This window comes from Solanum verrucosum, unplaced genomic scaffold (genome assembly GCF_900185275.1).
Source record: "Solanum verrucosum unplaced genomic scaffold, falcon-dt-bn FXZP01000252.1, whole genome shotgun sequence".
In the NCBI taxonomy this organism is placed as follows: domain Eukaryota; kingdom Viridiplantae; phylum Streptophyta; class Magnoliopsida; order Solanales; family Solanaceae; genus Solanum; species Solanum verrucosum.
Window position 1 is genome coordinate 6914266 of NW_026019988.1, and position 72089 is coordinate 6986354.

Below are 72089 nucleotides of genomic sequence, written 5' to 3' on the forward strand. Positions count from 1 at the left end.
CTTAATTAAAGCTTGGCGTAATTCTTCATCTTGATTGAGTCATTCCTATACTTAGATCTATTCTCGACTTGAATGTTGGCGGATGAAGAGTCAGTCCTTACAATGAGAAATTAATGAGTGAAAATGAGCAAATAAAAGTTGTTTGATTTAGTATAGTATTGTTAATGTGTAGTACCTTTGACGAGAATCATCTGATTTTGAGAATGTTCAACCATTAAAATGTCCGAGAAGCAACAAAATCAAAAAATATAAAACCTCATCAGCGATTTCAACCAAAAAAAATAATTCTTTGTTCTTTAAAATTGCTGTTGTGGCAGTGATTTTGTCAATTTTGTTTTTTTTTTTTAAATTGAAATAGCTGCTATAGCAGCAATTTTCTTTAAAAAGTTTTTTTAAAAAAAATTAAATAATCACTTACCAGACAGCGATTTCACTAAATTCCAAAATCAATAGAATAATATTAAAGAAATTAAGCTGAAACCAAGCATGTGTAATCATTATTAATCATTTAAGCAAATGGCAGTACAAAACACTTCAAGGCAGCAATATATTTAAAATGCAAAATTTGAATGAAATCGCTGCTATAGCAGCAATTTCAATTTTAAATTTTATTTTATAGAAAACGCTACAGGGGTAGCGATGTTAAAAAACAATTGATAAAATTGCTGTCGGGATAGCGATTTTTATGTTTTTAACGAAGGCGTCAATTTTGTCAGAAGAAAATCGCTCCATCAGGAGCGATTTTGTCCTTTTAATTAAAAAAAAAAATTGATATGCCCTTTTAAAATTTTTGACAATTTTTTTTTACCCTTTTAGCTCGACACTCTTAATTTATATTTGAACTTTCTTTTCAAAGCTACTCCTATTGAAATTAAATTAGTTGTAACACTATGAGTTATAAGATATATATTTCATCGATTTCAGTAGTAAGTTACAAGATATTAGACATTTTTTTATATGATTTAAATTTCTTTTATTAGATACTTAATTAATTTTAGTAGACTCAATTCTTGAGTCCCATCTTGATTAATAGATTTTCACAGATGTATAATATAAGATTAATTGTCTCTGTTTAACTCTATTTTATAATACTGTAAAATAGTAGAATGAGTCTCTACTCTTGTTGTCTTTCTTATTCCCTTGACTCGTCACTTTTTAAACTATTAAAGCCTCTAGAGAGTTTTTATCAAAATCCTACTAAAGTATATATGCTTAATATCGTATTCTATCTTCTAGTTCTTACTCTTACATAATAATAACAACAATAACAATGAACAATATATCAGTGTATTCCCACAAAGTAGGGTTTGCATGGATAAAATGTACAAAGAATTTTGTCTCTATTTTAGAGTTGAGGTAGAGATCATGTTATTTCTGATAGACCAAAAAAATTCTAGAAAAAAACGTAAAAAAAGTATAAGAGACAATAGATAATAACAAAATAATAAATAGTATAGCAGAACAGTACTACAATAAAATAATATAATTGAACTACACAAAATCATAGATAGCAATAGAAATCGAGAAACAAGAAACTATAAAAATAGTCCCACGACTACTTGTAAGGACAACAAAACAATGTACTTCTACCTACTAGTATGAACGTACTCCTACCTATTAATCTGCTATCCTAATTTGTGTCATTAACACCTTGCTACCATAATTTTTTAACAAAAAGATATTAAATGAACCGTATCAATATCAAAGGGAATGCAAGATGATAAGACAATTTCGAAAAATCTAATTTTGATTAGGTAAAATAAAACAATTAAAAATTAATATGATATAAATTTTATAAAATAATGGATCGAACCGTAACAGTGTACCATATCCTACATGTATCCCGATATTATCTTTAATTGTCTGTATTTCTTCTCTTTTTTCTTCTTCTATATAATAGATACTTCATAGCAATGAAAAATCCACAAAAAGCCAGAGTTGAATAGACATACAACTACTAGAAGAAACAGCTAAACCAAAGAGGTAATTTTCTGCATTTTCTCGTTTTATGCTAAACACTATCAATTAATAATATTATTTTATACCTCAAGTTGGATAAAATAGGGTTGTACAAAAATCGAATCGATTGATAAATCGAGTTGAAAAAACGCTATTGAGTTATTGGGTTAACAGGTTTTTAATAATTTTTGTAATAAAAAATTATCGAGCTATCACTTTGATTTTAGTTTCCTAATATTGAATTATTGGGTAATCGATAACCCAATAAGATATTAGTAATTTATCATTTTACCCATACATAAATATCAAATATTAATCTCATTATCTTATTGGTTAATGCATTTGCTCTTTAGCTTTCAATTCACACTTTACAATGAATCAATGATTTTAAGTTCACAATTTCACGTTATCAAAACATCAAAACATAAAGTAAGAACTCTATTCTTTTTAATTTTTCTTTGTGTTGCACTAGTATAGTTCTTTTCATGTTAGTTATTATTGTTTCTATTTTATGAGGGTTCTTTAAAGTTACATTATTGTCTTATTATGTCACATTATTGAAGAAGTCATATATTTGTTTTATAAACATTTTATTTAAACCAAACCCTTAAGGACCAAAATCGATAAAAAATATCTTATTGATTTATTATATTTAAAAATCAAAAATCGATAAATCGAACCGATTATACATAAATCAATTACTCTTGTTCTACGCTAAACAATTACTCTTTACTCTTTGGCTATACCTCAAGTTGATCAATGACATGATTTACATAATATTTTCTAGTGTAAAGGGAAAAGTGAATGGCAAATATGAAAAAATACAATTGCTTCTGTTTCTGTTGTTTACATAATATACTCTAGATGTTTGCTATTTCGCGTAATTTTCTCAAAAAAGAAAATAAGATAAATAAATTAAAATTAAAAGGAGAGTGTATGTGTTTTTCATTAAATCAACAAGTGTATTTACTTCCTGATCTTTTTATTTTTAATAGATCAAATTAATTTCTTTTCTAACATATATTTGACAAGACATAGCAAGTTCTTTTCATAAAGTAATTAACATGAGATTACTAAAACGAATGGTTCTTTTTGTAGGAATTAGACTATTAGAGTATTAGAAGAAAGGGGGATGACACACTCTACTGAGATTACCTCAACAGATAATTAAATTCCACTGCTTTTTCAATTGAATAAAGATGAGTAATGGTGAGGTAAGTTTTAAAGTCACATTTTGTTTTGAAATTAAAAAAAATCAAATTTATATATTTTTTTAATTCAGTCTATTAACAAAAAAAAGTAGACGTATATATACATTACTTTTTTTAACGAGAGATGTATCTTATTTATATTGTAAAGTTGATCGTATTAAAAGAATATGTAATTGCTTGCTTATTGCATAATTCTTCTAATAAACATTTTAAAATTTCTTCAACTCTTTTCCGTTACAGATAGAAATGAGGAAAGAGCATCATTTAATCGACATAGAGGGAATAGAAGAAAGGATTGATGAAATGTTTAATAATTTAAGCATTTCACCTATTGAATCGCGTACCATATTCAAAGTAAACAAGATGTTACATGAATTAAATTCAGATGCTTATACACCAAAGATGATCTCTATTGGTTCTTACCATAAGAAAAATCCTCAACTTGATCCAATGGAAAAGTACAAAGTGTCATACCTAAAACGGTTTCTTCAACGAAGAGAGGGGCTTGATGTAAATAAATGCATCAGTGAATTGATGTTACTGAAGGAGAAAGCACTAAATTGTTATCACGATATACAAGACAATAGTGAATTTTGCCAAATGTTGTTGATTGATGGTTGTTTTGTGGTTGAATTTATTCGAGAACGTAGGAAACTGTGTCCAGAAGGAGAAGATAGGATTATCATGAATCCTAATCGTGCAAGCTACATATTTCTAGATTTGATGTTACTAGATAACCAACTTCCTTTCTTTATCCTCGACCACCTTCATCACATGACAAAGCAAGTTGATGAATCGTCATTGCTAATATTGGTGAATAAGTTGTTCATGCGTTTTGCTAACATGCAGGTACATGAACCCTATAAAGAGACAGAATGTAATAATGTGCTTCATCTAGTACACATATTTTCATGTCATAGGAATCCCAAAAAAGAGTCAAATGATGACATAATGTGCTTCGTGGAAAAGGAATCATAAGCAATCAACTAGGAGAGGACAATGAATTGAAGTAGTTAACATCATTAACAAAACTGGGCAAGGGGTCAATATCTCTAGTGATTTCTATTACAAAGAAGAATGTAGAGAAGTTTGTAGAAGAAGTAGAATATTATTCCGAGCCCACAAGTTGTTTGTGTGTCTTTAATTAAGAAATTATAACCCCCTCACTGGTGCCATGGTTTCAGGTTACTTCCTCCTAGGATAGAATGGCAGAATAACATTTGTGTAATAGCGGGAATGAAATTACAAAACCCCGACGAAGTCAACAAACAAAGCAAATCACATGACACTTCATGCTTTATTTAAAAATGACATTTTCCTTATTTCCTATTCATACCTCATATCCCCAAATAATCCTCCATTATTTCATACATCTATATTTAATAAACATGACCATTAACTTGGCTTCAACGGATTATGTCCTCCAACTTTGAATTTGCATAAGTAGGCACTTAAACTTGCAAAATGGTCTCCACAGAGAGGGTTTAAGGGACCTCATGTAACATGTTATTATTTGTTGGGAGATATAAAAATCTTGGGCTGCTTGTAAGTACATAGAGAAGAATAAATTCTATTATTATCAGATGATAAAGCATTGTATATGGAACATCAAATTAAAGTTGTCATTAATGGATGACTCTTGCCCTATCCTATGCGATAAGATAGAAAGAATCAATTTATTCTATGATACTGAAGCTTTATTTATTCTAGGCATATATATATATAAATATGCCTTTTTACTTGGGCCTCAATAGACATCTAACCCAATGTGTGGACAATAGACACACACATTTTATATGGCATAAAACGCATAGGATGCTATAGAGAATCTACGCTTGTGTTTGTTCAATTCTATACAGGTTTAAGTGTCTATTTGTGCACACCCAAAGTTAGAGGACATAGATGTTAATCAAGTCTAAATTAAAAAACATATTTATGTATTATACATTTATTCTATAATACTGAAGCTTTATTTATTCTATGATTTATGTATTATTCATTTATTCTATGATACTGAAGCTTTATTTATTCCATGGTACTTTTCTCAAAAATGTACATTATTTGATGTTAGCAATATAGGTAGGCTTGCAATCACACGAAGGGAAATATATATATAATCAGAGGCGTATCTAGAGGGGGTGCCGTGGGTTCACGTGAACTCATGCTTCCCTCTCTAGATCATTTATTATATTTTTTAAAAAATATTTAAATATAGATGTGTGAACCCATGTCCAAAGTATCATATAATAATACGATGATGATTAGGTGCACCTCTCTAACTGAGGATAGAAATTTAAATCTTATATCTATATATCTTGTCTTTTTGAGTAACACCACTCCAAGTGGTTATCGGTGATACTTTTGACGTTTCAACTAATTTTTCTTTTGTATTTTTTGAGTTTAATCTTTCAAAATTTTCAAGTGTCTTACATTGAAAATTCCTAAAAAATTAAGCACTGTAAATTTTTTATATAATTAAATCAATTGTGTATATTAAAATTTAAAACTAATAGTATTATATATTTTGAATCTATAGTTTTTAAAATTTAATGGTTCATATTTAGAGCCTAAAAGTCAAATGATCAAATTTATATTTAAGATACATTTCTTCGTAATCGTGCACCCATCTAGCCGAAATCCTGAATACGCCTCTGTATATAATACTCATATAGTATAATTTTTTATTCAAGTTGAGCAGAGAAGAATTTAAGAAGAAAAATCAAGTACACTCCAAGTAGTCCATTTTCAATTTATAAATAGACAAATAAAAAAGGTAATTATTATTTTAAATGTTTTACACATGCACCATTTTATGTATGTACTTATATATGTTAGTTTCTTTTTCTACAGTTTATGACAAGACATGTATATATGGTTCTTTTTCATAAAGCTACCAGAAAATTAAAATTAATTTCCCTTTTTGCTTGTCGTTTCTTTTCAAATCAATTTGTAATTAATTGGATTTAAAAAATGAATTTTTGATCAAAATAAGTTATTATTTAAATCAAATCATCAAATTAAATTTTTTTTTTGAAGTATTACAAAATTAGAATAAACGTGTTTTTCAGTAATGTTTTATGCTATATTTTATTCAAAATAAACAAATATCAAATGTTACTTTCAATAACGTTTTATAATTCGTTACTCTGAAACACATTTTATAACTAAAAAGTTACTCATGGTAACTTATCTTTAGAATTCTAGTGATTTTTACATATATATCTATTTTTCTTGTAAAAAATTATTAAGTACTCTAGTCTACCCCGTAGAATATCAGCTATATTTGCCTCTGCCTCCAACACCTTTGTTGCTAATTTTCGTATGTTTAAAAAATTGATATTTGATATCTATTTTTAACTATCAATTACAGAATTATCAAATTCAAAATTCGAAAATTCCAAATCTAATATTGAATGCCCACCCCTAAAGGCAAGTATAGTGAAACAGGGCATATTGTCAACTCTTGGATCAGATTCTTAAAGAGGAAAATCAACTACACAAAATGGTTTCTTCTTTCTAATCTATGAAAATATATCGTAATATTTATTGGAAACAATCACCCTACCTCATACAAAGTAGGATAAGGTCTGCGTACACCCAGTCTTCTCAAATCTTATAAATAGAATCACACTGAGTATGTTATTGTTGTTGTAATTCAAAGATTGATCAATTCAATTTCGCCATTGGAAAAGCACTTAGCATAGAATGAATAAATGATATCACACTCATAAGTTATAAAGAATCTTATGTAAACTACTTTTTATAAGTTCGAGTAAAATTAAAGTAAGAGAAAACTTTCCATATAATAGTAGAATATATTGTATTCGCGCGTATAATAAATGTATTTGAGAATAATAATATTTTCTCTGTTTCAATTTATGTGATTTACTTTTCTTTTTAGTCCGTCCAAAAAAGAATGACACATTTCTATATTAAGTAACAATTTAACTATAAAATATCTATTTTACCCTTAATGAAATGATTTACAACTACACAAATTTCTATCATTCATTTTGGACCACATGTTTTAAAAGTCTTCCTTTCTTCTTTAAACTCTGTGTTGAGTCAAACTACCTCACAGAAAATGGGACAGAGGGAGTAGTGAAATACATTATATTCACGTTCTCTTAAGTGCATTAACTATTAACATATACAACATCTCAATAACGGAATATATTATATCCCTTTTATAATAATAATAATAATAATAGCAAAAAGCAAAATTTATAGATAAACAACAAAAATTTCATGTTAATCCATTTAACGATAAATTATAAGAAAATATAATTAGCTAGGATCTTTAATTTTAGCAATATATCCACACAAAAATAAGTATATGCACATATATTTGCTATCAAAATAATTGACTTGTTGAGTCAGCAGACTTCTCCTTATCTTTCCATGAGTGGCCAATAATATTTTGTGTGTTGAAAGACCAAAACAAGACCACACACTAAATTATATTACATTATATTATATATGAATATTTGATCACATTTTCTCTTATAAATTTACAGGTGACCTGTCTTATAGAAACAACAAACCAAAAAAAGAAACAAATAGATAAAAAAGAAACAGCCAAAGCAAAGAGGTATTTCTTTTTCTAAATATTCCTGTTCTATGATAAACTATTACTCTTTATTCTTTCTTACCTCAATTTGAATGCCATGATTTACATAATATTTTATAGTGTAAAGGGAAAAGTGAATGAAAATATGAAAAAACACAATTGTTTTTGTTTCTGTTGTTTCAAATTTAAATCACCTTCTGTTTTTTTTTAGTTTATAACAACTTACATGATTCAGAGAGTCCTACAACATCTCTATCAAATTAAGATTTTCCCACTCAATTTTTAACGAACTGGCTCACTGGAAAAATAAATTTTCACTAAAACACTAACATGTGTGAAAATATTATTAGTTGTTTTTTTTCATTTATTGAATTAAAATATTTGTGAAAATAGTCAGAGAACGTTTTTCAATAGAAAATTTCAATGGAAAAATAGTTATTTTTTAGTAGTGTATGTTTCAAAGTGTTTATTTGATTTTGACTTGATGTAGAGATTAAGAAAGTAAAGAGCCTTTTGAATCCTATATGATGTTAAACTAAAAATATGTAAAATATACCATAATGCTCTTTAATATTTTAATTATAAACATATTACGTAAAAAATTAAAACTAAATAATCACCAAAAAAATAAAAGAAACGTTCTTCTTAAAATGGACTAAAAAAAAGAAAGTAATCGAAGAAAGAGAGATGACACACTCCACTGGGATAATCCCAACAGATGACCAAATTCCACTTATTCCTCAAATTAATAAAGATAAGGTCTCTCTTTCTCACAACTATATAAATTTGTTTTTGATTTCATTAGCCTACTTATTTTTGGCAATTAAATATATAATTTCTTTTTGTACCCTATATTTTGCTAGTGCATGAATTTCAAGAGATTGTAAAATTATTGTCCTAATAGAGCTGTAGACTCTGGGAAAACACTATACTCTCTTCGGACAATCAGATTTAAGTGACATGACATATATACTTTATGTAGCGAACTTTAATTAAATACATATTTATTAAATTTAAATAATTAACTCAATTATATTAATTCATAATATTTATTTGGACTAATATCTTCATGAATTTGAATCAATTAATAAATTTATATTTAATAAATTTTAAATGACTACAGCTATCATAATGATCGACGTAGGGGTTATTCAATCAATGTGCTTGGGTGACATATACTTAATTTCTAAATTAGCCTATAAATAATGATGATCAAGAAATCATGTATGGTGATTTATTTTAGTGAGACAAAATGTATGGAGATGGCGCCATGATGATAAATAAAGTGGGTAAATAACATATTTTAGACACTTTTTGTCGAAAAGTTATACCGTATATACAAGTAAAATGATAAATAAAGTGGGTAAATAACATATTTTGGATATCCTTGACACAACAATATGATGTAGCCTAGTGGTTTTAAACATCTTGAAAGAGTAAAGACACACAAACTTAAAGTGATCGTGTGTTTGAATCTCACTAATTACATTTTTTTTCACTTTTTAAAAAGAGTAGGTTCACTTTAGTACTTGGACATCGTGAAATTTCTGGCTCCGCCATTGCGGCAAGTAGTGCATTGATTTTGATAAAATGACTATATACAATTAATTTACCCAGAAGGAGACCTAGAAATAAAATAGTCTTGAAGCTTAATTAAATAATATATTTTTACTTTGTTGTGATATTATTGCACCTGCTCAACTACCCTACTTTCGTAATATTAATTTTACACCTAACTTTCTTTTTTCGTACTTAAAAGTGAAATATCGTGGAATACATATAGTCATTGACTTGAGTCAACGGATTTTTCAAAAAAGAATTATTGTCGGCCAAGATCTTTTTTGTATTGAAAGGCCACAAAATAAAGTGTTGAATTGAATAAATTTATATATAAAATGTATTTTATATACTAAATTTGGAAATAATAAAAATATTAAATCATATATTAACCATATACTATCTTTAATTATGTATATTTTTTTTCTCTCTCTCTCTTTTCCCTCTATATAATAGATACTTCATAGCAATGAAAAATCTAGGAGAAGCAAGAATTGAATAAACACAAAAGAAGAAACAGCGAAATCAAAGAGGTAATTTTTTTTGCATTTTCTCGTTCTATGCTAAACAATATCAACTAATAATATTCTTTTATACCTCAAGTTGAAGGACATGACACAAATGGACAAATATTTTGTTTAAAATATTCTTAGTCATCATTTTTTTTTATTGTCAGTCAGTTTTTAATTTAATATCTAGAATTTTAGGGTTTAATTAATTTGAATTTGCTATAAAAAATCTTATTTCGAAAGGGGGTCGAGCCTATTTTTAGGACTTAAATTTGACGCCTTTAGTCAACAAAGAAGGAGTAATTACCACTTAACTATAACTTTTGGTAGTTACTCATTTTGTGTGTTCTTTTAGAAATGGTGTACTACCACTACAATTTTAAATATTTTTACACAATAAGTCAATAATCACCTTTAGGGGTGTACAAAATCGAATCGAAAATCGGACCAAATCGTAAACCGAGTCAACCCGAAAAAAAAACCCGACTAGTGGTTTGGTTTTGAGAAAAAAAAAACCCGACTATATTTGGGTTGGCTTTAACTAAAAAAAGCCAACCCGAGACCAAACCAACCCAAATTTATATATATAATTTTAAAATTTTATTTTATACATAAAAATATTTACTTTGATATAATTTTTAAATATTTCTTATACTTTTCCATAGTTTTTATCTTTTAATATATTATTTCAAGTTTGAAACTTAGAATTATGAATGGGCCAATAAAGATTATAGTCCACAGATGTTGGTAATTATAATAAAGCTTAAATCATAATCAAATTAATACTAATGCAAAAAGAAAATCAATTCAACACTAAGAATGACAATAATATTGAATATTTGTTCTTTAGTTTTACATTGGTTTAGACAATTAAAATACATAATCTAATTTTAATTTTCTTTAATATTTAGTCATGTAACTAATACTTATTAAACTTAATTTTAGCATGATTTAGTACTTTTAAATTATGATAATTTTCATTATGACTTGTTAATTTGCAATATTTGTTTTACGCGATTTCATTACTATTATTTTTGTTGGATATTTTAGTGTCATTAATCATATCATATTGTGTTAGATTTTAAAAAAACATCTTAGATAGTTGTATTTTGGTAGGACTAAAGAAATAGTTGAAGTACAAGTAAATTATATGTTTGTATGAATACTTTACCGGAAAAACCCGAAACAACCCGAAAAATCGAAAAACCCGAAAAAACCCGAGTTTTATTGGTTTGGTTTGGTTTATAAATTTAAAAACCCGACACAAATGATTTGGTTTGATATTTGAAAAACCCAAACCAACCCGGCCATGTACACCCCTAATCACGTTGTAGAAATGACTTGTGTTGTTAGTTTCTCAAATAACTTTAAGAAAGTATTAAAATTATAAGGATGTGAAATATATTAGTGTATATAATACACATTTTCTTAAAGAGTATTTGGGATAAATATATTGCTTTGGATTAATAATAATTATATACATGGTATCTTGAAATTAAAAAGAATGTGCCTTTTGTAGGAATCAGAGTTGAAGAAAGAAGGATGGCAGACTCCATTATTGAGATTACCTCAATAGATAATCAAACTCCACTCCTTCTCCAAATTGAAGAAGATGAGGTATCTCCCTCAACAATATAAATTTGTTTTTTATTTTATTTTAATTAAATATATAATCTTTTTGCCACGTGTATGAATTTCAAGGGATTGTAGAATTTTTAAAACTATTTACTTTCATGTAATTTTAGATGTACTTCAGGATCCCAACACATTCACTATAACCATGGTTTACACCTTTTGGATTTTTAAATTTGTGTGGTCCGGAAGGATTAGAAAAATGGATGAGTAAGTTCTTAACTATGTGATATTTATAAAATTTAAAAATGGATGTTTTTTTAATTTATCATATTACCTAAAAGGATAAATATTCATCATTTGTTAAACAACAAAAGTATATATACACCACTTTTTTTTTATCAAGAGATACATCCAATCTAGATTGCAAATTGAGGTGTATATTTGCACATTTTCCCTAAACAAGATAATTGCTTGCTTATTGCATAGTGCTTCTAATAAACATTTGAAAATTTTCTACTCTTTTCAGTTACAGATCATAAAGGGAAGAATTGATGAAATGTTTGAGGATTTAAATAATTCTTCTATTAAATCCCATACCATATTCAAAGTAAATGTGAGTTTACGTGAATCCAATCCAGAAGCTTATGCACCAAAGATGATCTCTATCGGTCCTTACCATAAGAACAATCCTCAACTTCGTTCAATGGAAAAGTACAAACTATTGTACTTACAGCGGTTTCTTGAACGGAAAAAAGAGCTTGACGTGAAAAGTTACATCAGTGAATTACAAAAACTGAAGGCGAAAGCACTAAAGAGTTACGATGATATAGACAACCCCAATAATGATAGTAATGAATTTTGCGAAATGTTATTGCTTGATGGTTGTTTTGTGGTTGAGTTTATTCGAGAGCGTTCTGAAATATATCCAAAAGAAGAAGAGGAAATTATCAAAAGTAACATTGGTTGCATACGTAATCAAATAGTCCGAGACTTGATGTTACTAGAAAACCAACTTCCTTTCTTCATCCTCAACAAACTTCATGACATGACAAAGCAAGAAGATGAATCACCATTGGCAATACAGGCGGTGCTTTCGTTTACCTTTTTTGTTGACTTGGACAAAGTGACTGGTGAATCCTTAATAAAGGTAGCACATAACGCAGTAGATATCAAACATTTACTTCATGCAGTACACATACTTTCATGTCATGGAAACCCCACGAAAAACTCATTCGTAGTACCCATATGTTCATGTCATGGAAACCCCAGGAAAACATCAAATGCAATATCCAAATTTCCATGCCTTGGGAACCCCACAAAAACATCAAAGGATGACACAACGTGTCATACGGTCATGCCAAATGCAACGGAGCTTTCCGAAGCTGGAGTTAGTTTTGCAAAGGTCAAAAATAATAGTTATATGACAAGTTTGTTTAATATAAAGTTCAAGGATGGATTGATGACAATCCCTTGTTTTCAAGTCATAGAAGAGACAGAATCCTTCCTGCGAAATCTCATTGCTTATGAACAGCAATCATGTGAGGTACAACCAAAATATTTCAGTGATTTTGCAGTTTTCATGGATTATCTTATCGACTCAGACAAAGATGTGAATTTGCTTCGCCAAAAAGGAATCATAAAGCACTGGATGGGAGAGGACAAAGACGTGTCTAGCTTCTTCAACAAAATCGGAAAAGGGGTCACTAGGTATTCCACCTTTTATTATGAAGAAGAATGCTTAAGCGCATCTCAACATTGTAAAAAAAAAACGAACAGGTTGATAGCAAATTTGATGCGCAATTATTGTAGTGGTCCTTGGGTAGGAGCGTCAACTGCGGCAGCCATCATACTCCTCCTACTCACAGCTATACAGACTATTCTAGCTATCATAAGTGCCTTTAAAGGTAATAAGTAATTGTCTCAACTCTAGTGTTGATAAGCTTATACTCTCTCATTTTATATATGTTTAAATTGTCTAAATTGTAGTATTGATGAGCTTAATTATGTGTTTTTCATTAATTCTACTTTGTATTGAATTTTATTGTTGAATGCTAATTAGTTTATTTCAAGTATCTATTAATCTTGGGGTTTTATTAAGGGATAATTATGCCTTATAGCTTTTCGGCAAACTTATTTACAACAAAAATGACCTTTTATCTGTTACAAACTTCTGGAGATGATTTATTTAACTAAAAAAAAATTCCTTTTTAATTCTGCTTTTTTTCTTTAAAATTCGATATATTGCAAACATAAATCGTTTCGAGCGAATTATATATCAAAAGATTAGATACATCGAGAAGATTTCATATCTAAAAGTTAAGACTATTTACAAGTGATTTTAAGTTGATAGAGATTGAATAGTCAGTGTATATCAAGTTTATTGGGTTTGACCCAAATGAGTTTGTATTTATCTTTCCCAATTAATAAAAGCCCCCATGATTCAACTCAAAAAAAAAAAAAGTTTATTTGGGTTTGTAGTTGATTTGCTACAAACGAACATCGCTTTTGATGGGTCATATCTCAAAAGAATAGGAATATCGAGGGGAGTTTGAATCTAAAATTTGAGTAAGAGTCAATCCAGTTTTGGCATGAAATTCAGTCACAGTTCTTTGAATTTTGAAGTAATAGTCAAATCATATCAAATTTGTATAATAATTATATGTTAAGTTACATTTATGTAGTCACAAAAACTCCATCACGTTTTCTTCCTCTTCGGAAGTGTTAACTTCCCTCCCTAAATCACTTGAGTGAGAATAAGAACACAGAACTCAAACCCTGGAAGAGAAGGACGATGAGCGGAGGTAATTTGATTTTCTTGATGTCTTCTTACTTGTTAGTTGTATTAATGTGCTTTTTTTAATGTCTTCTTACTTGTTAATCTTCTATTCTATCGTGCCTTCACATACAAAAAATAGAAATAATTGGATAAATAGTATTAACTTTGTAATACAATTGACTATAACTTCAATACGGTATTTTCGAATACCATACCAAACCAAAGTTTAATTACCAATTACCGAACCAAAATTTAAAAAATTGATAGTTGGTATCTATTTTTATCTACTAATTATCGAATTACCTCGAAAATCCCAAATCGAATACTAAATGCCACCCCTAAAGGCAAGTATAGTGAAACAGAGCATATTGTCAATTCTTTGATCAAATTCTTAAACAGGAAAATCAAATGCACAAAATGGTTTCTTCTCTCCAATTTAAGAAAATATATCATAGATCGTCCTTTTTCAAAATAATGCACTTATCCTATTGACATTCTGAAAACGCTATATATAGTACCGGCAAAATGACCCCATATTTTGGTAACCCACCCAATCCATCCATATTTTAATGGGTTGGGTGAGTGATTTTTTACATGGGTAAAATATGGGTTGATTCTTGTTTTATTTAAAAATATATTTAAAAGGAAAATGACTGAGTTTTCGAAAAACCGATTAAACTTATGATTTAAGAGAAATCGAATTTCCAAAAGATTAGAGTCGCCACTTAATTTTTAGTAAAAAATCAAGAAAAAAGTACAAGATTTTCCAAAAGACTTAAACAGATAAAATCAATTGAAAAAAAAAGGGTTCGAAGTTCAATGTACATTCCGAGAAGGTGTTAGGCCCTCGGAATGCCCGCTAACTTGCGGTTGACCGGCGATTTGACTAAAAATGATTTTGACTAATTTTAAACTTTTAACTAAGTAAAAGAACTCATATTGTTTTAACTAATTTTATTGAGATTTTGACCAAGTAAAAAAGAACTCATTTATTTAAACTAACTTTTTGAAATTTTAACTAGGTAAAAGGACTCATTTATTTTAACTTATTTATTTATTACTATTATTTTTCTAATTAATTATTTTTTAAGGGAAAATAAACTAAGGGGGATCATTCTAAAGGGGAGTGACTTAAGTGTTGACAAAATAAAAATAAAATAAAGCTAAGTATAAATATTTTTATTTTAATATAAAATAAAGTGAAGTGGCCATCTTTGGGAATTTAATTAACTTAAACCAAGATCAAGATAAAATGTTAGCCAAGTACCATAATCAAGTAAATAAAAGCAAGGAAGGAAAATATTGAATTTGGGCCTCCCCCAACTCTGCTGGACCAGTTGGGCAAAGCAAGATTGGGCTTTGGCCCATTTTCGCCCCTCTTTCACACTTAAAATATGTGTATACGTCGAACGTATATGACTGTATACGGTACGTGTTTCAGCTCCCTTTTGTGTATATCGGGCCATTTACCAAATGTATACACTCTTTTTCAACCCCTGCAACCCGTATTTTTTAGTTTTTGATATTCCATATCTGTACACCAGTGTATACAACTCGTTTTCTGGACTTTGGGGACTTATATTTCCACATTCCACCTGTATTTCGCCTCCAAGGACCTGTTCGCCAGCTTCTCTATGATCCAAATGAAAGAGGGGTTGACTCGATGAGGAAGACTTAAGCCTATGGCTCAATTTACAAATGCAAAAGAGAGGAGAAAGAGTCCACCATGAACTCGAAGGAGTTTCCACATGCAAACGAAGCAAAGGAAAATAGTTAATATATAAACCAACTTGAGATAAAAATAGAGAGAATAAAACGATTTATTTTTTAAAAAAAAGTGAACGAGCTCAAGAGAGCATAAATCGACATACAATCCTACTAAAGTGTGTCACATAGAGACACATTAAGAACTAACGAACTTTAAAAGAGTGACTAAGAGAGTATATTAATCATTTCAAGCCGAATGAGTGCATACAATAGCTAGCAACACATACATATGGGCAACAAACATAAGAAAAAAAGTAAGGTTGATCTTTATCACACATTCAAGTTAACAAAAAGAACAACAATAAAAAAAGATAAAAAATAAAATAAAATAAAATAAAAATAAAAATAATAAAATAAGAATAAAAATATAGAAACAGCATGTGCACAGTCATGCGAACATCGAGCCTATATCTTGGGATATCATGCCAAAGGGAAATCGTTTTCAAGAAGGACACATGTTCTAGGAAATGAACCGAACTACTATTTAAGGCTAATGTAGGAAATAAAATAAGATCTATTAATAATTAACGCCGCACTAAAGAAGAGGTTTAACAGCCAAAACAAGGGACAAAATCCTCCAAAATGAATATAACTCAAACACATAGATGCTTTCTAACCTGTAGTCGGCCAGAACTACTCAGACCATGATATATCATTTTTACCTGAATTAACTCTTCTAAAGAAACATCACCAACAGGCAAACTAAACATGAAATTGGCATCAAGCACAACATGTAAGAAGATCAAACTAATTAAAGAAAACTCATCACCACAATTGCCACAAATCTTCTTTCCCGGTGAACGATATAAAGCAACCAAAGACGGTGAATACTCCTTAACAAACAAGGATTGCTCCACACCAACTCAATTTAGGAAGAGGCAGCAGAGAGGCAGACGTGCTCCTTAATAATGCTAAACTAACTCCACAAAGAAAAGAATTTTTCACGAGTAATACTCCTTGACCAGATTTCAACATATAGGGATTAAAATAAAACTCACGCATAAACAGAATACACACAAAAACGAAGAGCAGGTCATTAACAAAACACAGGGAAGGACTGGAAATCAAACAAAAGCCAAGGAGGACGTTACCTCTTTCTGGGCAGCGAACGGGGACAAGACGAGTAAGAGATCAGCGAGCTTCCACGGCTTCAAACACGACTCTGGTAAACCCACGTGAATAGAGAAATGATGCAAAGACTCAAACACAGATTGAACTCTCACTCTCTCTGCTTCCTATCCCAAATATTTATCTGTGAATATCTATAACTAGTAGTTTTTTTGTGTTTTTCTCGAATTCTCCCTAACTCCTCTAATCTCTGCCCCCCTTCTCCATAGTGAATAAAAACAAAATATATAGAAGGGAAGAGTAGGTTTCGTAAATGGGGGGGAAGGGATAAAAATAACGGATTCAAAGGACCAAATTCGAAATTCAAAACTCCAAAACTTCAAAACCTTTCACCAATTTAGGGAGGCATACTTTTTTTCTGAAATTTCTCCCCATTCCGGAAGAGGAAAGGCCGAATCGACGCCTCAAATCGACTCTAATGTCCTTGAGATGCCACGTGGAGCGATCTCACGTTGGCAAGGACGAAAACGCGTGCTTGATGGCTGGAAACGGACTGCTGAAATTGCACAGTGGAGAGGGACGTCGAAGCTGAAGACGCTGTACAGGGGATATGTACTGTTTTGGTATTGTAATGTTGCTGTTGCGTCTGTTTTTTTTTTTTTTTTTTTTTTAGTATAGGATTGTTGGTCTTGTTAGAGGAATTGGGTTTGGGCTGGGAATGGGTTTCTTTTTAGCAGAAAATAATTGGGCTGGGAATTATAAAGGGAATTGGGCTGATTTTTGGTATTAAGAAAATGGCCCAAAATGGTTCTTAAATGGGTTTATGGTGAGGTGAGTTAGATTAAATTTAGGGAATAGCTTTAGAGATTAATTCGGCTAGAATCTAAATGAATTAATATTAATTAATTAACGAGCTTCTTAATCTTAACGAAGTAAAATAATTAACTTAATTATAAACTAATTACTTTAACAATATACACGACTAAATAACTAAATATTTAAATAAAGCTAAAATCCCTTCGAGACAATTTTTGAACATTCGTAAAATATACTAATTAGACACATAATTATATAATAATTAACTTAATTATAAACTAACTACTTAACTCAAAATTGTAAACTATTAGATAACTAAACAAACTAACCAAATATCTAATTAAACAAAATCTTTTTGAGACGATTTTCCAATATTTATAAAATACACTAATTATATACATAATTATATAAAAGACATATTATTATTTAAAAATTATAACAAGTGACAAACTATTTGAAACAACTTGCAAATTATTCTATTATATTTTATTTTTTCTCGAAATTTCTAAAATTAATTACTTTAAAACATTTGAAAATTAAGAAGCTCGAAATTAATTATTATCTGGGAGGGTCAAAATTAGGTGTCAACAATTCTCATATTCAACCCATAAAAATATGGGTAATATATGGGTAAATTATGGGTAAAATATGAATTAGCCAAATGGGTTAAGCTTCTAACTTTTATTCACTCAAAATTTATGATATCACTAAAAATAGTGTAACTTCTCGTCCTTTTTATGTTATTCTATAGAACTAATTATTCTTCTCTATAATTGAAAAGGTGAAGTCTTTTACCCTCCAAAAATGTATATTTTAAATGTACATTTCTTTTGTTAATTATAATTATATTTTTTTTATTTGTTTAATTTTATATTGGATAATAAATAATAGTGTAAAATAAGCAAATCATGTATTAGTATTGGCATTGCTTAAAGTGCATTAAGCATGATAGTCATGAATTTTGCAAAATGTTGTTGCTTGATGGTTGTTTTGTGGTTGAGTTTATTCGAGAGCATTGTCAAATGTATCCAAAAGGAGAAGGAGAAATTATCAATATTGCTGGTTTCATGTGTCATCAAATATTCCGAGACTTGATGTTACTAGAAAACCAACTTCCTTTCTTTGTCCTCAACATGCTTCAAGACATGACAAAGCAAGATGATGAATTTCCATTGGTAATACTGGCTAATTATTCGTTTACCTTCTTTGGTAGCTTGCCAAACATGATCCATGAATCCTTTAGAGAGACAGAATGTAATGCAGCAAATAACAATCCCTTCTTTGGGAATATGAAAAATTTATTTGATATAAAGTTCGAGAATGGATTGATGACAATCCCTTCTTTTGTAGTGTTTGATTATACGGAAACCTTCCTACGAAATTTCATTGCTTATGAGCAACAATCATCTGATGTACAATCTAAATATGTCAGTGATTTTGTAATTTTTATGTACCATATGCATCTTATTGACTCAGACAAAGATGTGAATTTGCTTTGCCCGAAAGGAATCATAAAGAACTGGATGAAAGAGGACAGGGAAGTGGCAGAGCTCTTCAACAGAATCGGAAATGGGATCAGATCGGTGTTTATTCCACCTTCTATTACAATGAAGAGTGCTTAAAAGCAATTCAACATTGTGAAAAAACACGAAACAGAATGAGGGCATATGTGATGCATAATTATTTTAATAAGCCTTGGGCAAGGGCTTCAACATTGTAGCCATCGTACTCTTCATACTCACAATTATACAAATTATTCTAGCTTTTACGGGTTCGATCAAATAAGTAGTAATTGTTTATTCCTCACAACTTCATGCATGTAATTTGCATGTGTACATGTTAATGAGCTCATGAGTATTTCACGTCCCCCTTTTGTATTGGGTTTTATAGTTCAATGCTAATTTAGTTTATTTCAAATATATATCTAAGTGATCACTTTCAAATTCAGAGAAACCCGGCGCTGCCTGTGACTCAGCATGGGCATACCACCTTCCGTCAATAACATGTACGGAGTAACTCTATTTATTAAATACCCAAGCCAGCACATAAAGATCTAAGAAAAAGAGTAACCACCAAACTACAAAACAAGATAAGCATTTTCAACAAATTTGAGGCACAATTACTTCAATAGTCCTTGGGTTTAATTAAAGATAGGAGCACATGAAGATGAGTTTATGTGTTCCTATCTTTAATTAATTGGATAACACATATTTCCGGTACGTATATACTTATCCCATTATTCCAGAAAAAAAAAACATTTAAATTTTGTGGGGTATAGACCTGATGGGATAAATGTTTTTTTCTTTAGTAAGACAAACTGACCAGTCATACGTATAGGTTAATTGATTAATAGTTTTATTTATTTTAATATTATGTCAGTCATATATATGTACGTCAATTATCAGATTAATTTAATATATTATGAATTATTTTTATAAAAAAATAATAATTTATCGTCGTTCAAAATTTCTTTATTAGCTTCCATCCAATATCATGTTGTTTCGATCCCAACAAGGTATATGTTAATGTATAATTGACACTAAAAGTTATTTTTATTATAATGACACGAGAGCCATATGCTAAATTAACTGCAGTTCTATTTCAATCTGATAATCAGCATGTCCACAATGTGCTAATAAAGTTCACTCTATACCTTCTCTATGGACAGTTGGACACTGCCATTCCACCAACAAAATGAGTATTTGCTCATATTTTTATTTTTTTTATTTGGTGTCCGATACTCATATTAGAGCCCGACTAAATTTAAATTCACGTCGAGAAATCTCACATTAAGAGGTAAAGCGCTTCCTAACTAAGGCGACTCCATACCCAAGGTGGCTCGAACCCGAGACCTCTTGGTTAAGGATGAACGAGTACTTACCACTCCACCACAACCCTTGTTGGTGAGTATTTGCTCATAGTTGATAGTGCAGTAGAGATTATGGTTAAATATTAAAAAATTATGTGTAAAACCATATTATTTATTTAGTGACTTCATATAAATATTGACTATGAGTAAGTTTTTATCATTCTACCCTGTTAAATATTAGACTGATAAATATTGGCACAGTGCATTTAAAGGAGAGTGTTGTTTGGTGGGAATGTAGAAACGTAAGTGATTGCTTTCTTCACCAGCTCATATTATTTGATTCATGTTAACTTGACACTTTCTTTAAAATCATTAAAAATAGTATAAGGAAAATTGATAGAACTCTTTTGATAAATTAAACTAGACAAGTAAAATAATTCATTTTTGTTTAATATATATGTATAAAATATAATAAGGGAAATACATCAAAGAGGAAGTAAGCATTTAAAAACCGTGCTTCTTTCTTTTGTATTATTTATGAATGAATTCTAGACATAGGCATGAACTGTATGTAGCAATAAATTATTAATGGTGGACAGCTTGAAAATTAAATTTTGCACCTAACTTTCTATTTGCCCTGAAAGTAAAATATCTGGGAATATAATAAGTATTTTATTCTAATTATCTATCAAGAAATGAACAATATAACTAGACATTATTAAAATGAAGTGAAAAGGGATTAAAACGTGGGTTGTGGTGTGGTGGTGGAACTGCTTCACCCTTAACCAGAGGTCTCGGGTTTGAGCCCTGGGTATGGAGAAAATTTTGTTGGAAGTGTCACCCTCGAATAGACACTGCCGTGCGCAATCCAAATTTAATCGGAGCTCCAATGTGGATTCCGAACACCAGGTGGAAAAAACAGAAAAAAATGAAGTGAAAAGGGAAGCTTTAATATTCGGTTGACTACTTAATTCTAAATCGTCTTGGAGCTATAATGTGCTATTCAATTCTTCCGTTCTTATTAGTCATTACATAAAAATGAAAAATCATTATTAACTATAGTTATTAACTATAGCCAGTTTCAAAAGGATAACCAAGTTAATCTTATTTTGAGAACATGTAATATTAATATTGCATATATAGTCAAATTTGAGCTGTATATGTAGTAATAAATTATTAATGGTGGACAACTTGTAAAAATTATTTTTTGCACCTAACTTTCTATTTGTCCTGAAAGTAAAATATCTGGGAATATAACACTATAATACTCCCTTCGTCCCATATTAGATGGGCATCTTATTAAAAATATTTATCTCATATTATTATTTATTAAATCAGGATAGAATTAATTAATTTTTTCTCATTTTATCCCTATAGTTATTATGGTCTTTGGATACTTAAAGAAATTTTGAAGATTCATAATTTATTTTTTCAATAGGCTAATTAATATGAACAAAGGGCGAAATAGTAAAGTTAATCAATCTATTAATGATTTCTTAATTATTATGTAAAATAGAAAGTGTCCATCTAATATGAGACGAAGATAGTAACTATCTAATTATCTATCAAAAAATGAACAATAAAACTAGATATTGATATAAAGTGAAAAGGGAAGCTTTTATATTCGGTTGACCACTTAATTCTAAGTCGTCTTAGAGTTATAATGCTATTCCTTCCGTTCCATATTATTTGTTGTATTTATAACTATGCATTGCATCGTATATATCTCCTTTTTTTTTGTAACGTAATTCATTTTGGGGTGATAGAAAGGACATTGTTACCTAACGATAGGAAAATAAAATAATTTTATTAACTATAAATGGTCATTTTCACAAGGACAACTAACTTAATCTTATTTTAAGAATATACAATATTAAAGGGTTAAATGAGACAAAAATAATTAATTTAATCTTGATTTTGATAAAATAACAAGTTTGAATACTTATTCTTGATAATCATTAAGTCGGTAGGAGTAACGGTAATTAAACAACTTGTAAATAGTGTTTATAAAAAAATCATGTGAAACTTAATTTAATGAGAAAATTATTGAATTTGTGAATAAAGTACTATATTTGTCTCTAAAAGAGAAGGCAAGTTACATGTAAGTGTTAAATATTGACCAAGTAGTGCATTGATTTTGATAAAATGCCTTTTATCGTCCTTTTTCTACTCATGTACTATGTAATTAATTTACCCAGAAGGAGACCTAGAAATAAAATAGTCTTGGAGCTTAATTAAATAATATATTTTTACTTTGTTGTGATATTAATGCACCTACTCAACTACCCTAGTTTCGTAATATTAATTTTACACCTAACTTTCTTTTTTCGTACTTAAACGTGAAATATCGTGGAATATATATAGTCATTGACTTGAGTCAATGGATTTTTTTTAAAAAAAATTATTGTCGGCAAAGAGCATTTTTGTATTAAAAGGCCACAAAATAAAGTGTTGAATTGAATAAATTTATATATAAAATATATTTTATATACTAAATTTGGAAATAATAAAATATTAAATATTTTGTCTCTGATCTGGGGTGATGAAAATGACTACAAGTCAAAAGAAAATTAATTTATTCATAAAGTCCCACCTCCTAAACCTATTAATATGCTACTAATCATATTGAAATTAAATTAGTTATAACATCTTGAATTGCAAGGTATTCTATTAATTAACTTGATAGTTATAAGCTACTAGATGTTAGATATCTTTCTTTGGATATGATTTAATTTTTTTTTATTAGATACTTAATTTTAATTAATTGACCCGGTTCTTGAAATGGATCTCTATATTGTCTTCTTTCGTATTTCTTTGATTCATCACTTTTAAATTGTAGAAGCGTTTAGAGAGTTTTTATAAAAATTCTACGAAAGTATACTTAATAGCGTGTTCTAGCTTCTACTTGTGACTCTTACATAACAACAACACAACATATGGGGTTTGGGAGGGTAGAGTGTACACAAACCTAGCTTGCCTCTACTTCAAAGTTGAGATAAAGAGGTTATTTTCGATAAATCTTCGGCTCAAGATAAAAAATAATTTAGAAAAAAAAAGGTAATGAAATTAAGTATAAGAGGCAATAATAGATAGTAAAAAATAACAAATAGCATAGCAGAATAGTACTACAGTAAAATAATACTATAATTGAACTATATGAAACTATATAAAAAGCGAAGAATAAGAAACTAAAAGAATAGTCCTATGACTACTAGTAACGACAACAAGAAAATGCAGTCCTTACTAGTATATATGGTCGCACTCCTACCTACTAACTTTTTGCCCTAATTTGTATCTGTAACATCCGGCAATGTGAAATAATTGAAGAGGCTTAGAATTGGAAATTTTCATTTTTGGAAAGAATTTAAAGTTTTGGAAATTTTGGCTAAGTATGGAAAAGGTGAGTTTTTGGCCAACTTTGATCAGTTGTAACTTCTAGCTCATGATGAGTTAGAAGTATTTCCAGTTATGGTTGCATAGCACTCGGAATGATCTTTCTAACGCCACCGAGTTTGCTCAATTCCGAGTCCGTATGAGCGAGTTATGGCCATTGAAAGTTGGGCAGTTGGCAAGGAAATCCGTCCGGGAATCATTAAGGGCATTTTGGTCTTTTCCCTAGCCTTTTATTTTGGTTATATAAATGTGTTAGGCTGATCATTTTGATCAGTTTTACCATTTTAAAAGAAGTGAGAGTGAGGGTTTTGAGAGAAGAAGAAGAGAGGAAGAAGAGAAGAAGAGAAGAAGAGGAGATCAAGCAAGGAGATCATCGTGGATTTTCGTCGGGGGTGATCCCTACCAAGGTATGTGAGCTTTTAGTGTTGGGTGATCCTTTCCCCCACACACCTAGTTCCTTCTATTCATTAAGAAAGGTTTGGTTATGTTGTTAAAGTTGGTTGTTGTTGTTGTGGAATTATTGTGGGTTGTGGAACATGATTGGATTGTGTTTTTGAGTGGTATTCTATTGAATGTTGAGGGATATTATGTTTCTAAGTGATTGGGACTGGAACCCTTGAGGTTAGAGGATTTAGAGTTGGAGACGTGAAGGAGAAAGTCGGGCAGCTTGCGAGGAGCACGTCCGCGTCGCGGACTTGTTCCCTCTGTGAACAAAATCTTCTCCGCGTCGCGGACAGGACGCGGACTCCACTGTTTTCAGAATTTATGTTCGAAGATTTTCTTTAGTTTGGCTGTCCCAAATCATTCCTAAACATCATGAGGTCCTTCCAAACACCAATCAAGTCCTTGAATCCATAATTAAATTCAAGAAAGTTAGGATCAAGTCAAGTGAAGTTAGAAGTCAAGTGGAGTTAGGACCAAGCTTAGAAGTTAAGCAAGTCTTTAAAGCTTTTAAAGAGTCTTCATTGAACGTTTTAACTTCATTCTAAGGCTCAAGTTCCAAGTTAAGTATAGAGTTTCAAGTCAAGCAAAGAGTATAGAGTTTCAAGCTAAGTAAAGAGTTTCAAGTTTCAAGTTTAGTAAAGAGTAAAGAGCATATAGTTTCAAGTCGAGTAAAGAGTATCGAGTTTCGAGTTAAGTCAAGAGTCAAGAGTTTAAAGTTGAGTTCTTTTCTCAAAGTCATTAGGGAACTATGTATTCCCAAAGGAGTTTTAAAGAAATGTTTTTACATTTAAACAAGGTTGGAAACTGAGATTTCCAAAAGAGCCTTCGGGCTAGTTTTTGAGTAATTATCTCATATCAGCAGGAATAAATATGTTTTCAAAACATAAGAGCCAGTACATTTTTGGGAGTAGTATCGAGCACCGAATTGGGGGAGCGTTCAAAGAACCCACAGCCCCCATAGAACCATGTTAGCCACCATGGGTAGAAAAGGATCATACTTTTTAGATGAATCCTTTTCATATTAGACGAGTGGATCCATTAGGCATTTCAGGTCTTATACCTTTGGCCGGGTATAAGATGCTCTGGCAGCGTGAGGTCGATCGCTGTATCATCACTATAGCTCTTATGTGATGGTTGTCGGTTAGAGAAACTCCCACCGCAGTTATTGTATTTTCATACTCAGAGATTATTGTATTTTTATATACATCAGTTCATTGTATTTCTATATACATTTCAGGCTTATTGTATCTTTGTATACACACAGAGTTTATAGCATGTTTTAAACAGTCTTTCTTTATATCGCACTTGTTTTAAATTGCCTTATATTGAAAGAAGTCAGTCATGTGGAGTTGAGTTGAGCCAGGTAAGCTATTCAGTTTCTCCCAGGTTTCCTTCTAGCCGTTGTTGCTTAGCTTTCCAGCTTGCATACTCGTACATTCCATGTACTGATGCCATTTGGCCTGCATCGTTTCATGATGCAGATCCAGGTATCCCAGATCAGCAGCCTGTGCGTCGTTGATCCAGCTGAGCACTCCAGAGTCAGTGGTGAGCCTCCTTGCTTTCCGGAGGACTCTATTATTTCGTGTTCTTAGTTTTGTCTTATTAGGATGTTGCGGGGTCTGTCCCAACATCCATCTCAGTAATTTAGAGGCTTCATAGATAGACAGATAGACAGTCAGTCAGCTAGTTTTGAGTCTCTTATCTATGTATATATGTAAATACTCTATTTTGAGACCCGAGGTGCCTTTATGGCCAGAATTGTATAAGTTAAGTTGTTTTTGTAATATTGCATCGCTTGAGTTATTCTGTTGAGTTAGGTTTCCGCTGAGTTAAGAAAGCCAGGCCAAGGGTTCGCTTGGGGCCAGAAATGGTCTCCGGGTGCCGGTCCCGCCCAGGGTGTAGGCTCGGGGCGTGACAGTATCCTCCACACCTTCTTTCTATAATGTTTTAACAAAAAAAAATATAAAAATTAACTAAACCATATAGGTATCAAAGAGAATTCGAATGCTTAATTTTAATGATGTAAAGCAAGATAATAAAAAATTGATATGATTCAAATTTTATAAAATAATCGATTGAACCTAACATTGATACCCCCTACCCTACACGTATCTAGATAGTATCTTTAATTATCTGTATTTCTTTTCTCTATTTAATAGATACTTCATAGCAATGAATAATCCAGGAGAAGCAAGAGTTGAGTAGAACAAAAGAAGAAACAGCCAAACCAAAGAGGTAATTTTGTTCACTTTCTCGGCTATGCTAAACACTATCAATTAATGTTATTATTATGCACCTCAAATTGAAGAGCATGATCGACTCAGATGAATAATTATTTTTTATTTATAAGATTCTTGGTCATTGTTATTTTATTTTTTTATTAATTGTCAATTCATATTTAATTTGATAGTTACTTTATGAAGCCTTTAATTAACGAGGAAGAAGTAATTACACAATGTCCACCTTGTAGATTATACCTATTGATTACTTGAATTAATTACACAGTGTCCACCTTATGTTTTTGACGATATAGTTTTTAAACATTTGATTCTCACGCATTTGACATAAAAATAGTTGGTAGAAGAAATTCACTTGATATTTTCTGTATTTTTTTTTTGTTCTTTTCTTCAAAAGAATTTCGTCGAGCTCATGTGTTTTCAATTAATTTAATAAGTGTATCCTTTCTGATTTTTTATTTTTAAAATTCTATTTCAGTATTTTATGATATTTATTGCTTTGTTTTGTTTTTTTTTCATTTCAAATCAATATATTGCTTTTGAATTAATAATAAAATAATAGCCGTGATATTTAGAAATTGAAATTACAAAGAATGTGTCTGTTGTTGAAGAAAAAGGGATGACACACTCCATTGAGAGTACCTCAATAGATAATCAAATTCCACTGCCTCTTCAAACTGAAAAAGATGAGCGTATCATAAGTATTTTATGATATTTATTGCTTTTTTTATTTCATTAGCCCACTTTTCTTTTGGCAATTAAATATAGAATTTTTGATACTCTTTAATTTTAGGTCTACCTCACAATCCTAACATATTCGCTAAGTAAAAACAGTTTGACGCTATTATTTTTAATTTATATTGTTAATAAAAAAAGGTAAATATGCATAATTTATTAAACTACGAAGAATATTGTTAAGAAAATAGTGCTTTTAATAAACATTTGAAAATTTCTTACGCCCTTCCATTACAGATAGAAAAAGGAAGGAAAATGCATCAATTAAGCGACAAAAAGGAAACAAATGATCCATCAGAGTCGCAAACAAAGAAATGTATAAATCAAATTTTTGCTAAAATGTTTGAGGATTTGGACAAATCATCTTTTAAATCGTGTACCATATTCAAAGTAAATGTGCGGCTACGTGAATCAAATCCAGATGCTTATACACCGAAGATGGTCTCTATTGGTCCTTACCATAGGAAAAATCCTCAACTTCGTCCAATGGAAAAGTACAAATTATTATACCTACAACGATTTCTGAAACGAAGAGAGGGGTTCGATGTGAAATATTGGATCGGTAAATTGGAGGAACTGAAGGAGGAAGCACTAAAGTGTTACGATGATATAGAAGGCCTCGATATTGATAACCGTCATGAATTTTGCAAAATGTTGTTGCTTGATGGTTGTTTTGTGGTTGAATTTATTCGTGAGTGTTCTGAAAAATATGCAGAAGAAGGAGAAGACAAAATTATCAATTTTGTTGATTACAAATATAATCAAATACTTCGAGACTTGTTGTTACTAGAAAACCAACTTCCTTTCTTTATCCTCAACAAGCTGCATGACTTAACAGTGAAACATGATGAATTTCAATTGGAAGAACTGGCGATCACTTTGTTTAGCCATGTTGTTAACTTGGGATTTATGTCAGTAACCGGTACTGTTTCGTGTCTGATGAATTTATTTCTATCTGAACGTGATATGAAACATTTACTTCAATTAGTACACACTGTTTCATGTCCGAGGAATTTCGGGAAATCGTCAAACGACAATGACACCAAGTGGAATAAGGTCATGCCAAATGCAACAGAGCTTTCTGAAGCTGGAGTTAGATTTGCAAAGTTCAATCAGACGACAAGTTTATTTGATATAAAGTTTGAGAATGGATTGATGACAATATCATCTCTTGACGTGGTAGATGATACCGAAACCCTCCTACGAAATCTCATTGCTTATGAGCAACAATCAATTGATTTACAATATTTATATTTCAGTGATTATGCAATTTTTATGGATCAATTGATCGACACAGATAAAGATGTGAGTTTGCTTCGCCATAAAGGAATCATAGCAAACTGGATAGGAGAGGACAAAGAAGTGGCTAGCCTCTTCAACAAAATCGGAAACGGGGTCACTGTTTATTCCAACTTCTATTACAAAGAAGTATTCACAAAAGCAGTTAAACATTGTGATGAAAAATCATGGAACAGAATGAAGGCAAGTTTAAAGCACAATTATTTTAGTAGTCCTTGGGTAGGAGCTTCAACTATGACAGTCATCATACTCCTCATACTCACTACTATACAAACTATTCTAGCTATCATAAGTGCCTTTAAGTAAGTAGTAATTCTAGTGTTTCCTCACAACTACATTCATGTAATTTTCTTATGAGTTTTTCATTAATTCTATTTTGTATTGGGTTTTTATAGCTAAATGTTAATTTGTTTATTTCAAGTATCTATCAATCTTGGGGATTACTAATTGTATGTCTTAATTAAGGAATTAATTATAACTGAATTACAAAATGAATTGTCTAAATAATAGATAACTTTTTTTCATAAATCCTTTGATTCCTATATTTGTAGTTGATTATTTTTCGAGCCCCAAACGTAGTTACTTTTTATCAAAATGCATAAAGCTTTTAGCTTGTTTTCCCTTTTTGGTTGTTGTAAGTTGTAACTGATCTGAACAATGGAGGATAAAAGAAGATTGAATTTTGGGTTTAGAAGTTCAAAAAGTTGATTTGCTACAAACGAACTTCATTTTCGATGGTCATATCTCAAAAGAATAGGAATATCGAGGGGAATTTGTATCTAAAATTTGAGTAAGAATCAATCTAATTTTGGCATGAAATTCAGTCACAGTTCATTGAATTTTGAAGTAATAGTCAAATCATATCAAATTTGTATAATAATTAGTATATTTTAAGTTACATTTATGTAGTCACAAAAACTCCATCACGTTTTCTTCCTCTTCAAAAATGTTAACTTCCCTCCCTATATCACTTGAGTGAGAATAAGAACAAATAACTCAAAAGCCCGGACGACGAGTGGAGGTAATTTTTTTTTTCTATGCCTTCTTACTTGTTAGTTGTGTATATTTTTTTTTAATACCTTCTTACTTTTAATCTTCTATTATATTGTGCCTCCACATAAAACAATTAAAATAATTGGATAAATAGTATTAACTTTGTGATAGAATTGGCTGTAACTTCAATAGGGTATTACCAAATACCATACCAAACCAAAGTTTAATTTAAAGGTAACCGAATTATCGAACCAAAATTTAAAAAGCTGATAGTTGATATCTATTTTTAACTACTAATAACCGAATTACCAAACAAAATTCGAAAATCCCAAATCAAATACTGAATGCCCACCCCAAAAGGCAAGTATAGTGAAACGGAGCATATTGTCAATTCTTGGATCAGATTCTTAAAGAGGAAAATCAACTACACAAAATGGTGTCTTCTCTCCAATCTAAGAAAATATATCATAGATCGTCCTTTTCAAAATAATGCACCTATTAAAATTTTGAATACGCCTATGTACGTACCAATCTCATAGTCCTCATCCCCACTGCCCTCACATCCTTAACCCCATGCCGACCTTAATTGTGCTTGCTCAAATTTTATACAAATATTATATTCAACTTATTTATCAAATATTAAAAATAAATAAGAAAATCACATATTATTCAGAAAAAATAACAAATCTTCCATCATACTGAACACACCTTAAAAGTGTTGTTCTTCAGTTATACTTGATATCACATTTTAGAATAAATAGTGGCTTGAACACACACTCAAAATGTTATTCTATGATATGTTTTACCCTAAAAGTGTTGTTCTTCAATTATACTTGATATCAAATTTTAGAATAAATAGTGGCTTGAACACACACTCAAAATGTTATTCTATGATATGTTTTCGTAAATGTAATGTCTATATACACTTTATTCTATGATACTAAAGCTTAATTTATTCTAAGATACTTTTCTCAAAATGCACACTATTTCATGTTAGTAATGTATGCAGGTTTGCAATTACACAAATTAAAGAAAAATTAATCTATATATAGTATACCCATATAAGAATTTTATATTCACCATCTCTCATATTCCTTCATCTTCATAAAAGTTAAGCAGAGCAAAAGAATTTAAGAAGAAACTCAAGTACACTCCAACTAGTCCATTTTGAATCAGGTAAATGTCTTATACAACATTCCATCCAATACACTATAACAAATAAATAATTTTGTGATAATACTATATTATATTTAATGGCAATAATATAATATAGGTATTTAGTAACCAGCATTCTAGATAAATGTCCTTAATAAGTAAGTATATAGTAATTGTCTCAATTGTACCTAAAGTTCCATCTCCAAAACCTACTAATATGCTACTCATATTGAAACCAAATTAGTTCTTAACTATTGAGTTACAAGGTATTCTATCAATTTGAGTATAGTAAGCTGCAAGATATTTGATATCTTTCTTTTAATATGATTTAAATTTCTCTTATTTGATGGATACTTAATTTTAGTAGACTCAATTTTTGAGCTCCTCCGTTTTAATTTGTTTATCTTTGTTTAACTCCATATTTATACATTACTATAAAATAATGGAATAGAACTTTATTATTTTCGTCTTTCATATCTCCTTGATTCATCACTTCTTTAATTTGTAAAAGCGTTTAGAGAGTTTTTATCAAATTAAAATTCTACGAAAGTATACTTAGTATCGTGTTCTAACTTCTACATGTGACTCTTACATAACAACAACAACACAACATACGTAGTTCCACAAAGTGGAGTCTGGGAGGATAGAGTGTACACAGATCTTGCCTGAGATAAAGAGGCTATTTTCGATAGTATAGCAAAATAGTATTACAGTAAAATAATATTATCATTAAACTATATGAAATCATAAATAGCAATAAAAATCGAAGAGCAAGAAACTACAAGAATATATATAGTCCTATGACTACTAGTAAGGGCAACAAGAAAATGCCCTTTAAATTTGTCCTGTGTTTTTCATTTAATTACTTTACTAAATATTATACCTATTGAATACTTGTATTATGTATAAAATGTTCCTATTAAACATGTTTTAGACAATAAAATTTTTAATGGCTTGATTTTCACGTATTTGACATGAAAATTGTTGTTAGAAGAAATTCTATCGACATTTTCGTAGTTTTTATTGAAATTAAAAAAAATGTTTTTTTTTGTAGGAATTAGAATTGAAGAAAGAGGGATGGCACACTCCATTGAGATTACCTCAATAGATAACCAAACTCCACTGCTTCTTCAAACTGAAAAAGATGAGGTATCTCTCTTATCAATTTAGTTTTTTTATTTCATTAACCTACTTTTCTTTTGGCAATTAAATATAGAATTTTTTAGACTATTGTGATTTTAGGTCTACTTTATGATCCTAACATATTCACTAACTATGGATTTTTTTTAAAATTTGAGTTGGGTTTGGAGGGATAAAGAAAATAGGTCGGGTGAAGTAAGTTTATAAAGTCTTGTTGACATTTTATAATTAAAAAAAGCAGTTTTAAGTTGTTTTTTTTAAAAAAAAAAATTCGTCTTGTTAACGAAAAAGGTAAGTATAGATAATTTGTTAAACGACGAGGTATATATGCACAACTTCTTTAAATGCAGATCAAGGAAACAAACGATGAAGATCCATCAGGGTCGCAAACAAAGAAACATGTAAATCAAATCTTTGATAAAATGTTTGAGGATTTGGACAAATCATCTTTTAAATCGAATAGCATATTCAAAGTAAATGTGCGGCTACGTGAATCAAATCCAGATGCTTACACACCAAAGATGGTCTCTATTGGTCCTTACCATAGGAAAAATCCTCAACTTCGTCCAATGGAAAAGTACAAACTATTGTACCTACGGCGATTTCTTCAACGAAAAGAGGAGCTTGATGTGGAATTTTGCACCAGTGAATTGCAGATACTGAAGGAGGAAGCACTCAAGTGTTATGAAGATATAGAAGATAATAGTCATGAATTTTGCCAAATGTTGTTGCTTGATGGCTGTTTTGTGGTTGAGTTTATTCGAGAGCGTTGGTATGAGGTAGAGCAGCTTCCAAAAGAAAAAGACATGATTATCATTACTAATGATGCAAGTTACATATTCCGAGACTTGATGTTATTAGAAAATCAACTTCCTTTCTTTGTCCTCGACCAACTTTATCACTTGACAAAAAAAGATTATGAATCACCACTGGCAGTACTGGTGAATAATGCGTTTACCCGTTTCGTAGACACGCTAAAAATATTTCGTGCATCCTTTAGACTGATAGGAAGTATCACAGGAGATATCAAACATTTACTTCATCTAGTACACATATTGTTATGTGATGGGAATCCAACGAAAAATGTAGACCATCAAATAATGTATCATAAGGTCATGCAAAATGCAACAGAGCTTTCCGAAGCTGGAGTTAGCTTTGCAGACGTCAGCTCTGATACCACAAAATTATTGGATATAAAATTCGATAATGGATTGATGAGAATTCCTTGTTTTCGAGTCGAGCATGGTACAGAAACGCTCCTACGAAATCTCATTGCTTATGAGCAACAATCAAATGTAAATCCTTCATATTTCAGTAATTATGCAATTTTCATGGATCATCTTATCGACTCAGACAAAGATGTGAATTTGCTTCGCCAGAAAGGAATCATAGTGAACTGTATCGCAGATGACAAAAGCGTGGCTAGCCTCTTCAACAAAATTGGAAATGGGGTCGTCCCGACGTATCCCAACTTCTATTACGATCTGGAATTCAGACAAGCAATTGAATATAGTGAAAAACCATGGAACAGAATGAAGGCAAATTTGAAGCATAATTATTTTAGTAGTCCTTGGGTAGGAGCTTCAACTATGACAGCCATCATACTCCTCCTACTCACAACTATACAGACTATTCTAGCTATCACAAGTGCCTTTAAAAGTAACAAGTAATTGTCTCAATTCATGTATTGGGTTTAATTTGTTGTTGAATGCTAATCCATCAGTTTAATTATTTCAAGCCTCTATTAGTTTTGAGGTTTATTAATTATGTTTCTCTTAGTTTATTTTAATAGTAATTAATTATTTTTAGTTGAACATTTTTCAGGTAGTTTTCTATCGAAATATATCACTCGGCAATCAAAACCAGAAAAATAAGTGTATCAAAACAAATTGCAAAATATATAAAAGACTTCTCGTTTTCCTCCTCTCTTCAAAAATGTTAACTTCCCTATATCTATATTCTTTGCTAAGTAAGTTCTGTTATTGTTGGTAGGGGCGTAAAAAGAATATGAAAAATCGATCGAACAGACCGAATCAAATCGATTTATGTTATTTTTTTCAATAAAATCGTGAACTTTTATTTAAGTATATAACCGTCCCGAACAATTGGAATGGTCTTTTTAATTTATGAAAAAAACCGAATAATTTCCGAACCGAACCAAATAATATGTAAATATATTTTATATATTAACAATATGCTAAATTTAATATATAAATATATTTTATAATATTTTTTCAAATATAAATATAACTTAGGTCCTAAGCCTCTAGTTGTTGGGTTCTGAAGAGTGATTAGGGCGTCATGCGGAAGCTTACAATTACAAATAATATGATTGATAAATTAGATGACAAAAACTTATACTAAAAACTAATACTATTATATGAAAACTAATATAAAGAAAAAATATTAAAATTGTTGAGAGATTAAATCTCCCCATAAACAAAACTCACTAAACGACTACATTGTGGATTCTATTGTATTATGCTATGAGAATAGGGATCTTCAATTTATAGATCTCCAAACTATTCCTGTAAGGAAAGAATAAACCAAATATGGAAGAAAATTATATTTTCCTTTCAGAAAAAGTTCAAGTATTTATGGTAATACTTAACTTTTCTTTAAGGAAATAAATAAACTTCAAATAAGGAAAGAAAATCAGGGCAAAACGCTAACACTAGTGACTACAAGATTTTGGGTCTTTGCTCTTTAATTAGCCTTTACTTAATTAGGTTTAAAATTAAAAGATATTATAATAGATACTCTATCGAACAATACCAAACACCCCTATTAAATGTTTAAGATTAAACAATACGGTAACAAGGGTTTACATTCTTGTTTTCTTGGTGAAGAATTAAAGTGCTTCTTCAAGAACATATTTGTGACAGAAATATTTTAATAGTAGTATATTTTGAGGTGATATTATAAAAGTAAAGAAAAACACAAAAATTAACCGAATTGTACCGATACCGAAGAGAACTGATATGATTGGGATGGTTTTAAAAAATTTAACTTTGGTTATACATTATATAATACCCGAAAAATTGGGATGGTGTAGTTTTAAAAATATAACAGACCAAACCGTCCCATTTACATATGTCCTTGGTATGTGGTAGAGCCACAGTCACTTAAGTCTAACAAGCATATAGCAAAAAGATAGAGAATACGATATGATTACTATTTGATATTTAATTAATTAAAATTTGAAATATGTATTGAAAATACCTCTAAACTTGGTATGAATTATTACTTTAGGCTCCCAACTATTCACAGCCTTAAAAACACCCCTCTATTTGATTACACGGATTTTAAAAACATCCCTCTTATGCCACGCATCATCCACCCACACATATATGTTAAATTATTTGCTGACGTGATATACAATTATTCACCATTCGACCATAGAGACATACAGTTTGTGAGTATCATCAAAACCTTGAAATACAACGGAATACAAGTTGGAAAATGGGAGATAGACACTGAGAAGCAATAGACATAAAAGTAAGAACAAATAATCTGAAAAAAAGAATTACGATTAGACAAGGCAAGAAGAAATGAAACTTGCCATTAGCAAAAAGGACAAAGATGTATTAAAGCTTTTGAAATTTCCCACTAAGCCAAAGACACTTTTTTTTTTTGGAATATCTCACTGGCCCTTGATTGTCGATATCTAATGTGGTGATTAAATATAATGATTCGTGATTGTGATGGTAATGGTAGTTAGGTATGAGCAGTAAGTTGGAAACCTGCTGTATGCACAACGGAAGCATATCATAATCATACTGCTTACATAAATAATAGACAACACATAGTTTATGCTAAAACATATAAACTTTCTAAAATTTAATTCAAGATTTACCTGTTGAAGCGTGAGCAAATACCTTCAAGCGAATTCACAAGCTAGTCCACAAACTGGATGGGAGTTCTACGGTCTTCTACAGTTCACTTCCGAACTCTCAATAGTTGGGTGGACAAGTATCGTATATAAACTTATTCATTAGAGGAATTACAAGAAAAAGCACCGACATTTAGTGACGGATAAAAAATCTTGTCCCTTAAATGTATATGTAGATATTATTTTGGTCCCTAATTCTCGATATTATAACAAAAGGGCAAAATATGGTCTCGATACTCCAAATCAAACGGGACAGAGCATCATTTTATAAATTTGACTCTAAAAAAAGAGGGAGATAAATAAAGAAAAAAGGTAAAGGTAAACTTGAAGCGTGAAAAATTAAACCTACCTCGATGTCTCAAAACCCCTAAAATCAACACCACCTCTCAGATGAGCAATTTCAACAACACTCCTCTGAGGTTCTCCACAAACACAACGCTCCGCTGAGGTTCTCCAAAAGCCTCTGTTCCTCATCCCTTCTACTTCTGGTCGAGATTGGAGCTATGTACAGACTGTACACCATTGATCTCTTCGAATCTCTCTGTTCGGTCAGATCTTTTGTTTATATCTACCTCAAATTTTTCTTTCTATTTTGTGTTTTTGCCTCATAGTTTTGTTACTCGTTGATCTTTCAAGAGGAGTAAAGTGATATTCCATATTAAAATTATTTTAGATGATGTTTCTTACTTTCAAATGGCACTGATTCCTGAATTAGGGTTATCTTTGCTATTAAGATCTTTATTCTTCAAGAAAGAATTATTATATGAGTTAGGGTTATCTTTGAGATTATGATATTGATATTGAAGTGGGTGCACATATTTAGTGTTTCAGAGAGATTAAACAATTGCAATTTCCTCAACTCATTTTTTGATTTATGTTGTTATTGAATGTTCGGCACTCTAGCAGTTATAGTGTTGTTATATGTTCTCCACATGTTATAGCATTTTTATCTATACATATTGGTAAGTGATTTATTTGAGCTCTATGAATTTAGTGAGGTGGGGTTCAACATTATCAAGAATATTGTGGGAGTTTGATCAAAAAAGTTGCAGTTATCCACAAAAAAACTATTGAATGGGAAAAACAACAAAAAATTATAGAGGTAATTAGGACCGTTTATTCATTTCTGATTGTGTTTTAACAGAGGTAATTAGGATATGATTTTAGTAATAAAATTAGTCCACAAACTGTTATTTAATCAATACAAGTTAAAGAAAAGTTATATATGAGATTATATACGCTAATAGATTCAAAATTCACAATATGAGGTCAAAGAATTATTTAAGGATCTAACCTAGTGTTTTAACTACATTAGTGAACTCTTATTTTCTAGCCTTTCTTATTGCTATATACTTTTTCTTGTCTCTGTGTATCTTTTTATTGCTTGCAAGCTTATGAGCACTTCCATTTAGCAGTTACATTGTCAAATTGTCTTCCTTTATTACGTATGGCGATAATTAATGTTCCTTGTTCAAGAATCATGTTTCTTCATGGTTAAAATTACATGTTCATGTGTGCTATGAAAGAGTATAAGATTACATGCTTTTTCATGGTTAAAATATACACATTTGTAGGAAAAAATAACTAGTTTCATAGTTGGTTTATTGATAGTTTATGCATTTATGATTGAAATCTAAAAATAACTAGTGTATATTTGCAAAACTTTTAAAGTAGCGATCACATCTTATTTGATAAATTTTAACCGAATAAAATCTCTTATAAGAAGAAACTACTTTTTGTTTTTTGGGAAATCTTGTGAGTTTTGGTCTAATTCATTTCCTTGGTTTTAATTTTATTAAGTGATGAAGATACGGATCTAGCATCCATTTATATGGTATAATAATCTTGTCATGTATAAAAGAATTAATGGTAGGACCAAAGCTTACTAGTTCTCTGTACCACTTTAGCAATTGAAGATTATCATTGAGAATTTGGTTTGCTACTCCAGAACAACTATGCGCGAATATGAAAGAGATGTAATTTATGATCTCCATGATTTTTTCAGATCTTTCATCTTTTATTTTGCTATGACAATTTTGTGGTGTTCATTCAGGAGTATAAATATTTGGATGAATATGAGGAGGAAGGTGAAGAACAAGAAGAGGATGAGTGTGGTAAAGAGGAATATGAGGAGAAAGAAACTGAAAAACTTCCAAAAGAGTTATTAGAGTACCAGGAACTCAGATAAATGACTGAAAAAGATATCAGGAAACAGAGGAAGACAAGGAATTAAGAAGGCATTGCCAAGGGACAAGTGAGTGCCACTAGTGTGTTTCTGTTTTTGAAAATTCTTATCTTTTTTTTTTGGAATCTAAGTAATTCATCATGACAATAAAATCAATCTACTATAATTACTTATCAATATTATTCAACACTTGGTTGTATTCATAACTTAGGAAATACACTTGATCAATAAACTAATGTTGTCATCTCGAGTTTCAAAAAAGAGGATGTCGAACCAGTTGTTCATATGATGATTGCTTCAAGCACAAGGCCATTATAAAACTAATAAAACTAACTTGCACACGTTTAAGTCAACCATACAACTAATTGACTCAAGGTTCTGAATTTTTTTAAATAACTGGAGCATTGAGAATACAACAATAACAACATGCCCAGTGAAATCCCACTAGGTGGGGTCTGGGGAGGGTAAAGTGTACGCAGACCTTGCCACTACCTCGTGGAGGTAGAGAGGCTGTTTCCGGGAGACCCTCAGCTCAAGAACAACAAATCTAAGTGACAGGAGAGATATATATAAAACATAACAGCCAATACAAAAGATAGCGTATAATCAACAAATGAGACAATAACAAGAAGAAAGTAATGCGATGCATGAAATGCAGTAAACAACATAAGGCTAGGTCTACTCCAAACGCTAACAACCCATACCCTTGCAAGGGAAGACAACACGCTAACCCTACTAACCTTCAACCTTAATACGCGACCTCCACTCCTTCCTATCTAGAGTCATGTCCTCGATAATGTGAAGCATAGCCAAGTCTTGTCTAATCACCTCCTCCCAATACTTCTTGGGCCTACCTCTACCCCTCCGCGTACCCTCTACCACCATTACCTCGCACCTCCTCTGGGGCGTCTGCGCTCCGTCTCTTCACATGTCAAACCATCTCAGTCTCGCTTCCCTCAACTTGTCCACCACAGAGGCCACTCCCACCTTCTCCCGGATAACCTCATTCCTAATCTTGTCGCTCCTAGTGTGCCCACACATCCATCTCAGCATCCTCATCTCCACAACATGCATTTTATGAACGTGTGCGTTCTTGACTGGCCAACACTCCGCTCCATACAACAAGGCCGGTCTAACTACCACTCTGTAAAACTTACCTTTAAGTTTCAGTGGAATTTTCTTATCACACAATACTCCAGAGGCAAGCCTCCATTTCATCCAAGCAGCCCCAATGCGATGTGTGACATCATCATCGATGTCACCACTCCCTTGGATTACAGCCCCAAGATACTTAAAACTTTCCTTCTTAGGAATGATTTGTGCGGCAAGTCTCACTTCCACATCTGTCTCATCCACCACATCGCTGAATTTGCACCCCAAATATTCTGTTTTGGTCCTACTCAACCTGAACCCTTTGGACTCCAGTGTTTGTCTCCACACCTCCAACCGCGCATTAACTCTGTCTCGCGTCTCATCAATCAGTACTATGTCATCCGCAAATAACATACACCATGGGACCTTCTCCTGAATAGACCGCGTCAACTTGTCCATCACCAAAGCAAATAGGAGAGGGCTTAGGACTAATCCCTGATGCAGCCCCATCTCAACTGGGAAATGTTCTGAGTCTCCTCCAACTGTTCTAACCCGAGTCTTGGCTCCACCGTACATGTCCTTTATCGCCCTAATATAAATCATCGGGACTCCTTTAGACTCCAAGCACCTCCAGAGGACATTCCTCGGTACTTTGTCATAGGCCTTTTCAAGGTCAATGAACACCAGATGTAGGTCTCTCTTCCTTTCTCTATATTTTTCTACCAGTCTACGCATAAGATGAATGGCTTCGGTAGTCGAACGTCCCGGCATGAATCCAAACTGATTCTCAGAGATGGACACCCCTCTTCTCACCCTCATCTCCACCACTCTCTCCCAAATCTTCATAGTATGGCTCAACAATTTGATACCCCTGTAGTTGAACTGGAGCATTGAGAATATAGCAAGAATTTGTAAGGATTTCCTTAGAATTACTCAAAGAGAACGAGTCTTTCGATATAACTATAAATGCCTTTGATGTTTCTTTTCTTAAGAAGGCCCTTGATCTTTAATTCTCTCCAATTCTTTCTTGTGATATCATAACAGAAACAACATAAAACACCTTACTTTAAGTTTTAAGATGAAATGTAACAGCTTTTAAGTGTTAGACACTTTATCTTGGGAAATAGAAATTGAAGATAATGCAGAGAATATATGGACTTATTTATTGAACTGTAGATATGGAATGTTATATGTAGTCAGGCAGACTAATGAATATAGAGCAAGGGATAGCCTTATATAGATATAAAAAAGGGCAGCATTCGACCATTGAATTGTGTCTGTTTTTATTATCTAGCTTATCATAATCGCAGCTACTTGTGTCTGTCTCGGCTCTCCCCCAAACTAAAAACAATACAGACGGAGAAGAACTTTTCTTTGCTGGTTATTATGAAGAGGAAACAGAAAAGTTTTTGGTGGTATGTTCGAGTTGGGGGAGGGGGATTCCAATTCTTGCTGAAGCTTTTCATTTTGCTGCATAACAAAAATTTTCTTATCTGTCAGCTTTGAAATTAGTGCCTTTGTCTCCAACGAGTTGTCTTGTTGCTCATTATACGACCTTGATATATTATTATGCTCCGATATATTTACAATTCAAATTTTGAATACTAAAGCCGTAGGAGAAGAACCTTCCAAGGACCCCTGCCTTACATGTAATGGCACTTGAGGAGGAACATAAACAACTTTCAACTTGCAGTCCTCCACATAATTCCCCGACTCCTTATTGAACATCTCGGGAGTAATGTACTTTGCAGTAGTACAAGGGCCTGCAACAACACTTTGAAGCAGGAATTTATCCTTGCATTGCATGTATAGTAGAGCCTCTTTATGCCGTTGCATTGTAATTATGACATCGTTGAAAGATTGAGGCATGAAAATTCCAGTGTTGCGCTTTACATAATACTTCTTTTGATTTATTGTCTTTTCCTTGAAAGTAACATAATTATTAGACTTGTTCTTCCTAATATCATTGTTGCACTCTAACATCACCACACTCTCTAGACTCTACTTGTGTGATTACACTAGGTTTATTGATTGACAGGTGCTCATTGAATCTTGGGACATCTATTATGCAGGATAAGGAGCTGATTGAATATATCCCAGTGCGATCAATCACTAACAAGCATCTATCTTGAAGCTATCAATTATATGAACTGGGTCAAAAGTGTAAGAATCCAAAGAAACGATGCCCTTATATTGTTAATTACTATTATGAAAATACATCAAGTTTAGATATTCTTTTTGACCACAAACTGCATTTGATTTCAGTTGATGGACATGAACATCAAGGTTCTACGTGGACTCATTTTGTTTTATAAGTTATTCTCATTATTTTTTTTATGATCCTAGTTCTGTATTCTCATGAGTAGGATAAGCTTAATGGATATATGAGAAAAGAGTACTTAAAAACCTACTTTATGAGTTCTCTTGTGAGTTGTGACTTGTGAGTAAGCTTTTAGGTTTCGTAGCCGAGCGTAGCAAGGGATTCTCCAAAGAGAAGATAGCCCTCTAACAATATTTTGAATGACTTTGAAGCGTTTGAGTTAATTTTGTTGTTCAATGCTCTAGGAATCTAAAATATAGAATGCAATATATCTTATTTCTTATAAACACTAAAATATAGTGTGATTTGGTTGTGCACATAATTTTTTTTCTAATAGAATTTATTTTGTATGTTTTACATGATTTGGAGACATCCGTTCTCTAGTCAAGAAGCAAGTTGGTATACTTTAAAAAAATTGACAAATTTGTTATCTTTTTTTAAGGATTGTATGGAATACTTTAATAGGAATTTTAATTTTTTTTGGCCAATGAGTTGCGTAATAGTCTTGTGACCATATTTTTGTAAACATTATTGTTTGTGAGATGTTAATCAACACTTCTAATTAATATATTATCCAGATGTATTTTGTAATCTATATTATCTAAGAAAAGCATGACAGGAAAAATTACGTGTTATTTATGTGCCACATTTTCTAGCCATAAACCATCTTTAGGGACCAACAGTGTGTGAATCCTTAAAACTGTTTAAGGACCAGGTTTTTGGTCGTGATAACCTTTTAGTGTCTAGATAAGCTCGTCGTGAAATTTTAAGGTACCAATTGATTGTTTTGTGTAAGGACCATAATCATGGTCCTAAAAGAGTTTTAGGGACTAGAACTTTACATGGTCGCAAAAACGTTTTAAGTACTAGCACCTAAATCTCGTCCCTATTGATCTTTAGCGACTGAGCCAATAGGGGTGGCTGGCGACCAGAATTTTCTCGTCGCTAGTGACCTTTAGAGACCAGAATTAGACCTTTTGGGACCATATTTCTCGTCCCTAGTGGCCCTTTTACTTGTAGCGAATTCGTATTTATAGAGATTTCTTTCATTATCCAAGAAATAGAGGAATGTCTTTCCTTAAATAGAAAAGACGTGTATTTTTCCCTTTTCTTAGAATAGAAAAGGACATGTACTTCTCTCTTTCCTTAGAATAGAGAAATACACATATTTCTCCCTTTCCTCCTTAGTATAGTTTATAAGTTCTAGTTAAATACGGGCACGGTGACCACATAATTAATTACTGAGGCTTCCTATTATGGAAATAATTTTAAATAATTAATTTGAATTATTCTCACCATAATAAATTACAAATCATTCCACTAGAAATTCGTAATTGCACTCCTCTATTTATATTTTGAAATTCCCCATTAAACACATATGTAATTTCCCATGTTAAGATTACATATACTAATCAATAAACTAAATTACTGACAAATTTAATTCAATGATCAATTTCCTTTAGAGGACTGCTTAACTTATTTCATGTGTCGGATTCATAAATCTACTTGCAAGGTTTGACACGATGAAAACTTATAAGCTTCTCAAAAAGGCATATCATCAATCTCTATATCGAGACATGGATTCCGTCAACTCGCTTATTAATTCACCAATATATATTATCATCATCCAATCTACCTGACATATTGATTAATCTTAGAATCTCACCTTTTAATAAATCAAAACGATAATTAATATATACAGATCATAAAGTTATATCAGGATTAAGAATACAAGTACATTTAATAGTTTAGAGAATATGCTTTTGTCAGTCAGTCTAAAACAACTATCTCTACTCGGTCCCGTTCAATACATACAAAACGTACTAGCACAAGAAGGTGGAACTATACCATTCAAATAATCAAGATAAACTACATATAATCTTGTGCTACAATCGTATCGATGTCGTGTCCAATTCCCATCTTAGATTGTGAACAAAAAACGTTATACTTATAAGAACCGATGATTTAATCCTCTGTGTATAAGCTAAAACTCTATACACTAAATCATCTGCTATATAAGTAAACAAACACCATAAACGAATATATGATTTATTAAAAATGAATAAATAATTATTCTATAATAAATATTATATATAAATACATGATTAATAGTTTATATCCCAACACAGTACTCATTCAGCTAATAAAGATTCAGTCATTTGTCATTCTGATTGTCTTACGAGGAGATTCATGTGTTGATTGTTGGTGTGCCCCTAATTTCTATCTCATTTCGTTCATCTTCTTTTTTTTTTCTTTCCATTGTTTTGTTGTTGTAATGTGATTTGTTATGTTTGTTAAAGTTGCAAGAATTTTCCAGTTTATGTCAGAAGATTCAGTACTACTCACTACTAGTTATCTAATTTAAGTTAAAGAAAGTGGAATTCGGAAAATATTAGTTTAGAACTCAGTAACTTAAAAAGACTAAAATTCTGAGAGTTCAATTACAAAAGAAAAATGAAAACAAGAAGGAATTTTGACAGGTTCCTAGTTTCCACTAAAATGGCTCATGTGTTTTCTCCCTCTTGTTTTTACTTGGTCTCCTTCATATGAGATTCTTTTCCTTTTTTTCTAACCCGCTCATATTTGATCCAACCTGCCCATTTTAAGTCACCGCTCTTGACATCCCAGCTCGTTCCACGTGCTTTTACTTCCCTCTTTTGCCATTGTCCCAATTTAGAAATGGGAGGCTGAATATGAACAACAAGAAGAAAAAACAGAACAATTGTCATAAAATAAAAATGAACCAAAGTCATGTAGGATTGGATTTGTTTGTATACTTACCTTTGCTATTATCAAATAAGACTTCACATATGCTTGTAAAGCTCCACCATATTTAATTTCTCTTCAACATCTTTCATTCTCTTTGGAATCTCCTTCAGCTCTGGACAAGCATGGATATGAAGACCTTTAATGAGAGGCATGGCACTTGTGTCTAAATGCCATCATTCTAGGTTTGAAAGATCATAAAGACGAAGGGACTCTAGTTGACTGAAGGTGTTATTGCTGCACATTATTTCTTTTCCTTTATAAGCTTCTTGTAATATGAGATCTTTTAGGTTTGGCAACTTTCCCAAAATAGGCATCGGATCCTCCATGAGTCTTGACTGCCAAAGAACCATCATTGTGATGGAATTTGGAAACAGAGGCATTTTCTCTACTCTCCCTTTTAACCACAATTTCTGCAGCTTTTCACAAGAATAAAGAAATTCAAGGGATGGGAATGGAGATGTGTATAATTCATCACGTTCACAAAACAATCTGAGAGTGCCAAGGTTTTTCAAGCTGCTAATGTTCTTTAGGGAGTAAGAGTTCCAAATACTACACATGGTTAATTCTCGAAGGTTGACTAAATCAACAGGGTCAACATCTTTCCACTGATCACAATAAACGCCTTTAAGAACTTGAAGGCTAGTGAGTTTGCTTAGATGTTTCAGAGATTCTGAATACCGAGCATCTAAATGTCTTAGATTTATTAGGTCAGCTGTCTCTTGGGGTAGTTTGCAAGAGTATCCATTGACAACAAGTGTCTGTAGATTCTTGAGGTTGCCAATGGAAGTGGGAAGATCATGGATACGACCTCTCAATCTTAAGAACTTGAGGTGGTACAAACTTCCTATGGCATCAGGAACTAAATGTGGCTGTGGATTCTTGTCAACACACATCTCCAAGTATAACACATAGAGATGTTGGAACACACTACTGAAATTTATGAGACTCATCTTACGATCGAAGAACATAATTGACCTCAACTTTAAGTTAGAAAGATCAAGTGAGGGGTACCTTTCTCCTTGACTATGAATGACATGTCTGATACATAAAGAGGATATGGAGTGGATTTTTGGATCATAAATGCCAAAGAAGTTTACCTCCGATGCCTCTTGTATCGCAAGATCATGGAGTAAATCATGAGCCCTACATGCAGTAACTCTTTCCCAAAATGTATGTACAACTTGTATCAAACTTCGTCTTATCAGCTCATTCAAGTAGCCTTCAGCGACATCCTCCATTCTTTCTTCTCCTCTTGGTATGAAACCCTCCGCCATCCACAACCGTATTATGTTTTCAGCCTCAATCACTTGATCTTCTGGAAAAATACCAAAGTAGAGAAAACACTGCTTGAGCGCAGTTGACAAATCATTGTAGCTTAATGATAGTATGGAGGAGATTTCAATATATTCATCTTCAACATTGATCTTCCAAAGGTGATCTTTCACCTTTTGCCATTCATCTAGCCCCTTTTTATGTGAAAGTAGTCCGCTCAATACAACAATTGCAAGAGGTAAGCCTCTACACTTTCCCACCATATTCTTAGCTACCCTCTCCATAGTGAAGGTCATTGCTCGAACATCAAGTAGTTTCCTACGAAAGAGATCCCACCTTTCTTCTTGGGTTAGGAAACGAAGTTCATAGACAAAACCTCTGTCATCTGCTCTTTCAGCGACATCCTTTTTGGGCGTGGTAATAATGACTCTGCTGCCATTCTTGCTATCCGGGAATGCTCTTTGCAAATTCTCCCATACTTCTTTCTGCCGTACATCATCAACCACCACAAGGTATTTGCGTTCTGTTAATAGATCACGAAGATAAATTTCTAGATCTCCTTCTGGCATGCTTTCCAACAAATCTAGAGTTACCTTGGTGCGACCTTGGATGGATTTTATGATAGTCGAAAGAAGATCCATTGTGTTGTACTCTTGAGAAACACATATCCAAGCGCGTGTTGGGAAGCTAGAGGCAATATTAGGATTGATGTAAAGTTTTCTGGCAAGAGTGGTCTTGCCTAAACCGCCCATTCCATAAATGGAGAGGACGCTTCGACGAGGCTCTGCTTTGAGAAGTTCATGTACAACATCCTGAAGTCCAACAAAAATGTAATCCTGGTCATCCACATATGAGGTAGTTCTCCTCAATGTTCTAACCTTATTACTTGTCCCTTTTCCTACATTATAATTGATAGTATTTGTAATATCATAAATCTCTCGCTTCACAGAGATATCCGTGATTCGTTGCTTGAGTGATTGGATCTCTTTGGCGACATTGTAGGATTTCTTCCTACAGATGCAAGCGCAAACCTTGAGACAACTAGCACATTTACCAGCCTCGATGCTATAAGTCTTGAGTATAGTAATAACGTCATAAGCAATAGAGTTGATCTCAAGCACCCATTGTTCAACTCTTTCATCTCCACTTCGCTTTTGTTCTGCATCTTTGAGGAAAGACTGCATTAAGAGAAGCTCGTTTCGCAGCCATGTAACTTCTTCTCTTAGATTTTTACGCAGGGAAACTTGTTGTATGAGTAGATCACCCAATTTTTGAACTGCAAATGATACCAAGGCCTCAGCCATATTTTTTATTGAAAAAAAGAGGGGTAGGTAGGTGTATGGAAATTAATATTTTTTTTAAAAGGTAAAGTGTGTATGGAATTAATATTTTTTGTAAAAGGTAAACTCTGTATGTAATTAATATTGAGAGTTTGATAAGTGATGAATATTGTTAACATGGAATTCAGTATTTAAAGCTTAAAAAATCCGACAGGGGAAAAAGTTGTAAAGTAGAAAGATGATAGAGTTAGAGGTTAGTGATAAAGAAAAGTATATATTCTCCACTAAGTGCAAGCCAAGAATTTAAAATTGCATGACACAAGTTATGCTCAATGTAGTGGCAAAGCCAAAAATTTCGCTAAAAACGTTCAAGATTTAATATATATGTATGAAAAATAATTTTTGACATATATATTTTGTACAATTTTCTATATACATAGTATAATTTTTTGACGAAGGATGTCCGACTGAACACCCTGAGCTATATGTGGTTACGCCACTGCTTAATTGGCACAAGTTGTGTGTTAAGACAAGAAATTATGTCCCAAGGCACAAGTTCCACCAGGGCAAACAACTACAACAACAACAATAGACCCAATGAAACTCCACAAGTATGCAAACCATACCACTACCTCATGGAGGTAAAGATTGTTTCAGAAAGGCTCTCGACAATAAGTCTCCTAGGGCAAATATCACGATATTTATGTACTTCATACTTTATTTAAAAAGACATATCGTATTAGATTAAATTTTATTATTCAGAAGAGTTGGTTTAATTGTTCCTCCACCTATATCACTTTTAGCTAATTAATTATATTCCATTTGCTTTATTTTATCGAAACATGTTTGGCTAGGTACGCCATTTTAATCAGGACTAGAAGATTTTAAAATTTTTGTGGTATCAATGTGGTTATAAAATCATATTATTAATAGTAAAATGAGAAATTTTAATTTTAGTATGTTCAAATTTCATCTTTAAATAATAGATACCTTTCTTTTCTTTTTAACTATCCTTGTTTGGGGAATCTATTGGAAAAAAATTGATGAACAAGACTTCTCATTTTGAAGATGCGTTTTGTGACTTTGAAGAGAAGAAATAAAATATTCGATAAGTCAGCACAAATTAATTTGAATTCAGCCTTGGAGGTTATTCCATAAAGATTTTGTAAGAGCTTGAAGGTCAAGATCTCAAAATTGATTTGTTGAAAACGAATTTTGTTTTGAATTGGTGATTTCTCAAAAGAACTGAAACGTCGACGAGACTAATAATATAAAATTTGAGATTATTTGGGTAAAATTTGAAATAGTTTTGGACTGAATTTTTAATTATAGTTCATCAATTCAAAATTATAGTCAAACTACAAATATAATGACTAATTAAGTAGTATAAGTTTGCTTAATTGCGTAATTTTCCCTATTTATTTATAAATGATTAGTTAAAGTTGATAATGTACATGTTTTTTAAAATATCATTTTTATAAAAGTAAAATCCTTGTGCAAATGTCAAACAAAACATTTTATCGATCATATTCATTTATGCAAAACTGCAACAGAGTGATATTGATCTTTGTAAATTATAATTTATTTTATATATTTATCTTCACGACTATTAAAGAGACTAAAGTAGAACGTCACATATAATACAACACAACATCATATAAAATAATATGTAAGATTATGGAGATTATGATTAAATAAAGTTTTGGATACTACTCCATGTATGTTTTCCTGGGAACATAATACAACAACAATAATAATATATTTAGTAAATTATGTTCTGGCAAGGCTTCACGAGCCAGGTTCATGAGTCGTTGTCCTCACCATGGGTCGTTTAGGCCTCCGTGGGAGGGGCTTCTGCAGGCTGGCCTTGGAAAACTAATCATGAGGGCTCCCGCGGACCATGGTCCCCTTCACGGCCTGTCAAGGGCTCCGTGGAGGGGTTCCTTGGTCCAGTTTTGTCCTGTGTGTTTTCCCCACTACTCCTTTCCACTCTCTCTCAAATCTGAGGTGTTACAGTTTCAGGAAAAACAGTCTAAAGCAACCAAAGAAGCATCACAACGTGGAACTCTTTCTTAGCAGTGAACTGGGGCAAATTTGCTAAAGAGGAAAATCAAACTTGCTAGTAGAGGTCAAGGATCTACTCTCGAACTTATCTCCATCTACGTCCCACGAATACGTGATATATATGTAGGTTATCCAAAAAAAATTACCATTCCCATTGATAAACCTCAACTCATGACCTCTTGTGGCTAAAAATCCTTTAGTGTCTCTCTCCTCAAACTCTCCATGTACGTATATTTTTTGGTCGAGACAAAACTGGCTACTAAGTCAACTTCTTTGCCCGAAGACTCTTTCATCATCTTCGATCAAAGAGGGGCAAGTTATTGACACCCAATTTTGTCCCTTCTTCTTTCTAATTTATTTTCTTGAGCTTCTAAACTACTAATAAGCTGAATATGCTACATTTTACTACTTTTTATCACTATTTATTGTTATTGTTATTATTACTACTATCCTTTTCACTATTCTTAAAATAACTGATGTCTTATCAACACCAATATTCTTACTTCAATATCATCTTCCTCGCAATCGATTGTTATTATTTTATTTCGAGTTTCTTGCTCACTAAATTTCTTATATAATGTATATTATACTAGTTACTAAATTAGAAGCTCAAATGAATTAACTTAAAAAAGACCCAAAATGCTCTAGCAATGTAACACCTCGCTATTTGAAAGAACTAGAAAGAGTCGTTTTTGAAAAGAATGAAAAATCTTGAAAATTGGAAAAGTTATGTTAAGTTTGAGTTTTTGGTCAACTTCAAACAACCATAACGCCTAGCTCAGGATGAGTTAGGTGTGCCTCGAGATACTGTAGGAAAGATCTTGGTATTATCTTTCCAACGCTGCCAAGTTTGTGCGATTTCGAGTTCGTATGAGGGAGATACACCCATTTGAAGTTGGGTTGTTTGGATAAGGAAAGTCTAATCCGGATTTTAGAAAGGCATTATGGTATTTTCCATACCCTATTATTTTAATTTCATTTTTGGTAATTAAGTTGGGGTCTAAACTGATTTGGTTCAGTTTACGCTTTTCAAAAAGAGTTAGGGTTTTGAGATAAGAGAAAAGAAGAGGAGAAAAAGCAAGGTTCATCGATTTCTTGGAGATTTTTGTGTGGATCTACGAGGTATGTGAGATCACATAGCGTTGGGTTAGCTAACCCACGCGCCAATCATGATTCAATTCAGCGAAGTTGTATTGTTTTGAAAGCAAATCTTATGAGTTCTTGATGATAATTCGTTTGAAATCTTGTGGGTTCTTGTTGTTGAAGTTTCTTGAGTATGATTCATGCAATTAGTTGTGATTTCGAGTAGAATCATATGTATTTTGAGTATATAGTCTATTCCAAGTGTTTGGGGAAAGAACCAAGTGAAATTAGAGGGTTTAGAGTTGAAAAACAAAGAAGAAATTTCGTCAAAAATCTGGGAAAGGGCTGGGGCGCTGCGCCTCTCAGTGCTCCCCAAAGCCGTCCCTAAAATCTTATCTTACCTCTGGGGCGCCGCGCCAACCAGAGCGCCCCAATTCAGTCTCTGAATTTTACCCTCTGGTGCCCCGCGTCTCTCAAAGCGCCAGGGATGCCAGTTCTCCCACTTTTTCCCCCTTCTTTCCGTACTAGTTCCTTAGCAACTTACCTATGTTTTCTAGTTGATTTCTACACTCTAAGGTACGTCTAAACATCATGAAATCATCCATAAACATGAGATCATTAACCTTGAATCCATAATTCAATTCAAGGAAAGTTACGAGTCAAGTCAAGAGAAGTTCATAGAGTTTTCCAAAAGTCTTTTACAAACATTTTAACTTTGTTTTTAAGACTTAAGCTTTGAGTTGAGTAAAGAGTAAGAGTAAAGTTCATTTCTTCAAAGATTATACGGGAACTAAGTATTCCCAAGAGTTAAAATATTTTCACATTTGAGAAAGAAAGGAAACACCGATTTCCAAGAGAACCTTTAAGCTAGTTTTTGAGTAATTATCTCAAATCACATAAAGAGTTTTGTTTTTAAAACATATGAGCTGAGTATATTTTGGGAGTAGTATTGAACACCGATATGGGGACGTGCGTTCATAATAACTCAAGTCTCCATAAACCATGTAGCCATCATGGGTAGAAAGGATCATACTTTTTAGATGATTCCTTAGTGCTTTTTAGCATAGACTAGTGGATCCACTTAGTTGAGGAGTTCTATATGACGGCAAAGTATAGGACAGTTCTGACAGCGTGGGCGAGACGTTGTATCATCACTTAGGCTCATAGTGGTGATTGTCGGTTAGAGAAACTCCCACAATATTATATTACTTTATTATATGAGTAAACTGAGTTGTTATTGTATCTCTTTAATACATTGAGTTATCACCTATTGTTTTAAATGCTTTGTATAAGCTGCACCATTATTGTTGTTTTTACTTTGCATTTGAGTTGAGTTATTCATAGGTTGAATAAAGCCAAGGTAGGTGTTCTTTTCATATTTCTTTCAAGCTCATGCCTTGTTTAGTATTCCCCTTGCATACTCGTACATTCAATGTACTGATGTCATTTGACTTGCATCATTTTATGATGCAGACACAGGTAACCAGGATCAGTATTTAGCGCCTCGTTGATCCAGTTGAGCACTCAAAATCAGTTGGTGAGCCTCCTTGCTTTCCGGAGGACTCCTTTTACATTGCTATAGTATTTCAGTTGTTAGGATGATCGGGGGTCTTGTCCCGACATCCCTCTTTGTTTTAGAGACTTCATAGTTGAGTAGTCATAGTTCTTTAGTCTTGTATTTCAGATGTTTTACTATAAGACATTGAGTTGCCATCTATGACTAGTTTGAATGTTTTATCCTTAAACGTTCTGAGTTTAATTTGAGAAAGTTGTTTTATAAATGCATTTGATCCTTGTAATAATGCTTAAAGTCATCCGCTGAGAGTCTAGTCAGATCAAGGGTTCGCTTGGGACCAGAAATGGTTCTCGAGTGTCAGTCCCGCCCAGGGTGTAGGCTCGGGGCGTGACAAGCAATTCATCCAATTCGGCTATATTATGCCCATTTTTTAAAGTTAAGATCTGTCCAATTTTCGGATAATTTTTTTTAAACCTCAAATAACTAGGGTTCTACCTCTAACAACGCTAATTTTCTTTCTCACGCCTCCTTCCATTTTCAGCAAAACAAAAGTTTATCAACCATGTACAGAAGTTGAGTTTTAATTAGCAGTGTTACTTAGAAGCCTATTTATTATGAACCATCAAGATGTTCATCACTGTTTATATTTATTTCTGATCGAATCTGAAAATACATGTTACTTTCACAAGTATTTATTTATTTTGTTTAAAATGCTGAGATAGTTTATAAGAATTTGGTTCACAAAAGTTTTTAAAGCTGAATAAAGGTTGGATTTCTCGTTAAGTGATCAAGAGTTGAGATTTTATTAATGTTAAATGAAAGAAATGTTACCAGAGAACTTGATTGAGTTGTATTCAATACCTATTCTTGGTGTTGAAAATCACTTTTGTTAATGTCAAACTATGCTAATATGTGTTGGATCATTGTGATCTTAAGTTTATTTTTAAAAATACATGTTGAATGTTGAAAGAACTCTAGTTTCTTACTCTATTTACAATTTTGCATATGATTAAGAGATAAATTATTGTCTAATTTGTGTGTCTCTGAAGCAAACCCAACACGTAAATTACAAGCCAAAAGGGGAATTTGATTGAATTAATTGAAAGGGATTGAAGGAAATATAAAAGTCTGAAAGAAAAGGGGATGAGGAGGAATTACAGAGAGAGAATTGAGAGGGGACAGAGAAGACACTGCAACATTGCACAATAATGATACCACTACACATTCTAGACACTGCATAATATAAAGATAATATTCCCCTATAAACCTATCCGTTAATGCCATTTGTGTTTCACCAAGGCTGCCAGATATAATCTCCCAAAAGCTTATTGGGCTTCTTCAGTCTTTTTGCTCCTACGTCGCTGCTCTGCAGGCCCAAACGACTTGAACTTCCGGTCCAATTACTTCTTTGTCCATAGCTTGGTCCAGTGTTGGGTTCATAACAGTCTCTTTCTTTTCTTGGTTTACATGTACACCATTGGAGTCGAAGAGTCCTACTTTAAGACTCGACGTCCCCGTAATACTTGAAACGTGCATTACATCTATGTGTATCTCTCGTTCTCTAAAAACTCCATTCGAACAACAAATGAAGGGTTCAGAGGAAGTGGCCGACATTCCTCTCTCTATTCTTGTTAAATAGTTTTGTGTATCTCTTATGTGCTTCTTTACTCTTAACTACTTACGTATTTGTATTTATAACTTATTGTGTGTGACGCTTTATGTTTTGAGTATTCTAGTGACTCTCGAGTAGCTTAGAATTTGTTAATAACCTAACATGAAAGTATTCTAGTATAATAATTTTAAACTCGACTGCCTTTTTCTTCAAATCAGTAACTTAGCGTGTAGATATAATTTGTTTGCCCCCTTTTTCTTTTATGATAAAGAAGTTTCTATCAGCCTCGACCACTTGATCTTCTGGAAAAATACCAAAGTACAAAAAACACTTCTTGAGCGCAGTTGACAAATCGTTGTAGCTTAATGATAGTATGGAGGAGATTTCATGAAAAGAGTCTTCTTCAATGTCCTTCCAAAGGCAGTCTTTCACCTTTTGCCATTCTTTTAGCCCTTTTTTATGCGAAAGTAGTCCGCTCAATACAACAATTGCAAGAGGTAAGCCCCTACAGTTTTCCACCATTTCCTTAGCTAGACTTTCCATTTCTGGAACCATTGCTCGAACATCAAGTAGTTTCCTACGAAAGAGATCCCAACTTTCTTCTTGACTTAGGAAACGAAGTTTATGAACAAAACCTCTGTCGTCTGCTCTTTCAGCGACATCCTCTTTGCGCGTGGTAATAATGACTCTGCTGCCATTCTTGCTATCTGGGAATACTCTTTTCAAACTCTCCCATGCTTCATTCTGCCATACATCATCAACCACCACAAGGTATTTGCGTTCTTTTAATAGATCACGAAGATAAATTTCTAGATCTCCTTCTGTCATCCTTTCCAACAAATTTAGAGTTTCGTTGGTGCAACCTTGGATGGATTTTATGATAGTCTTAAGAAGATCCATTGTGTTGTAGTCTTGAGAAACACATATCCAAGCGCGTGTAGGGAAGCTAGAGGCTATATTAGGACTGGTGTAGAGTTTTCTCGCAAGATTAGTCTTGCCCAATCCACCCTTTCCATAAATGGAGACGACCTTTCTACGAGGCTCTGGTTTGAGAAGTTGAGCTAGCAATGTTTGTACAACATCCTGAAAGCCAACAAAAATGTAATCCTGGTCATCCACATATGAGGTAGTTCTCCTCAATGTTCTAACCTGATTACTTGTACCTTCTCCAGCATTACTATTGATATTTGTAATACCATATGTCTCTCGTTTGCGAGAGATATCAATGATTTGTTGCTTCAGTGATTGAATCTCCTTGGCGACATTGTAGAATTTCTTCCCCTTCATACAGATGCAAGCGCAAACGTTGAGACGACTCGCACCTTTACCAGCCTCGAAGCTGTAAGTCTCGAGTATAGCAACAGCGTCATTAGCAATAGAGTTGATCTCAAACACCCATTGTTGAATTCTTTGATCTCCACTTTGTTTTTGTTCTGCATCTATTAGGAATGACTGCATGAAGAGTAGCTCATTTCTCAGCCATCTGATTTCATCTCTGAGACTTGTACGCAGGGAAACTTCGTGTATGAGGAAATCACCCAATTTTTGAACTGCAAATGATACAAAGGCATCAGCCATATTTTTAATTGAAAAAAATGAGGTGTGTGGAAATTAATATTTTTAATTTGTAAAAAGTAAAGTGTGTATGGAATTAATATTGAGAGTTTGATAATATTGTTAACATGGAATTCAGTATTTAAAGCTTAAAAACAATCTGACAGGGGAAAAAGTCTTAAAGTAGAAAGATGATAGAGTAAAGAAAAGTATATATTCTCTACTAACTGCAAGCCAAGAATTTAAAATTGAATCACACAAGTTATGCTCAAGGCATAGCTTTAAAATTGGGCGACACCACAAGTAGGGTTTGGAGTGGGCAAAATGTATGCACACCGTACCTCATGGAGGTTATTCCATAAAGATTTTGTAAGAGCTTGAATGTCAAGATCTCAAAAATTGATTTGCTGAAAACGAATTTCATTTTGAATTGGTGATTTCTCAAAAGAACTGGAACGTCGAAGAGACTAATAATATTAAATTTGAAATTATTTTGGTAAAATTTGAATTAGTTTTGGACTGAAATTTTAATTATAGTTCGTTGAAATTCAAAATTACAGTCAAACTATAACTATAATGACTAATTAAGTAGTATAAGTTTGCTTAATTGCGTAATTTTCCCTATTTATTTATAAATGATTAGTTAAAGTTGATAATCTTTAAATAATAGATACCTTTCTTTTCTTTTTTAATTTTCCTTGTTGGGGAATCTATAAGAAAAAATGATGAGATATCTTTTGAAGATGCATTTTGTTACTTTGAAGAGAAGAAATAAAATATTCAATAAGTTAGCACAAATTAATTATTCCATAAAGATTTTGAAAGAGCTTGAAGTTCAAGTTCTCAAAATTGATTTGCTGAAACGAATTTTGTTTTGAATTGGTGATTTCTCAAATGAACTATAACGTCGAGGAAACTTATAATATAAAATTTGAGATTATTTGGGTAAAAATTGAGTTAGTTTTGGATTGAAGTTTAGTTTTAGTTCGTTGAAATTCAAAATTACGAATTGTATCAAAAATTGTGTGATAATCATACAATGACGGATGAGCTATATGAATATTGTTTGGTATGTTTGGTATGTTATTGTAGTTGTATTTTTTTTTCCAGTCTCCAATCTCATGTATGTTCGATACTTGTATTGAAGTCTGACTATTCTAAATAAAAAAAATTATCTGCCTTTTAATTAATATTTACTCTGTTGTGTTAAGTACTTTTGGACCGATGGAAATTAAATACGAACGGATTGGTATCTCCTAATAAAAATGCTAATCTATAGATGATGCCAAAGAAATAATGAAATTAAAGTCTTCAGATCAAAATGTCATGTTACTGTAACAATCATTGTTTGAGTTTTAGGCATTTTGCTCTGCTCTTGTAGAAAACAGGTCTATGAAATAAGTTACTATGGTCGTACGTACTTCAACTTTGAGTATCTGAAGTGCAAGTTTAATGACATAGCACGTGAGGCGGAGTATCTTAGGTCCGTTATTCAAGGTAATGGGGAGACATATAGGAGTATGTCACGCAACATATTGGACCAGAGCGGGTGAAATGAAGGCTCACTTAAGAGATCGTGTGTGATAAGAATTAATGTGTGGCTTAAGGGTAAATTCTAATGAGCGGTGATTAGACCTGTTTTGTTACATGGGGTTGATCGTATTGGGCAGTCAAGAATACACAGGTTCAGAAGATGAAGGTAGCGGAGATGAGGATGCTCAGATGGATATGTGGGAATACCAAGAGAGAAATCATTAGGAACGAAGCTATTTAGGGCAAGGTGAGAGGCCACCATGGAGGAAAAGATGACAGAAGCAAGGCTAAGATGGTTCGGACACATGACGAGTAGGTATATATGAAATGAACCCTCAAATAATATGTCTAATTTGAATTACTATATTTCGTCTTGAAAGAATAATTCAAAATAAGAGTAGGAGATCAAATTTATTTAGGGTTTAATATTTTAAGTCACGTCTAAAATGAGATTTGTAGATTATTTATGAATAAATTTTCAGGATTCGAAAATTTATGAATTTAAGAATTTTTTTTTCGCTATTGTTTAAATAATCATTTTAACTATAAAAAAAAATTGCATAGTAAAATCATATTACTTACTTATTCTTTTTGTAGTTACAAGAACGTCATTTTTTTCCCATATATTTCATCTAATAATTAACTTCTTTTCTTTCAAAATGTGTAATTACAATTGAAGGAAGTTATCAAAGAAGGGTGACACACTCGATTAAGATGACCTCAAAAGATGACCAAATTACTGAGGCGTATCTAGGAGGGGGTCATCGGATTCACGTGAACCTATGCTTCCCTCCCAAAATCATATATAGTAGTGTTATATTTTTTAAACATATTTAAATATAGATGTGTAAACCCACACAAAAAGTATCATATAATGACGTGGGATGATAATTGAGTATCTCTCTAAGTGAGGTTAGAAATATGAATTTCTTATCTATCTTGTTTTATTTTCCTTTCTAAAATTGGGTAACACCTCTCTAAGTGGTTTGGATGGATAAAAAATTATTTTGGACCTATAATTTTAAAATTTTAATAATTTTCAGTGATAAGAACCTAATATCAAACCGATCAATTTATATTTATAATCCACCTTTTCGTAATAGTACACCCATCATCTAAAAATCCTGGATATGCCTCTGAAATTACACCACTTCCTCAAACTTCAGATGTTGTCCAAAAGAAAATTACAATATAATTAAAGTGTCAATTACAATAAATAGCAAAAGAAAATAGATATAATTATTGTATTACACAAATCTAAAAAAAGTTGTTTAGATGATGGTATCGACAAAACACTCAAAGCAGATAACGTCCTATTACAATTTACAATATGTAAGGCGAAAAAAGAATATCTCTTCCCTAAATAAAGAATGAGAATTAGCCAAACTATTGCTGCATATTAATTCTGTCTAAATGATGAAACTAACTTTACCATCTTGTAAAATAATTGGATGGATAGTTGTCATTTACCTTCGAGTAATTTGGTTGTCATAGAAAATTTAGTTTTTCAACTTCCTTTATCCATTTGAGGAAAATGAGTGGTATTTATACTATTTTATAGTAGCTCAATTGGAGAAGTCTAAGGTTAGACTAATTTTAAATGTCCTACATTCATCTATAATGAATGTAGTGTGCATTGAATTTCATCTCTTAAAATTTTTCATGCTTTGACAAAAACGTAAAAATATTTTGAGTAAAGTACGGGTCATTCTCATTCATATATCTTACTTAATTCCATCATTAAATAATTTAATGCACATTATATTGAATACTTTTAAAACCGATTCCATCTATATCTAATTATTAGTTATTAGTATATATATTTGGTTTTGTAAAAAAAATAAATAGAAATAGTGTTTTGAAGGGTAAAAAGGTATTTCAACCTTTCATTTTAATGTTCGCACTTTTAGTAAAAAGGGCAAAATAGTAATCTAACTTTTAACTTGAGGTCTTCCCACTTTCAGTAATATATGATATGATATGATATATGATGATGATGATATGATTATTGGAATTACAGTCTCAAGAAGGTTATGACTCACCGTACTGAGATTGTGCCAATAGATCATGACCAATTTCCAGTACTAATTGATCAACGTTCTCTAAGAGAAGCTACAAAAGATGAGGTATCTTTTTCTATGCTAACATATATGTATTAATAATAATAATTAATAGAGAGGGAACAAGATAAATTGTGTGTATGTTAAGGAACTTGAATATTTTATTTGTATTTGTTGTTTATGCTAAGGCTGTGTTCGGTACAACGGAAAATATGTAGGCTTATTACTTATTTTCTTGTATTTGATAAGCGGGCAAGAAAATATTATCTTGAAAATATGTGTATATATATACTATGACTTATGAGAGGTGAAGATGGGGGTAGGGGATGTGGAGTGGTGGAGGTGAAGATGAGGGGTCGGAAGGTGGGGAGGACACTATCAAGATGGAATGTCAGTTGTGTAACTTGATTTTCCTACTTCTTAAGGAAAGTCAGCTTCCTCATTTTTAAAGACTTCTCTGCTAATAAAAGTAGAGAAAAAGAGTTGCATACAAATGGCGTTCCACATTGATTATTCCATCATACTGAACGCACCCTAAAAGTGTTGTTCATCAATTATACTTGATATCAAATTTTAGAATAAATAGTGGCTTGCACACACACTCAAAGTGTTATTCTATGATATGTTTTCTTAAATGTAATGTCTATATACACTTTATTCTATGATACTAAAACTTTATTTATTCTATGATACTTTTCTCAAAACGCACACTATTTCATGTTAGAATATGTTGCTTCATGTCCGAGGAATTTCGAGAAATTGTCAAACGACAATGACACGAAGTGGAATAAGGTCATGCCTAATGCAACAGAGCTTTTTGAAGTTAGATTTAGCTTTGCAAAGGTCAATCATATGACAAGTTTATTTGATATAAAGTTTGAGAATGGATTGATGGAAATACCTTCTATTGATGTGGTAGATAGTATAGAAACCCTCCTGCAAAATTTCATTGCTTATGAGCAACAATCAATTGATTTACAATATTTATATTTCAGTGATTATGCAATTTTTATGGATCAACTAATCAACTCAGATAAAGATGTGAGTTTGCTTCGCCGTAAAAGAATCATAGCAAACTGGATAGGAGATCACAAAAAAGTGGCTAGCCTCTTCAACAAAATCAGAAACGAGGTCACTGCTTATTCCAACTTCTATTTCAAAGAAGTATTCACAAAAGCAATTAAACATTGTGATGAAAAACCATGGAACAGAATGAGGGAAAGTTTGAAGCACAATTATTTCAGTAGTCCTTGGGTAGGAGCTTCAACTATGACAGCCATCACACTCCTCATACTCACAGCTATACAAACTATTTTAGCTATCACAAGTGCCTTAAAGTAAGTAGTAATTGTCTTAATTGTATTGTTGATGAGCTTATGAGTCATCAATCCTACTCTCTCATTCTATGTTTAATTTGTCATTAATTCAAGAAATGGTTGCTTGCACACACACTTGCGCTATTCTCCACTTGACTTAGGGGTGAGAATAAAGCAGAGCAGATTTAAATATATTTTTTTCAAAATTCATGCAGAGCGGAGCTGGGCCGTGTGGGTTGCGAGTTTGGGATAAAAGTTCTTTTGGATTTACGATTATTAACATGTTTAAAAGAGTAATATAAAACTGCATTGTAAATGCTAGGCTAATATATTGATTTTAGTGGTTAAACAAAAATATTAAGCAATTAAAAATTGAAGTCAATGACAATTAACTAATATCAATAAAAATTTAACAACCTTTGTTAATGTGCATTATTAATTACCGCTAAAAATTATTTTTGTTGTAGTGCGCACCGTTTGACATCCCTAATTCGACTAACAAAATTTTACTAATTCTCCCACACTGTCACGCTCCGAGCCTATAACCATTGTTGGTCCCCAAGCGAACTCTTGTCCTGGCTGAGTACTAATAGTAAATAATTTCAGTCACAGTTAGGGGTGTACATGACCGGGTTGGTTCGGGTTTTTCAAATATCAAATCAAACCATTTGTGTTGGGTTTTTAAATCTATAAGCCAAACCAATAAAACTCGGGTTTTTCAACCTCGGGTTTTTTGGATCTTCGGGTTTTTTCGGTAAAGTATTCATACAAACATATAATTTACTTGTACTTCAAATATTTCTTTAGCCCTACCAAAATACAACTATCTAAGGTGTTTCTTAAGAAAATAACACAAAATATGATATGAGTAATGACACTAAAATATCCAATAAAAAAATAATAATAATGAAATCGCGTAAAACAAATATTGCAAATTAATAAGTCATAATGAAAATGATCATAATTTAAAAATACTAAATCATGCTAAAATAAGTTTAATAAGTATTACTTACATGACTAATTACTAAAGGAAATTAAAATTAGATTATGTATTTGAATTGTCTAAATCAATGTAAAACCAAAGAATAAATATTCAATATTATTGTCATTCTTAGTGTTGAATTGATTTTCTTTTTGCATTAGTATTAATTTGATTTTGATATAAGCTTTATTATAATTACCAATATATGTGGACTATAATCTTTATTGAACCATTCAGAATTCTAAGTTTCAAACTTGAAATAATATATTAAAAGATAAAAACTATGAAAAAGTATAAGAAATATTTAAAAATTATATCAAAGTAAATATTTTTATGAATAAAATAAAATTTTAAAATTATATATATAATGTCGGGTTGGTTTGGTCTTGGGTTGGTTTTTTTAGTTAAAACCAAACCAACCCAAATATAGTCGGGTTTTTTTCCAATATCAAACCAAGTCAAACCAACCATTAGTTGGGTTTTTTTTCTCGGTTTTCGGTTCGATTTTGTACGCCCCTAGTCACAGTTCATTGAGGGGAGTTTGAATCTAAAATTTGAGTGGGAGTCAATCTAGTTTTGGCATGAAATTCAGTCACAGTTCATTGAATTTTCAAGTAATAGTCAAATCACATCAAATTTGTATAATAATTATATGTTAAGTTACATTTATGTAGTCACAAAAACTCCATCATGTTTTCTTCCTCTTCAAAAATGCTAACTTCCCTCCCTATATCACTTGAGTGAGAATAAGAACAAATAACTCAAAGCCTGGAAGAGAAGGAGGACGAGCGGAGGTAATTTATTTTTCTTAATGTCTTTTACTTGTTAATCTTTTATTATATTGTGTCTCCATAGAAATAATTGAATAAATAATATTAACTTTGTAATACAATTGGCTATAAAGTTTAATTTGGTACGGTATTAGCTAATACCGTACCAAATTAAAGTTTAATTTATCGATTACTGAATTACCAAATCAAAATTTAAAAAATTGATATTTGATATCTATTTTTAATTATCAATTACAAAATTACCAAACTCAAAATTTAAAAATCCCAAATCGAATACTGAATGCCCACCCCTAAAGGCAACTATAGTGAAACAGGGAATATTGTCAATTCTTGGATCAGATTCTTAAAGAAGAAAATCAACTGCACAAAATGGTTTCTTCTCTCCAATCTAAGAAAATATATCGTAGATCGTCCTTTTCAAAATAATGCACTTATCCTATTGAAATTTTGAATACGCCTATGTACCAATCTCATAGTCCTCATCCCCGCTACCCTCACATCCTTAACCCCCATGCCAACCTTAATTGTGCTTGCTTAGATTTTGTAACGACCCTCTTAGTCGTTTTATGAATTTTAATAATTATTTTTATATTAACCTTTCTAGTAGCTTTTATAAACAATTTATGACTTATAAGAATGAGTGACATGATTTTCAGATTTAATAAAGAATTATTTTGTTGATAATAATAGAAAATAAATAAAGAAAGAAAGAATTAAGGGCAAAAGCCCTAAACTATTAAAGTCAGCAAAATGGGAAAAAGAAAAACAAACGAACGGAATAGGGTCAAAAATTTCAGACGGGAAAAAGGAAAAGAAAGGGAGAAAGAGGCGATAACCTATCTAGCCCTATCAACACGAGCACGGTTGGCTTCAGGTAAGGTTGATCTCACGTTTCATATTAGTACTAAGCATTAATAAATATAGAATGTAGAGTAATGAGTAGAATTTAGTTGGATTTAATATTGCAAAGTGAAGTGCAATTAATGTTGCTAGATCGTTCTTTTGATGTTTTGGGGAGGAAATTGTTTGATGTCATGATTGGCTAATAATGATTAATATTGAGGCATTGATTAAGTAATAATGGTGTTAGGATGAGATTGAAAAGTATAGGGTGCATAGGTTCTGTAATCTATGGTCTTCAGTGAATTGATTTGCTTATTCGTAGCTTGACTGTGATATATTGGTATACATAATGAAATATTAGGCGTATTATATTATATAAATTTCATCATACTTATGATATTAGAGAAATTGGAAATTACCCTAGGCTTGAAACTTGGAAAATATGATAATTGAAAGGTTAAGTGACATCAAGATTTAAGAACTTGATTATAAACTTGGGTGAGTTTTTGGGTCTAGGCTAAACCTATGGTAATATGGGTGTTGTTAGTTTCGAAATCTTATTGTTATTATGTACTTGAATAGATTGCAATGATTTGGAAGCTCAGTGAAAAGGGAAGGCTCAAGTCTCGGAGTGATTGTTCGGTTATTTGAGGCAAATTGATTTCTAAACCCTTGTTAAGTGTATGGAATTCATGTATTTCCTTGTAATATGTGTTTAGGGTAATGAGGCTCGGTGATGGGTTGACTTGTCCACATTGATTAATTCTAATGATGAAAAAGGGATAATAAAAGGCAATGTGATCAATTGTTTGTGTGATGTGTTGAGAATTGTTTGAAAGGCTTGTTGAATCATTGTTGATGTTATATCTTGATTGTCTTGTTGTGAATTGTGCAATGTTATGAAAATGGTCATCTCCTCATTATTTGTGTGAACATGTCATTTGCATTGTTATGAGACATGGTTTTGACAAGTGTTATGTGCATTGAGAAAGAATAAGAAAATAAAGAGGATGTACCATTTCGAGGGACGTATCGCGCGCCGCGATGGATACTATATTTCGAGGGACGTGTCGCGCGCCGCGACGGATACTATATTTCGAGGGACGTATCGCGCGCCGCGATGGTTACTATTATCGAGGGTCGTATCGCGCGCCACGATGGATGCATGGACAAATATGTCCCCCATGGGTCCCGGACTGAGAGACAGCGGGTGTGTATCATTAGGTCAGACATGCATCACTATACTTGACATTGCATTTCATTGCATTGCACTTCTTTATTATTGGTGAACTTGATCTTGTGTGTTGCTGATCTTGTGAGTGCCTTTCTATGGAACTTGTGACTGATGAATATTGAGCTTGTTGTTGAAGATATGCAATTGTTAGAGTGTTGTGTTGAGTTATGTGCTTTGTAAACTGTGAACTGTTATATTAGGCTGGTACTAAGCAGGTTGTAGTTGTGGAGGTGGTAATTGATGAATATTGAGCTTGTTGTTGAGAATATATGATTGTTAGAATGTCGTTGTTGAGATATGTGTTTGTAAATTGTGAACTGTTAGGTTGGGCTGGTTTTATACAGTTTATAGTTGTGAAGGTTCGGTTGGAGTGTAAGGAGTACTTGTATTCTATCCCCTTAGCTCGTGTTTAGAGGTTTACTTGCTGAGTACCGTGTGGTTTGGTACTCACCCCTTGCTTCTACAAATTTTTGTAGGTTACGAGCCTGGATTTTTGTGGTACTTGTCATTCTCTTCTTTTCCAAGGCTTCTGGGAGATTTGTGAGGTAGTTGTTTGTCTTCTCAGCGATCCTTCTTACTCCTGTTTATGATCTTGTTCTACTCTAGAAACAATGTCATATGAGACTTGTATTTTTCTTTTTATTCAATTGTAATACTTTAGAGGCTTGTACACGTGACAACCAGATTTTGGGGGTATTTTTTGAGTTTATTATAAAAATTTCCGCATTTTATTGTAATGGTTGAGTTTTAGGCTGACTTGTCTTGGTGGGTTAAGACGAGTGTCATCACGTCCATTTTTGGGTCGTGACAGATTTTATACAAATATTATATTCAACTTATTTATCAAACATTAAAAATAAATAAGAAACTCACATATTTTTCCAGAAAAAATAGCAAATCTTCCATCATATTGAACACACCCTAAAAGTGTTGTTCTTCAATTATACTTGATATCAAATTTTAGAATAAATAGTGGCTTGAACACACACTCAAAGTGTTATTCTATGATATGTTTTCTTAAATGTAATGTCTATATACACTTTATTCTATGATACTAAAACTTTATTTATTCTATGATACTTTTCTCAAAATGCACACTATTTCATGTTAGTAATATAGGCAGGTTTGCAATTAATCTATATATAGTATACCCATATAAAATTTAATATTCACCATCTCTCATATTCCTTTATCTTCATAAAAATTAAGCAGAGCAAAAGAATTTAAGAAGAAACTCAAGTACACTCCAACTAGTCCGTTTTTAATCAGGTAATTTTTAAATGTCTTATACAACATTCCATACAATACATTATAACAAATAAATACTTTTGAGAGAATATTATAATTGTCACTATATCATATTTAACGGTAATAATATAATATAGGTACTTTTAATAACCAACATTCTAGATAAATGTCGTTAAGTAAATAGTAATTGTCTCAATTGTACCTAAAGTTCCATCTCCTGAACTTAATAATAGGCTACTTATATTGATTGCATTGGTATTTTATTAATCTGAGTAGTAAGTTTTAAGATATTAGATATCTTTCCTTTAATATATGATTTAAATTTCTCTTTTTGGATGTATTTTAGGAGACCCAGTTCTTGAGCCCCTTCGTTTTAATTTATTTATCTTTGTTTAACTTCATATTTTTACATCATCGCATGTAAAAAAGTGGGATAGAACTTTATTATTGACGTCTTTCATGTTTTCTTGATTCATCACTTTTTTAATTTGTAAAAACGTCTAGAGAGTTTTTATCAAATTAAAATTCTACTTAAGTATACTTAGTATCGTGTTCTAACTTCTACTTGTGACTGTTACATAACAACAACACAACATATCCAGTGTAGTCCTACAAATTAAAGTGGGGTCTAAGAGATAGAGTGTACACAGACCTTGGCTCTACCTCAAAGTTGAAATAAAGAGGCTATTTTTGATATATTTTCGATAGTATAGCAGAACACTACTACAATAAAATAATATTATAATTGAACTACACGAAATCATAAAGAGCAATAAAAATTGAAGAATAATTAAGAAACTACAAGATTGTACAGTCCTATGACTACAAGTAAGGGTAACAAGAAAATGCAGTCCTACTTACTAGTATGGTCGTACTCTTACCTATTAATATTCTACCTTAATTTCTGTCCTACACATCTTTCTATCATAACGTTTTAACAAAAAAATATCGAAAATTAACTAAACCACAAATTATGAAGTAAAATAAAATAATAAAAAATTTATATGATATAAATTTTATAAAATAAGCAATCGAATCTAACATTAACCGAAGCCCTACCCTACACGTATCTAGATACTATCTTCAATTATAATATTTGGCCTTAAATGTTTGAAAAATATTTTTCAAATCAACTCATTTTCCTCAAATTTAAGAAAAATGTCTTCCCTTCCAAAATTAAGGAAAACATTTTCCTAAACTTTACTTCATCCTTTAGTTTTTTTTTTCTTACCCTACCCATACCCCGTACCCGACACTCCCCATTCAAAAATAATAATTAATTTTTTCAAATTTTTTTATTTTTAAATTTCAAATTCCAAACCACCACCACCCCCTCCTAAACAAAAAAATAAATAATTTAAATACTATTTTTGATTATTTTTTTTTTCATATTTTAAGATTTTTTTACCTCACACAATCCCTACTAAGCCTGCCCCCCCCCCCCCCCCCCCTTTGCCCCCAAGAAAAAGTTGCCTTTGAAAAATATTTCAATTTTTTAAAATTTTTTACATCACTCCTCCTGCCACCCCCACCCAGGCCTACTCTGTCCCCCGCCACACCCATAATTTTTTATTTTTAAAAAAATATATTTTATTTCAAGTTTAAAATTTTTTAATTTTTTAATTTGGTACCTTCAAAGATAAGTATACACACAACACAAAAAAAAAAGTGGACTTTAATAATCATAATATGAATAAGTGATTATTGGTAAACACCATTTATGAGTTTATTTAAACACAAAAGAAGAAACAGCCAAACCAAAGAGGTAATTTTCTGCATTTTTTCGTTCTTTGCTAAAACACTATCAATTTATTATTACACCTCAAGTTGAAGGACACGACTCAAATGGATAATCTGCATTTTGTTTAAGAGATTCTTAGTTATCGTTATTTTATTATTCTCATTCCGTGTTTAATTTGATACTTACTTTATTTTAGAGTTTAATTAATTCAAATTAACAACAGAAAATCTCATTTTGGAAAGTAAGGCAATTTTAGGATTTAAATCAATTGGGAAGGAGTAATTACCACTACTTAACTACAACTTCTGTTGGTTACTATTTTGTGTGTTCTTTTTTAGTTTCTCAACCCATAACGCTACTAGCAGGCGTACAACTCTGCCTCTCCTATGAATTGAAATTAAAAAAATGTGTCTTTTGTAGGAATTACGTACCATTCAAGAAAGAGGGATGGCACACTCCATTAATGAAACTGAAATAAATGAGGTACGTTTTTAAAGTCACGTGACAGTTTTAAGATTACTTTTTTTAATTCATCGTATTAACGAAAAGGATAAATATGCATATTATAATTAGTTAAACAAGGAAGGTATACATGTACCACTTTTTTTTTTAAGTATAGATATATCCAATCTAGAACACAAAGTTGATAGTATTAAAAGAATATGTAATAAACATTTTAAATTTCTTACTCTTTTCCGTTACAGATAGAAAGGAGGAAAGAGCATAATTTAATCGAGATAAAGGAGACAAACAACATAATTGGTAATTTGCTTGAGTATTTAGACAATTCATCTACTAAATCGTCTATCATATACAAAGTAAATGGGTGGCTATGTGAATCAAATCCAGATGCGTATACACCAAAGATGGTCTCTATTGGTCCTCTCCATAAGACAAATCATCGACATGGTCCAATGGAAGAGCAAAAACTATAGTACCTACGACGATTTCTTGGACGGAAGGAGGGGCTTGATTTGAATAATTGCATCAGTGAATTGCATAAACTAAAGAGGAAGCACAAAAGTGTTACGAAGATATAAGACAGCACGGGACTTATGACGATTTTCTCTCAATGTTGTTGCTGACGGTTGTTTTGTAGTTGAGTTTATTCGAGAGCGTTGTGGAATGGTTCCAAAAGGAGAAGCTAGAATTATCATTAATAATCGTGCGAGTTACATATTTCGAGACTTGATGTTACTAGAAAACCAACTTCCTTTCTTTGTCGTCAACAAGCTTCATTCCATGACAAAGCAAGTTAACGAATCATCATTGGTAGTACTGGTGAAAATTTTGTATAACAATTTCGGTGGCATGCTAAAAAGGACTGGGTCATCGTTTAGCAAGACGGAATGTAATAATATTGGAAATATCAAATATTTACTTCATCTACTACATATATTTTCATGTAATGACATTAATCCTAAGGAAAAAATCAAAACGTATTGCACTCGTAAGGTTATGCCAAATGCAACGGAGCTTTCCGAAGCTGGAGTTAGCTTTGCAAAGGGTAGTGATATAACAAGTTTATTGGATATAAAGTTTGAGAGTAGTGGATTGATGACAATTCCTTGTTTAACAATCAAACGTGATACGGAAACCATCTTGCGAAATCTCATTGCTTATGAGAAACAGTCATCTGATGTACAATTATCTAAATATTTCAGTCATTATGATGTTTTCATGAATAATCTTATCGACTCAGAAAAATATGTGAATTTGCTTCGCCAGAAAGGAATCACAGTGAACTTGATGGGAGACGACAAAAACCTGGCCATCATACTCCTCATACTCACAACTATACAGACTATTCTAGCTTTCATAGGTTCTGTTAAGTAAGTAGGAGTAACCATCTCAATTGTAATGTTGAGACAATCTTGGCTAAACCATCTGCTACTTGGTTTGCCTCCCTGTCCCAAAGCTTTGTATTGTGTCTTCAATGATTTGAGTGAACTTCTTGTTATCATCAGACTTGAGATTTTTTGTCAGGGTAGATCTGGAAAAGGAATATATTGTCCTTTTAGGATAGGGAAAACTTTTTCCTTATAGGTTTGGGATTGCTTGGGTTCTATATACAGGGATGGGATGCAGTTGGAGATTCTAAAGTATTGTGCAGGATTTACAATATAGTCTTAAGAGCTTGAAATATTGTACACTTTCTTCTTTTTTCTCATAGAAGAAAACTCTCTCTACTTTGGTTTGAATAATTAGGCATCGTCAAATCTCGTTAAATTCTTGTGTTTTTTTTCTTCTCTATTTTCTTTATTTATGATTATATGCTAGTTAATCCATGATATTTCCGCGATAATAATACATTGATTAATTCTTCCAAATTATATCCTCTTACCGGAGTTCATATATTCCTATTAGTTGATGATTTCCAACAAACAAGTTGACTATATTTAGCCTTTTTCATTGTTGAACTTCATCATTTATACCCTTTAAATCAACAAATATGGATATGTTTGTTTTCTATGTCATTTTTTTTTTAAAGAAAAGGTTCATCCATGCCATTATTTGTTAACTAAAATAATATAAATAAACCAAACTTTTAACGAACGGCATAGATGAACATTTTTCCATTTCTCATAGTTCGATGATATATTTGAGTTTTTCTCTTTAAAAAAATGATGTAATTAATGGTGTGGCCGAATCATAATTGACCACATGTAAAAAATGATTTTGCAAAATCGAAATTGTTTTCGGTTAACAAAATAATGGTATGAGTGAGCCTTTTCTGAAACAGAAATGGCATGGATAAGCCAAACTTTTAACAGATGCACCGCATAGATGAGCCTTTTTTCAAAGTTCGATGATATATTTGAGTCTTTACTCTAATTTTAGTTGTCACCTGACTTAGCCCGAACATGATTTGCAATTGTAAGCTTATGAATGATGCTCTGATTCTTTCGAACCCAACAATTTGATTCTAAAATTTGAGTAAGAGTCAAACTAGTTTTGACATGAATTTCAATCATAATTCGTTGATTTTGAAGTTATAGCCAAATTGTACCAATTTTATTGAATTACCAAATCCAAAATTTGAAAATCCCAATTCGAATGTTGAATGCCCACCCCTAAAGGTAAGTATAGTGAAACGAAGCATATTGTCAATTCTTGGATCATATTCTTAAAGAAGAAAATCAACTGCACAAAATGGTTTCTTCTCTTCAATCTAAGAAAATATATCGTAGATCGTCCTTTTTCAAAATAATGCACTTATCCTATTGAAATTATGAATATGCCTATGTACCAATCTCATAGTCCTCTTCCCCACTACCCTCACATCCTTAACCCCTATGCCAACCTTAATTGTGCTTGCTTAAATTTTATACAAATATTATATTCAACTTATTTATCAAACATTAAAAATAAATAAGAAACTCACATATTTTTCAGAAAAAAATAGCAAATCTTCCATCATACTGAACACACCCTAAAAGTGTTGTTCTTCAATTATTCTTGATACTAAAACTTTATTTATTCTAAGATACTTTTCTCAAAATGCACACTATTTCATGTTAGAAATATAGGCAGGTTTGCAATTAATCTATATATAGTATACCCATATCGAATTTAATATTCACCATCTCTCATATTCCTTCACCTTCATAAAAGTTAAGCAGAACAAAATAATTTAAGAAGAAACTCGAGTACACTCCAACTAGTCCGTTTTGAATCAGGTAATTTTTAAATGTCTTATACAACATCCCATCCAGTACATTATAACAAATAAATAATTTTGAGAGAATATTATAATTGTCACTATATTATATTTAACGATAATAATATAATATAGATACTTTTAATAACCAACATTCTAGATAAATGTCGTTAAGTAAATAGTAATTGTCTCAATTGTACCTAAAGTTCCATCTCCTAAACCTAATAATATGCTACTTATATTGATTACATTGGTATTTTTTTAATTTGAGTAGTAAGTTGTAAGATATTAGATATCTTTCCTTTAATATATGATTTAAATTTCTCTTATTGGATGTATTTTAGAAGAGCCAGTTCTTGAGCCACTTCGTTTCAATTTGTTTATCTTTGTTTAACTTCATATTTTTACATCATCGCATGTAAAAAAATGGGATAGAACTTATTACTAACGTCTTTCATGTTTTTTTGATGTGGTGTTCATGCCAAACAAAGAAAATAACATATTAGCATATGATGGAGGAAATCGAGGAAACAACTGATAGGTACATCAATCAAGTAAGAAAAAAGAAGCTATTTGAACCAGGAAACAATTATTTTGTTTTCAGGCCATTAGTTGGCTGATTAATGAAGTAGGCCCAAAACAGATGCTAAACACAATGAAGAAAGACCACATTTAACTAGGGAATTTGTAATTTTGTACAATGTTGGTCATTACAATAGATACTGGACAACATTTCCAAATAATGAACATCGAAATATCAACACCTAACTCCTTGGGACCCCATTTTTAAAGTATCATTAAACTCTAGCAAGGGACTCTTTAACATCTTTTAGAACAAGAGATTCAAGTAATGACACATGAATGAGCAAGAAAACGACCACTAGACCAAATATTTCTAATGACACGCATCAAAACAATAGAATTATAATGAAATTTAGTAAAAATTTTAAGCAAAATCCAACATGCTTAAATTCCCAAGTAGGACAAAGTTAAAGTTAGGATGCTAACAATACAATCAAACACCTATCATCCATACTAAACACAAGATTTGATCAATAAGGAAAACCAAGTGATCATACAATTTTCCCAAAAGCAAACAATCACTAGAACAAGCTTGGAGAGGTGCCAAGGCAAGAAAACACAACAGATTGAGACTCGAGGAAGTATTTAACCAAAGAACATGAACAATAGAATCAAAGAAAATGCTAACGGACGAAATAGGCATCACAACAACAATTTTCAACAGAGAAACCGAGCTAATAGCATGCTTTGAGGGATGTCAATAGCACCAAACAAGAAGCTGTAAGATTATCATTTGCAACAATAACATGAATATCGATAAACACCTAAACAAGCAATAATTCTTACTAACAGTCAGATGACAAACAGAGAGACAAACTAAGTATACTAAGTAGATTCAACACTTAAGACTATGAAGATAATACTAATAGCTAATCAGAAAAGAAACAAAGCACTGAAAAAAAACTTTCAGACATATTTATATGGAACAGTAGACGAGACTCCGACACAAGCAGAGAAGTTAGCTAAAACGGTCATCAAATTTATCCAATTATAACATGAAGAACGCCAAGACGTAATTGAGAGGAGCAGAAACAGTAAGCATATCAACTAAATGTCAAACGAAACAGAGGTTTACCCCTTTCCGGGCAGCGACTGGGAACTCGAGGTGAAGAGCTTTCCACAACTACAAAATACGATGAACTCCGACGAGCAATGAACAAAGAGGACCCTCTTTGCTCCGCTTCGCTATGTTCGAATGAAACTATCAAAATGTAGGCTATATATTTCTGTTCCTTTCTCTGTTCTCTCGACTACTTTGCTTCTATTTTTTGGAGTTTTTGTTCCCTTTTTTTTTTGTAAAAAAAACGAATTGCTCCCTTGGAGAATAAGGCTGCTGACTCCATTTCGTACACCTCCTCAACGGATTCAAAGAGGGGACCGTCCGATTCTTTCACATGGACGATCAAAGATGGAGATGGAGAGACCTGAATTCTGTACGGAGAACGA

General features: G+C 31.9%; 4 protein-coding genes and 3 pseudogenes across 4 annotated transcripts in view; 5 read left to right on the forward strand and 2 right to left on the reverse strand.

Moving 5' to 3' along the window:
- The first annotated feature begins 8427 nt into the window (after positions 1-8427).
- LOC125819150 (putative UPF0481 protein At3g02645) lies at positions 8428-15835 on the forward strand. The gene is made up of 4 exons (XM_049498661.1): positions 8428-8499; positions 11914-12615; positions 12712-13285; positions 15702-15835. Exons 1-4 carry the CDS (start codon positions 8428-8430, stop codon positions 15833-15835), a joined length of 1482 nt encoding a protein of 493 aa, XP_049354618.1.
- Positions 15836-27310: 11475 nt separating this feature from the next.
- On the forward strand, positions 27311-29031 carry LOC125818844 (putative UPF0481 protein At3g02645). The gene is made up of 2 exons (XM_049498361.1): positions 27311-27392; positions 27668-29031. The coding sequence occupies exons 1-2, from the start codon at positions 27311-27313 to the stop codon at positions 29029-29031; spliced, it is 1446 nt and encodes a 481-aa protein (XP_049354318.1).
- Positions 29032-31950: 2919 nt separating this feature from the next.
- Positions 31951-33683, forward strand: LOC125819151 (UPF0481 protein At3g47200-like; annotated as a pseudogene).
- Positions 33684-38069: 4386 nt separating this feature from the next.
- LOC125819152 (vesicle-associated protein 1-2-like) lies at positions 38070-41165 on the reverse strand (annotated as a pseudogene).
- Positions 41166-44306: 3141 nt separating this feature from the next.
- Positions 44307-54676, reverse strand: LOC125819153 (disease resistance protein RPP13-like; annotated as a pseudogene).
- A 4286-nt stretch (positions 54677-58962) lies between these two features.
- On the forward strand, positions 58963-59586 carry LOC125819155 (uncharacterized). The gene has a single exon (XM_049498662.1). It carries the CDS (start codon positions 58963-58965, stop codon positions 59584-59586), a length of 624 nt encoding a protein of 207 aa, XP_049354619.1.
- Positions 59587-72051: 12465 nt separating this feature from the next.
- LOC125819156 (putative UPF0481 protein At3g02645) overlaps positions 72052-72089 on the forward strand; it is an 8762-nt gene continuing 8724 nt past the window's right edge. The window contains exon 1 of the mRNA XM_049498663.1: positions 72052-72089. This exon is cut by the window's right edge and continues 143 nt beyond it. Within this exon, the coding sequence (XP_049354620.1) occupies positions 72052-72089 (38 nt within the window).

Coding starts and splice junctions, on each gene's coding strand:
- LOC125819150 (XM_049498661.1), top strand. CDS start 8,428: ATGACACACTCCACTGGGATAATCCCAACAGATGACCAAATTCCACTT. Junction 8,500..11,913: donor CTCAAATTAATAAAGATAAG/GTCTCTCTTTCT, acceptor TTTCAGTTACAG/ATCATAAAGGGAAGAATTGA. Junction 12,616..12,711: donor ACCCCACGAAAAACTCATTC/GTAGTACCCATA, acceptor AAAACATCAAAG/GATGACACAACGTGTCATAC.
- LOC125818844 (XM_049498361.1), top strand. CDS start 27,311: ATGACACACTCCATTGAGAGTACCTCAATAGATAATCAAATTCCACTG. Junction 27,393..27,667: donor AAAAGATGAGCGTATCATAA/GTATTTTATGAT, acceptor CATTACAGATAG/AAAAAGGAAGGAAAATGCAT.
- LOC125819155 (XM_049498662.1), top strand. CDS start 58,963: ATGTTAGAATATGTTGCTTCATGTCCGAGGAATTTCGAGAAATTGTCA.